The 72,089-nt window shown below is 43.5% G+C and overlaps 1 protein-coding gene across 1 annotated transcript; it reads left to right on the top strand.

Moving 5' to 3' along the window:
* Positions 1-7,715: 7,715 nt before the first annotated feature.
* Positions 7,716-35,357, top strand: LOC148481771 (uncharacterized). Its single transcript, XM_088453014.1, has 5 exons — positions 7,716-7,821; positions 26,528-26,644; positions 27,899-28,048; positions 28,309-28,449; positions 35,076-35,357. The coding sequence occupies exons 1-5, from the start codon at positions 7,767-7,769 to the stop codon at positions 35,270-35,272; spliced, it is 660 nt and encodes a 219-aa protein (XP_088309140.1). The 5' UTR covers positions 7,716-7,766; the 3' UTR covers positions 35,273-35,357.
* The last annotated feature ends 36,732 nt before the right edge of the window (positions 35,358-72,089 follow it).

The following is a 72,089-nucleotide window of genomic DNA, read 5'->3' on the forward strand; positions in this document are numbered from 1 at the left end:
CTTTGGTTTGGTCTGCAATAATTTGTTGCAGTAATTGGCGTTCAAGCAATTTGTGTACTGTAATGGAGGAGGCGAAAGTGAATGCTGCAGTGACCCAGATTTTGTTGTTGGTGGGTGGCAGAGTTGTGGTCCATAGCATGATTAAGTTTAAGGATGTGCATTTGTTTAGGCCTGATGATGTTGGTCTTTTTGTGCTTGTGGAGGCTTTGTTTGGGTGTTGGTGGAGTTGGTCTAGTTTGTTCTGGTGGCGGGCAGCGGCTTTAGTGGCCTTGCTTTGGTGGATGTCATCTCACCACCTCAAGCTTAATATATCCAAAACAGAATTAATTATATTTCCACCAGCCAATAGTATTTACCAACCTGATATCTCTATTACTGTTGACAACTCGACAATCAACCCCACCCCACAAGCTCGTTGCGTAGTTGTCATCTTTGACTCTGAACTGTCTTTTGTTCCCCACATTCAGTCTGTCTCTAAATCCTGTTAAATACATCTAAAAAACATAGCCAAAATTCGACAATATCTTACGCAAGACACTGCAATAACTAATACACGCACTCATAATTTCCTGCATTGACTATTGCATTAGTCTCCTTATTGGTCTTCCCAAAAACAGGCTATCGCCATTACAATCCATTTTGAATGCAGCTGCGAGGTTGATCTTTCTCACCAAACGTTCAGTGTCTGCTGATCCACTCTGTCAGTCCCTCCATTGGCTGCCGGTCTTCTACCGTATTCAATTAAAAAAACTTACACTCACACATAAAGCTATTAACCAAACCACACTAATATACATCTCTTCACTGATCTCAAAATATCTTTCAACCCGACATCTCCACTCTGCACAAGATCTGTGTCTCTCATCCCCGCGCATTACTTGTTCCCATGCACGGTTACAGGACTTTTTTCAGGCTGCACCCACACTGTGGAATGCCATCCCATGCACAATAAGACTTTCCACTAGTTTCCAAACATTCAAGCGTTCTCTGAAAACTCACCTCTTCAGACAAGCTTATCAGATTCCAGGACTGCCCACATAACCTTTTATAGCTCCCTATCTAACTCTATTCTTATAGTAAACACCTATCACATCTTCTCTTTCTTCAATTTAACATCCTCCTAACCCTAGGCCAACTTTCCAGTGTGATTGGATCATACAGCCCACCAAGAACATCTGCAATCTGGCTGGGCCAATTTGCGATATGTAGCACCTATCCTTGTGTATCAACACCTAATTCCCTATAGATTGTAAGCTTGTGAGCAGGGCCCTCTTACCCTTATGCATGTATGTCTTTTACAACCCAGTATAATGTTAATGTTGATTAAAATTGTAAAGCGCGATGGAATTTGCTGCGCTATATAAGAAACTGTTAATAAATAAATAATAAATAGTGTGCTTTTTATCTGTTATTAAGTTAGATTGGTGCTCTCTCCTTATTCAGATATAGGCCAAATCGTCCCTACAGGGAAATGACACAGCCCGTCCGGGCATGCTTTGCTTGAAAGTTGAACGCCAACGACTGATGGGTTTGATCTGCATGTGTTTGTTGGAGTGTCCGTTCTTTGTTGTTCACCACCATACTAACTTTAAGTTCATAACAATTCATTTCAATTGGCAATACCTAATTCGATGATTGATTCAATAATCAATCATTTAATAACTAGTAACCTTATTTCAAAATAAAATTTGACCTTATTTTAATTTCAACTCCCGTTGTCTGTGTGTTTATTTTAGATAAGTTTTAGTCATGATAAGTCTTTAAGGTGTAATGCGGATATCAACCATTAGGGAATTTCACCCTGCGTCAGTCGCACTTCTGGGACTCCCAGGTTCAGGCTCAGTGCACCTGAAAGGCGCCTGTTATAAAATCATCATTAGCACCTAATTAACTCAATTCTAACGTTCTTAAAGTGATCAGTGACCTTCATTAGGATGTACAAAGAGAATATATGAAAACTGATTCGCAAAACCACATTTATTAACCTTAAAGCAAGTAAAACAAAAAATACTAAATTTTAAGAGGCGCAGTGTGCCTAAGAGGCCACCCTGAACAAACCTACATATTTCCGCAAAATATCCCCAACCTTTGTAATTTTCATTCATAAAATGAGCAAAATACACAAAATTGTGAGAAAATAAATATGTACCTTCAAAAGTCGGACGAGTTCGGATGCGATGAGCCTGAGAGGCCAGGAAGGTCATTACTGCACTCCATGCAGGCGGCAGGAAAACTGACTAGGGGGGTTTCAAACAGCACCTAGAGATAGGAAGGTACTAGGTGGTGCGGCGGAGAGGTGAGCGAGAACAACTTTGTGGCGCCTTTCAGGCCAGCTGTGCCTAACGCAGGGTTAACCATAGAGCTGGTGCTGATGGTTAGACTAATGGCGGAATATAAGGATGTGCCATCGGTATTACAGCATGTACAGATGCTGACTGTGGGCGTCTAAGTCCTTGCACATTGAGCCACGTGGATGTACACAAGGGAAGGAATTTATAATGGCATTTGCACAAACTCGCAGACAGACAATTGCCAATAGACGCTGCCTGTTCTTCTGAATGTGACTCAGTATCAGGCCCTTAGATTTCTTCCCCCAGGCTCGGCAGTCTATTCTGTAAACAGTATTTAGATTATGGACTCAGGGCCTGATTCAGGCCCGGTCGCAAGCGCTGAGCGCTCGCAACTGGGTCGATGGTGGCCCAGAGCACATTCGCACGACGGAGCCGGCTCCATCGTGCGCATGCGTGAGACCCGGATAGCGATGGGCAATCCGTTGCTCCGGGTCTCCCACCCACTGCTGTGCGAGCGGCCAGGCCGTTCTAAAAAAAAAAAAGACCGGCTCTGATTCAGAGCGAGCGCTCTGTCAGAGCGACCAGCTCTGAATCAGGGCCTCAGTGTGCTTCAGTTTTTAATAGAACCTCAGCTCTGTCCCCTTTTCTCACATCTACCAAAAAATCAATCATAAACTCTCTAGCGCCAGAACACTCAGCCACATACAAACTAAACCTTATCTAAAATATATACACAGACACCAAGATTGCCGGGGAAAATGATCAGTCTTTTTATTAATAATAACTAAACCTATTTAATGCTCTTATCTAAGTTAAAGAATCCAAAATGCAACTATATCAATATGCAGATATGATGGCGGTGCTTCAGAATGGCCTAATAGCATAATAATACCTTTTGATAAACAAAAAAGGGAGGGAGATAGGCCAAAGCCCACCTTGACCTATCACAATGGGACCAACTGCCCCTCTATAACAACTCGTAGGGATACCGAGGGCCTCCTGCCCCACCCTATGGGAAAAGTGACTTAACTATGACTTAAGGGGCCACCCATGCAACCGTGAAGGACAGGACCCACCTGGATCAGTGGTCATCCAACGTACGCCCTAGCTCCTCCTAATGCCAACCCAGCCACATGGGTGACCCCCCAGGGAAAACTAGCATTATTCCACAACATAATAATAACAGTAATAATAATAATAAACCTAACCCTATGACCCAAGCCATTCCTGAACCAGGCCCCCAACATGACTGACACCCACAAACCTCAGGGACTAGTGGGTGGGCAAGATCTAGAGAAGAGACAGATTTAAAAACCAAACTCGGTTTTTGGATTGCAGGCTAACAGGTCAAAATGATGTCATTTTAGCTATTTTTTTTTAAATACAGATCCAAAACCAAAACACATAAGGGTGGGTTTACAAGACCAAAACATGAAGATTGTTCCGAATCCAAAACCAAAACACGGGGGTTGGTGCACATCTCTAAAATAATGGGGTGGTATATTGAGACAAATGCCACCAGCATGATTAGACACACTAGATTACATGACCATGCATTAATTCACAATGACCGCACACTACAGCTGTATCACTCCACATGTTTAAACAATACAATTTTCCACAGAGACACTGCTCACAGAAAAGCAGCCTTGCACTGCCTCACTGACAGAGTTACACATCTTTGCCTCACTGAAAGACATATATACACATCACTGACAAAAATGAACACCACTGCCTCACTGACAGACATTCAAATCACTGACAGAAACACAAATCACGGCCTCCCTGACAGACATACACATCACTGCCTCACTGACAGACATACATACACACACATCACTGACAAAAATAAACATCATGGCCTCACTGACAGGCATACACATCACTGACAGAAATACACATCACAGCCTCACTGACATACATACACATCATTGCCTCACTGACAGACATACACATCACTGCCTCACTGACAGACATACATACACACACATCACTGACAGAAATTAACATCATGGCCTCACTGACAGACATACACATCACTGACAGAAATACACATACACACACATCACTGACAGAAATTAACATCATGGCCTCACTGACAGACATACACATCACTGACAGAAATACACATCACAGCCTCACTGACATACATACACATCACTGCCTCGATGACAAACATACACATCACTGACAGAAATACACATCACAGCCTCACTGACATGCATACACATCACTGCCTCACTGACAGACATACACCTCACTGACAGAAATACACATCACTGCCTCAATGACAGACATATACATCACTGCCTCACTGACAGAAATACACATCACTGACAGACATACACATCACTGCCTCACTGACAGACATACACATCACTGCCTCACTGACAGACATACACCTCACTGACAGAAATACACATCACTGACAGACATACACATCACTGCCTCACTGACAGACATACACCTCACTGCCAGACATATACATCACTGCCTCACTGACAGACATGCAGATCACTGCCTCACTGACAGACATACATACACACACATCACTACCAGACATATACATCACTGCCTCACTGACAGACATACACATCACTGCCAGACATATACATCACTGCCTCACTGACAGACATGCACATCACTGACAGACATATACATCACTGACAGAAATACACATCACTGCCTCACTGACAGACATACACATCACTGCCTCACTGACAGACATACACATCACTGCCTCACTGACAGACATACACATCACTGCCAGACATATACATCACTGCCTCACTGACAGACATACACATCACTGCCTCACTGACAGACATGCACATCACTGCCTCATTGACAGACATACACCTCACTGACAGACATACACATCACTGACAGACATACACATCACTGCCTCACTGACAGACATACACATCACTGACAGACATACACATCACTGCCTCACTGACAGACATACACATCACTGACAGACATACACATCACTGCCTCACTGACAGACATACACATCACTGACAGACATACACATCACTGTCTCACTGATAGACATACACATCACTGCCTCACTGACAGACATACACATCACTGCCTCACTGGCAGACATACACATCACTGACAGAAATACACATCACTACCTCACTGTCAGAAATATACATCACCTCCTCACTAACAAAAATACACAACACTGTTCACTGACAGGAATTCACATCACTACCTCACTGAAAGAAATACACATTTCTGACAGAACATTTCTAAATTAGTATATAACTCAAAGACTTGACAGCAGTCCTCAGCAAAGATGACTGGTACTATGGTGATCTATTCAAAGAACTTGAACATGACTTACCTTAGCACCGACTAACCAATAACCCACAATATAAAATTGTTGATTTATATGTATGTTCCCAATAAACTCGAGTACTCCTGGGCCGATCTTGATTAAATTTTCTCTGAAATATTCCTTAAGACCCTCCGAGTAACATAGGCTATAAATCATCTTGCAATCATGTTAATTCATTATACACACACACACACAGGGCCTGATTCAGAGGTGCTCGCTGTTTGCAAGTGTTCGTTGTGAATCAGGGCGTTTTTTTTCCACCTCCAGTCCACTCGCATAGCTGTGGGTGACCACCCACAGCTTTTACGAGCGGCCTGGTGATGGTCGCGATTATCACGACCATCAGGCTTGTGATGAGACCCTGTGGTAGGGTCTCGGCTCCCTCAAGCCTGAGTGGACTTCCTGCTCTAATAGAGCAGGAAGTCCACTACTGACATCACAAGTGACATCAGTAGGGCCGCCCACAAACGCCTGCGTTTGTGCAGCCAACCCCCTTTCCCGCCTACAAAACGGTGCGAGCTGTCAATCTACATCGACAGCCGCCCCGTCTTGTAGCAAGCCCTGGAGCGACTGAACTTCAGTCACTCGCTGGGGCTCGCACATGCTTACGCCGGAGGCGGCATATGCGTAGGGGCCAAACATCGACCCGCTTGCGAGCGCTTTGCGCTCGCGAGCGGGTCTGAATCAGGCCCACAGTACACATGTAGCTTCTGGTTTAGTTTTGTAAAAGTTTCACAATGTCTCTGAGAAAATTGTCACTTGGTCATAACAGTGCTGTGTTGAAAAGGGCGCACCCGAATTCTGTGATCACAAATTTGTACACGAGTGGAGCCGGGAGCCGGTTGTATGTATATATCTATACACATCAATCCTTTCTCCCCACCTGGAAGTCTTTAACTGCTTATATCACATGATGTTTCAGTCCATAATCACACTAAGCAACTCAGCATATCAGCACAAACAAGGTGTCAGAAGCATATCATAGGAACACATTCAGCTCACCAAATACTAGGTATATTCTATATATATATATATATAAATAGCCAAGGTGCGGCACTTGCGGCATAACTTCAAAAAATAAACTACACTAAATGTCACGCATCGTTTATTTTTTGAAGTTATGCCGCGAGTGCCGCACCTTGGCTATTTATATTCTAGGAATCTGTGAGGGCACCGGCAACAGATACTCTTCGTGTGTATAACATCTTTTTAAAAAAACAATCACTATATACATGTGTATGTGTATAGTTATAGTGTATTTACAACTAAAGTGCAAGTGCTAAATGTGCAAAATTAAATGCAAAATTGTGCAATATCAGTTCATTTGTGTATATACATGAATAAAGTGCAATCACTAATAGAGTGTATACATACAAAGATATACTTCACTTTTTTTATCAAAGTGTGAAGCGTGTAAATTCAGCAAAATTTACGTGCAATAAATAGACTTTAAAATAAAATATAGACAAAATGTAATAAAGCCGTATAAAAAATAAATAAAAGCATCACTAACAAAAGCAAGATAATTCATACATAAAGGTATTTTAAAACCAAAATAAAGGAAATATAGGAAAAGAAGCTTATCTGAGGTAGAGACTTAATCATTCATGTGGAAGGCATAAATCAACAGGCTCCAATGCGTTTCATCCTTTCTAGACTTCATCAAGGGAATACTTACGTTTTATGACGAAATGACGAAATTAGCTCTTTTTTTTTCACAACCCCCTAATGGTGTGAAAGGGTAGGGAAAATCTTTTTTTTATAGTAAAAATGGCATGACACTCTACAGAACCCCTTGGAACTCCCACCTTCCCCTTTAATAACTAATTAGGCATTTTAACATTTTCAATTATTTCAATCATTTTCATTTTCAGAAGCTAAGAGGCTCCAAGCTCTGGTCTCTGCACAGGTGCATGTTGCTAAGCTAAAATTGCCACCAAATGCTAAGTTTCATTTCTATAGAATTAATTCTGGAAAATTCTTATCTACAATTTTTATCTAATGTACAGAATTTGGCAAGTTGCCAGTTATTACAGACCCACCTTCCCCCAGGTCTATATAATAACAGGACCTGGCTGGTTACCCTGCAGTAGACTGATGCCTCTATTGTTAAACACTCTCAGATCATGATGGGATCACTCCTCGGATTATTGTGTGTCCTCTCAGCTCTCACAGCGACTGGTGAGTCTGTGTTACACTTCATAACGGGGAAGAATCACCTGTTTTATCTCCTGGTTTAGTGTAGAATTTTTTTTAATAATATACAGTAAACAAATGTCCTGAATAGTATTAAAGTGAGAGATTGTCAGAGCTGTACTAGGGGTGTGAGAAATCATTTCTATGACACCTTATAAACATACTGTCTATTAATATTCTGCTATATTTATTGCACTCCATTAAATAAATGCGTATGTGTGAGACAAGTACTCAGCATTTGCCTTAGGAAATAAAAAAAAAATATTATATGATGATGGGATACACGAGCTGTGGTAATTGTACAGAATAATTATAGGTAAACCATTCATCGTCTTTCTATCTTAAATGTAATATCTCCAGTTTAATAAATAGATCATTTAGAGATATTGGATATCATACATTACTTTATGGCTGAGAAGCACTGTATATTACATCATGACAAAAAGAAGAATCAGCGCTATATCACAACTGATGGTTTGTAAGAATAAGGCTTAATTGGTAAATATATAAATTTATTCCAGTTATTAAAAATAACTAAATATAACATCATAAAACATTAACACATGTTAAAAAAGTATGTATATATATATAGAGAGAGAGAGAGAGAGAGAGAGAGAGAGAGAGAGAGAGAGAGAGAGAGAGAGAGAGAGAAAAAGACATAAATTGTTTAGAACTTAATCGATAATCTTCACAAATGTAAATATATGTGTAACAATTGTAATATAACTCTTTAGTAGGATGATGTATAAAAAATATATATTAATCCCACATAAGTGTTTAAATGGCCATTCAATAAATGATATACATAAAAGCAATATAGAAAACAAAAAACAAGTTTCTTGGTTGGGGCACTTGCCTACATTTGTGAGCAGATCATCCGTATAAAACTTCACTTTTAATGACAATAGGTGAGAAATGCTATCTCAAGGAGAGTACATACAAAACATAAACAGCCACACAAATATTGTACTAAAAAGTAATTGATATAAAAAAAAACCTATGACCAAGCATAAGGTCTCACTTGCTGAAAAAATACAATAACAGGTTTGTTCACAATTTATCAGTGTGTGAAATGTTCTAATCTACACCTAGTAAAGTTATTCGGGTAGAAATCCAACCTCTGGATTTTTATACCATGATAATATAAAATCACAATTTGTAAGTATTAATTATTGTGATATTTCAGGAAATTAATCAACACCAAACAGAGTTATTAGTGTAGTAATCCAGCATTACAATTAGGTGTGCGCGCGATATTTCGGTTTTGGTTTTGGATCTGGATCTCCCCTGGTTTTGGATCTGGATTGGTTTTGCCAATACCTCACCTCCGTGTTTTGTTTTCAGGTTTTGGTTTTGGATCTGGATTTTTTCTTAAAAAAACAAAATACAGCTAAAATCACATAAAATTGTCCTTTTTTTGTTCCTACAGTATTAATAACCTCAATAACATTTATTTCCACTTGTTTCCAGTCAATTTTGACCACCTCACAGATCACAATATTGATTCATCTAGTTAAAGGGCCAAAAGGATGCATCCAGCTTGCTGGCTCAAAACTGATTGATATAATTATTAATTTAGTTGAGGACTGTGCAAAGATGATGGTTGGGATACCCTTGAGGATTGAAGAATTGATAGTTGATAGTTAGTGCAGCCCCTGGCTGTAAAATTGATATTAAATTATTTAAAAAACAATTCATTGGTACAGCCCCTGACTGTAAAATTGATAATAAATAAATTAAAAAATAATTCATTGGTGCAGCCACGGGCTAAATAATTAATAATAAAAATAAATTCATTGGTGCAGCCCCTGGCTGTAAAAATGATAATAAATTAATTTTAAAACAAATCATTGGTTCCTAAACCAACCATAACATTAATTTAAAATGTCAGGCAGCAAAGCCCCAACCAGCACATAATGGAAAGGAAAAAGATGCAAGATGGAATAGTCCTTGGGTCCTCCCACCCTTATGTTGTATACGAAACAGGACATTCACAGTTTATCAAACCAATCATATCAGTGACAAGGACTGCCAATTGTGGCTGAAATGATTGGTTTGTTTGGACCCCCATGAAACAATCTGCCAATGTGCATTGGACATGGAAATGAAAATGATCCCATACACAAACTGGCTTTACATTACAAGTTGTCATTGTCGTTGTCCTCGTCATTCCCATCAGTGTGTACATCCTCGTCTTCACACAATATTAATTCATGCCCGCTGGAATCCACCACATTTTGATGTAATTGTTGGTAGTGGTCTTCCTCGTGGAATTTGTAATTCATTTTAATGAACATCATCTTTTCCACATTTTGAGGAAGTAAACTCCTACGACGATCACTGACAAGGCTGCCAGCTGCACTGAAAACTCTCTCGGAGTAAACACTGGAGGGTGGGCAACTTAAGTAATGCAAAGCCAGTTTGTGTATGGGACTCCAAATTGCCTATTTTTCCTGCCAGTACTGAAAGGGACTGTCTGACATGCCTATTAGGACATTATCTCTGAAATAGTCCTCCACCAATCTGTGAATGGAGATCGTATCACACATAGTCATGGTAGAAGACATGTCACCAGTAGGCAGTTCTCTCAGGCCCGACCAGATGTCATTTTTTGGTGAACGATCTGAATGACCAGCAGGCATTCTGTAAGGAAAATGTAGTGTTTTCCTGGCAACTGCAGAAACTTAAGTTGGAGATGATGGCATTTCACGTGCGGCTGCAGCTGACAATTTTTTTTACCAACAGCTCTTTGCACAGTTTTAGATTTTGTTCTGTTGGAAAAAACTCATAAGGTAGGACTTAAACCTAGGATCCAGAATGGTGGCCAAAATATATTTTTCAGATTTGAATAGATTGATGATAATTGGATCCTGGTGAAGTGAATCAAGGACTTCATCCACCAGTCCGACATACCTTGCGCAATCGCTCCGTTTCAGTTCCTCCGTCAGTTTCTCCAAGTGTTTTTACAAAAGTCTGATGAGGGGAAAGACCTGACTCAAGCTGGCAGTGTCTGAACTAACTTCAGGTGTGGCAAGTTCAAAGGGTTTGAGAACCTTGCACAACACGGAAATTATTCTCCACTGCACTTGAGTAAGGTGCATTCCCGCTCCACAGCCTATGTCTGGAGTTGGGCAGCACTAGGTTGCAACTTGCTGTATCTTGTGCGGCTAAGCCTAACGTGCACACACACACAGAAAATAAATAGACAAATTATATTATTACTACCTCTCCCAGCCCTACACTACCCATCCTCCCTGTTCAGTCTCCACAGCCAGAGTGAAATGGCGGCCGCCGCGTGGTCCCTTATATACATAGAGACGAAAGCTTGCGAGACGCGAGATTTTGTCTCTATGGTTTTGATTCAGTTTGAGAGGCGGGACCGGTGGGGGAACTGAACACACATTCAGTTGTCACCCCGGATTTCAAAATTCAGGTTGGTTCGGATCTCTGATATCCAAACCCGCTCATCTCTAATTACAATAGTAATTATACTAGATTATTCCAATTTAGTGAACTATTCCCAAATTAATTAATGTTTAAAAGGCACCAATTAATTATCTCAGTGTTAAGCTGTGTACACATGGTCAGATAAAGTGGATCATATCGTTATCGTTAAAATCGAACACTTTATGGCCCCTACAAATGACCAAACGATGGTTGATGTGCAGGCACAAATTGTCATTATCGGCCATCGACCATCGCCCGTGCAAACTGGCATACCTGGTTGAAATCAACCAGGTTAATCTGTTTACTATAGGGACCTGTGATCGTTAATCGTGGGTCGTTTTAGTCATTGGGGGGTTAATGCATGTGTTGGATGTTTGATAACGATCATCCAACACATGCAGAACGATCAGATAATGATCGTTATCATTATCTGAACATCGTGCTGTCTGACTGTGTCTATGCACCTTAAGAATACAAGTAGCAAATATTGTTGTAATATCAGGCAAATGGTTATAATAATTTGTATGTCCTAAGGTGACAATAAATGCAAAGATAATTGATACAATTCAATCATGTAGGATTCACGCTTGTATTACCAGCACCTCAGTCAGCAGGAATACTCATTTAAAGATGAACAATCAATGGTATAGTGGACACAATGGGCAAAATGTAATAGGGTCCAATTTTTGTTTTGGAGACAAACCGTCTCGCTTATTTTAAGGTCCAAGTTTGCCCCACAACTGTAAAATGTAATAGCCTGCGAACATTTCAGTTTGAGGTTATTACATTGTGCGAGTGTGTGTGAGTTTAGTCTAGGGGTGAGCGGGTTCGGATTTCTGAAATCCGAACCCCCCCGAGCCCCCCCGATCCGAGTCCGATCCGAGTCAGGCTCGACTTTTCCTACCTGACTCGGATCTGAAATCGAGGCAAAACATCATCATCCCGCCTTCCGAGTCTCACGGGTTTTGGATCCTATATAAGGTACCCGCGTCGGCGCCATTTTCTCACTCGGCTGTGGACAGTGAAGAGGGAGGGTGGGAGTTAGGGCTGTGTAGTGTAGTGTAGTGTAGTGCTGCTGTTGTCCACTACTTCAAAGTCAATAGGGGCTGGCTGTGTTGTGCTGTGCTGCTGTTGTTAATAGGGGCTGTGTCCACTACTTCAAAGTCCATAGGGGCTGGCCGGACTGTGTTGTGCAGTCAGTTCTCCATAGGGGCTGTGTCCACTCCAAAGTCCTGTGCAGTGTCCCAGTCCTAAAGGAGTGCTGTAGTGTTGTCCAGGGGGTGCTCTGTCCATCAGGGGTGCTCCCCCCAAGTGCTAAAAAAATAATATATTTTCTGTGTTTGTGAATTGTGTGCGCAGTAGCCGCACGTGCATCAACAAAGTAGTGCCAAGCGTGCGCCTGTGTCATAAGTAAAGGGCCGGCTGGCTTGACCGTTAAAGGGTGCTGTAACCCCCGAAAGTACACTCCAGTCCAAACCAAAAAAAAATTATTTTCTGTGTTTGTGAATTGTGTGCGCAGTAGCCGCACGTGCATCAACAAAGTAGTGCCAAGCGTGCGCCTGTGTCATAAGTAAAGGGCCGGCTGGCTTGACCGTTAAGGGTGCTGTAACCCCCGAAAGTACACTCCAGTCCAAACCAAAAAAAAATTATTTTCTGTGTTTGTGAATTGTGTGCGCAGTAGCCGCACGTGCATCAACAAAGTAGTGCCAAGCGTGCGCCTGTGTCATAAGTAAAGGGCCGGCTGGCTTGACCGTTAAGGGTGCTGTAACCCCCGAAAGTACACTCCAGTCCAAACCAAAAAAAAAATTATTTTCTGTGTTTGTGAATTGTGTGCGCAGTAGCCGCACGTGCATCAACAAAGTAGTGCCAAGCGTGCACCTGTGTCATAAGTAAAGGGCCGGCTGGCTTGACCGTTAAAGGGTGCTGTAACCCCCAAAGTACACTCCAGTCCAAACCAAAAAAAAAATTATTTTCTGTGTTTGTGAATTGTGTGCGCAGTAGCCGCACGTGCATCAACAAAGTAGTGCCAAACGTGCGCCTGTGTCATAAGTAAAGGGCCGGCTGGCTTGACCGTTAAGGGTGCTGTAACCCCCGAAAGTACACTCCAGTCCAAACCAAAAAAAAAATTATTTTCTGTGTTTGTGAATTGTGTGCGCAGTAGCCGCACGTGCATCAACAAAGTAGTGCCAAGCGTGCGCCTGTGTCATAAGTAAAGGGCCGGCTGGCTTGACCGTTAAGGGTGCTGTAACCCCCGAAAGTACACTCCAGTCCAAACCAAAAAAAAAATTATTTTCTGTGTTTGTGAATTGTGTGCGCAGTAGCCGCACGTGCATCAACAAAGTAGTGCCAAGCGTGCGCCTGTGTCATAAGTAAAGGGCCGGCTGGCTTGACCGTTAAGGGTGCTGTAACCCCCGAAAGTACACTCCAGTCCAAACCAAAAAAAAAATTATTTTCTGTGTTTGTGAATTGTGTGCGCAGTAGCTGCACGTGCATCAACAAAGTAGTGCCAAGCGTGCGCCTGTGTCATAAGTAAAGGGCCGGCTGGCTTGACCGTTAAGGGTGCTGTAACCCCCGAAAGTACACTCCAGTCCAAACCAAAAAAAAAATTATTTTCTGTGTTTGTGAATTGTGTGCGCAGTAGCCGCACGTGCATCAACAAAGTAGTGCCAAGCGTGCGCCTGTGTCATAAGTAAAGGGCCGGCTGGCTTGACCGTTAAAGGGTGCTGTAACCCCCAAAGTACACTCCAGTCCAAACCAAAAAAAAAATTATTTTCTGTGTTTGTGAATTGTGTGCGCAGTAGCCGCACGTGCATCAACAAAGTAGTGCCAAACGTGCGCCTGTGTCATAAGTAAAGGGCCGGCTGGCTTGACCGTTAAGGGTGCTGTAACCCCCGAAAGTACACTCCAGTCCAAACCAAAAAAAAAATTATTTTCTGTGTTTGTGAATTGTGTGCGCAGTAGCCGCACGAGCATCAACAAAGTAGTGCCAAGCGTGCGCCTGTGTCATAAGTAAAGGGCCGGCTGGCTTGACCGTTAAGGGTGCTGTAACCCCCAAAGTACACTCCAGTCCAAACCTAAAAAAAAATTATTTTCTGTGTTTGTGAATTGTGTGCGCAGTAGCCGCACGTGCATCAACAAAGTAGTGCCAAGCGTGCGCCTGTGTCATAATTAAAGGGCCGGCTGGCTTGACCGTTAAGGGTGCTGTAACCCCCGAAAGTACACTCCAGTCCAAACCTAAAAAAAAATTATTTTCTGTGTTTGTGAATTGTGTGCGCAGTAGCCGCACGTGCATCAACAAAGTAGTGCCAAACGTGCGCCTGTGTCATAAGTAAAGGGCCGGCTGGCTTGACCGTTAAGGGTGCTGTAACCCCCGAAAGTACACTCCAGTCCAAACCAAAAAAAAAATTATTTTCTGTGTTTGTGAATTGTGTGCGCAGTAGCCGCACGTGCATCAACAAAGTAGTGCCAAGCGTGCGCCTGTGTCATAAGTAAAGGGCCGGCTGGCTTGACCGTTAAGGGTGCTGTAACCCCCGAAAGTACACTCCAGTCCAAACCAAAAAAAAAATTATTTTCTGTGTTTGTGAATTGTGTGCGCAGTAGCTGCACGTGCATCAACAAAGTAGTGCCAAGCGTGCGCCTGTGTCATAAGTAAAGGGCCGGCTGGCTTGACCGTTAAGGGTGCTGTAACCCCCGAAAGTACACTCCAGTCCAAACCAAAAAAAAAATTATTTTCTGTGTTTGTGAATTGTGTGCGCAGTAGCCGCACGTGCATCAACAAAGTAGTGCCAAGCGTGCGCCTGTGTCATAAGTAAAGGGCCGGCTGGCTTGACCGTTAAAGGGTGCTGTAACCCCCAAAGTACACTCCAGTCCAAACCAAAAAAAAAATTATTTTCTGTGTTTGTGAATTGTGTGCGCAGTAGCCGCACGTGCATCAACAAAGTAGTGCCAAACGTGCGCCTGTGTCATAAGTAAAGGGCCGGCTGGCTTGACCGTTAAGGGTGCTGTAACCCCCGAAAGTACACTCCAGTCCAAACCAAAAAAAAAATTATTTTCTGTGTTTGTGAATTGTGTGCGCAGTAGCCGCACGTGCATCAACAAAGTAGTGCCAAGCGTGCGCCTGTGTCATAAGTAAAGGGCCGGCTGGCTTGATCGTTAAGGGTGCTGTAACCCCCAAAGTACACTCCAGTCCAAACCAAAAAAAAAATTATTTTCTGTGTTTGTGAATTGTGTGCGCAGTAGCTGCACGTGCATCAACAAAGTAGTGCCAAGCGTGCGCCTGTGTCATAATTAAAGGGCCGGCTGGCTTGACCGTTAAGGGTGCTGTAACCCCCGAAAGTACACTCCAGTCCAAACCTAAAAAAAAATTATTTTCTGTGTTTGTGAATTGTGTGCGCAGTAGCCGCACGTGCATCAACAAAGTAGTGCCAAGAGTGCGCCTGTGTCATAAGTAAAGGGCCGGCTGGCTTGACCGTTAAAGGGTGCTGTAACCCCCGAAAGTACACTCCAGTCCAAACCAAAAAAAAATTATTTTCTGTGTTTGTGAATTGTGTGCGCAGTAGCCGCACGTGCATCAACAAAGTAGTGCCAAGCGTGCGCCTGTGTCATAAGTAAAGGGCCGGCTGGCTTGACCGTTAAAGGGTGCTGTAACCCCCGAAAGTACACTCCAGTCCAAACCAAAAAAAAATTATTTTCTGTGTTTGTGAATTGTGTGCGCAGTAGCCGCACGTGCATCAACAAAGTAGTGCCAAGCGTGCGCCTGTGTCATAAGTAAAGGGCCGGCTGGCTTGACAGTTAAAGGGTGCTGTAACCCCCAAAGTACACTCCAGTCCAAACCAAAAAAAAAATTATTTTCTGTGTTTGTGAATTGTGTGCGCAGTAGCCGCACGTGCATCAACAAAGTAGTGCCAAGAGTGTGCCTGTGTCATAAGTAAAGGGCCGGCTGGCTTGACCGTTAAAGGGTGCTGTAACCCCCGAAAGTACACTCCAGTCCAAACCAAAAAAAAATTATTTTCTGTGTTTGTGAATTGTGTGCGCAGTAGCCGCACGTGCATCAACAAAGTAGTGCCAAGCGTGCGCCTGTGTCATAAGTAAAGGGCCGGCTGGCTTGACCGTTAAAGGGTGCTGTAACCCCCGAAAGTACACTCCAGTCCAAACCAAAAAAAAATTATTTTCTGTGTTTGTGAATTGTGTGCGCAGTAGCCGCACGTGCATCAACAAAGTAGTGCCAAGCGTGCGCCTGTGTCATAAGTAAAGGGCCGGCTGGCTTGACCGTTAAAGGGTGCTGTAACCCCCAAAGTACACTCCAGTCCAAACCAAAAAAAAAATTATTTTCTGTGTTTGTGAATTGTGTGCGCAGTAGCCGCACGTGCATCAACAAAGTAGTGCCAAACGTGCGCCTGTGTCATAAGTAAAGGGCCGGCTGGCTTGACCGTTAAGGGTGCTGTAACCCCCGAAAGTACACTCCAGTCCAAACCAAAAAAAAAATTATTTTCTGTGTTTGTGAATTGTGTGCGCAGTAGCCGCACGAGCATCAACAAAGTAGTGCCAAGCGTGCGCCTGTGTCATAAGTAAAGGGCCGGCTGGCTTGACCGTTAAGGGTGCTGTAACCCCCAAAGTACACTCCAGTCCAAACCTAAAAAAAAATTATTTTCTGTGTTTGTGAATTGTGTGCGCAGTAGCTGCACGTGCATCAACAAAGTAGTGCCAAGCGTGCGCCTGTGTCATAATTAAAGGGCCGGCTGGCTTGACAATTAAGGGTGCTGTAACCCCCGAAAGTACACTCCAGTCCAAACCTAAAAAAAAATTATTTTCTGTGTTTGTGAATTGTGTGCGCAGTAGCCGCACGTGCATCAACAAAGTAGTGCCAAACGTGCGCCTGTGTCATAAGTAAAGGGCCGGCTGGCTTGACCGTTAAGGGTGCTGTAACCCCCGAAAGTACACTCCAGTCCAAACCAAAAAAAAAATTATTTTCTGTGTTTGTGAATTGTGTGCGCATTAGCCGCACGTGCATCAACAAAGTAGTGCCAAGCGTGCGCCTGTGTCATAAGTAAAGGGCCGGCTGGCTTGACCGTTAAGGGTGCTGTAACCCCCGAAAGTACACTCCAGTCCAAACCAAAAAAAAAATTATTTTCTGTGTTTGTGAATTGTGTGCGCAGTAGCTGCACGTGCATCAACAAAGTAGTGCCAAGCGTGCGCCTGTGTCATAAGTAAAGGGCCGGCTGGCTTGACCGTTAAGGGTGCTGTAACCCCCGAAAGTACACTCCAGTCCAAACCAAAAAAAAAAATATTTTCTGTGTTTGTGAATTGTGTGCGCAGTAGCCGCACGTGCATCAACAAAGTAGTGCCAAGCGTGCGCCTGTGTCATAAGTAAAGGGCCGGCTGGCTTGACCGTTAAAGGGTGCTGTAACCCCCAAAGTACACTCCAGTCCAAACCAAAAAAAAAATTATTTTCTGTGTTTGTGAATTGTGTGCGCAGTAGCCGCACGTGCATCAACAAAGTAGTGCCAAACGTGCGCCTGTGTCATAAGTAAAGGGCCGGCTGGCTTGACCGTTAAGGGTGCTGTAACCCCCGAAAGTACACTCCAGTCCAAACCAAAAAAAAAATTATTTTCTGTGTTTGTGAATTGTGTGCGCAGTAGCCGCACGTGCATCAACAAAGTAGTGCCAAGCGTGCGCCTGTGTCATAAGTAAAGGGCCGGCTGGCTTGATCGTTAAGGGTGCTGTAACCCCCAAAGTACACTCCAGTCCAAACCAAAAAAAAAATTATTTTCTGTGTTTGTGAATTGTGTGCGCAGTAGCTGCACGTGCATCAACAAAGTAGTGCCAAGCGTGCGCCTGTGTCATAATTAAAGGGCCGGCTGGCTTGACCGTTAAGGGTGCTGTAACCCCCGAAAGTACACTCCAGTCCAAACCTAAAAAAAAATTATTTTCTGTGTTTGTGAATTGTGTGCGCAGTAGCCGCACGTGCATCAACAAAGTAGTGCCAAGAGTGCGCCTGTGTCATAAGTAAAGGGCCGGCTGGCTTGACCGTTAAAGGGTGCTGTAACCCCCGAAAGTACACTCCAGTCCAAACCAAAAAAAAATTATTTTCTGTGTTTGTGAATTGTGTGCGCAGTAGCCGCACGTGCATCAACAAAGTAGTGCCAAGCGTGCGCCTGTGTCATAAGTAAAGGGCCGGCTGGCTTGACCGTTAAAGGGTGCTGTAACCCCCGAAAGTACACTCCAGTCCAAACCAAAAAAAAATTATTTTCTGTGTTTGTGAATTGTGTGCGCAGTAGCCGCACGTGCATCAACAAAGTAGTGCCAAGCGTGCGCCTGTGTCATAAGTAAAGGGCCGGCTGGCTTGACCGTTAAAGGGTGCTGTAACCCCCAAAGTACACTCCAGTCCAAACCAAAAAAAAAATTATTTTCTGTGTTTGTGAATTGTGTGCGCAGTAGCTGCACGTGCATCAACAAAGTAGTGCCAAGCATGCGCCTGTGTCATAAGTAAAGGGCCGGCTGGCTTGACCGTTAAGGGTGCTGTAACCCCCGAAAGTACACTCCAGTCCAAACCTAAAAAAAAATTATTTTCTGTGTTTGTGAATTGTGTGCGCAGTAGCCGCACGTGCATCAACAAAGTAGTGCCAAGAGTGTGCCTGTGTCATAAGTAAAGGGCCGGCTGGCTTGACCGTTAAAGGGTGCTGTAACCCCCGAAAGTACACTCCAGTCCAAACCAAAAAAAAATTATTTTCTGTGTTTGTGAATTGTGTGCGCAGTAGCCGCACGTGCATCAACAAAGTAGTGCCAAGCGTGCGCCTGTGTCATAAGTAAAGGGCCGGCTGGCTTGACCGTTAAAGGGTGCTGTAACCCCCGAAAGTACACTCCAGTCCAAACCAAAAAAAAATTATTTTCTGTGTTTGTGAATTGTGTGCGCAGTAGCCGCACGTGCATCAACAAAGTAGTGCCAAGCGTGCGCCTGTGTCATAAGTAAAGGGCCGGCTGGCTTGACCGTTAAAGGGTGCTGTAACCCCCAAAGTACACTCCAGTCCAAACCAAAAAAAAATTATTTTCTGTGTTTAGCCGCACGTATATATCAAATCGATATAACATAAATGGAGGACCAAACTATCTCCGATAAAAATAAAATAGAGAAAGATCAAGAACCACTTCCTCCTAGTGCTGAAGCTGCTGCCACTAGTCATGACAAAGACGATAACATGCCATCAACGTCGTCTGCCAAGGCCGATGCCCAATGTCATAGTAGAGGGCACATACAATCCCAAATGGCAAAGTTCAGGAAAATGACCTTGAAAAAGACATTTAAATCAGCTGAAGAGAAACGTAAACTTGCCAATATGCCATTTACGACACGGAGTGGCAAGGAACGGCTAAGGTCGATCCCTAGTATGTTCATGACTAGTGGTTCAGCTTCACATGACGATGGAAGCACTCCTCCCACTAAAAAAATCAAAAGAGTTAAGCTGGCAAAAGCACAGCGAAGAACTGTGCTTTCTAAGAAGATATCACAAATCCCCAAGGAGAGTCCAAGTGTGGTGGTGGTTGCGATGCCTGACCTTCCCAGCACTGGACGGGAAGAGGTGGCTCTTTCCACCATTTGCACGCCCCCTGCAAGTGCTGAAAGGAGCACCCACAGTCCACTTGCTGATATGCAAATTGAAGATGTCACTGTTGAAGTACAACAGGATGAGGATACTGGTGTAGCTGGCGCTGAGGAGGAAGTTGGCGAGGAGGATTCTGATGGTGATGTGGTTTGTTTAAATCAGGCTCCGGGGGAGACAGTTGTTGTCCGTGGGATGAAAAAGCCCATCACGGTCATGCCTGGGCAGAAGACCAAGCATTCCACCTCTTTGGTCTGGCAATATTTCTATCCAAATCCGGACAACAACTGTCTTGCCATATGTACCATATGTAAAGGTGAAATAAGTAGGGGTAGTGACGTCAACCACCTAGGAACATCCTCCCTTATACGGCACCTGCAGCGCGTTCATAAAAAGTTACTGTCAAGTTCAGAAACTTTGGCTCAGACCGTAAGCAGTCCAGGGACACCTAAATCCCATTGTCCTGTTGTATCCAAGCGCCTGCAAACCACACCGTCAACTCCCTCCTCGTCAATTTCCTCCTTAGTCAGGATCGGAAGTAGTCCTGCAGGCCATATCACTGGCATGACTGACTCTCCTATCCGGGATTCCTCCGGAGGATCCTGCATTGCTACGCCTACTGCTGCCGCTGCTGCTGTTGCTGCTGCTGGGAGTCGTTCATCATCCCAGAGAGGAAGTAGGAACACCACTACTTTTACTAAACAATTGACCCTCCAACAGTCCTTAGCGAGGAGGATGAAGTACGACAGCAGTCATCCTGAAGCAAAACGTATAACTGAGGCCTTGACTGCTATGTTGGTGTTAGACGTGCGTCCGGTATCCGCCATTAGTGCAGTGGGATTTAGACAATTGATGGAGGTAGTGTGTCCCCGGTTCCAAATCCCGTCTAGATTCCACTTCACTAGGCAGGCGATACCGAGACTGTACAGAAACGTCAGAAAAAGTGTCCTCAGTGTCCTGAAAAATGCCGTTGTACACAATGTCCACTTAACCACGGACATGTGGACAAGTGGAACAGGGCAGACTAAGGACTATATGACTGTGACAGCCCACTGGGTAGTTGTATCACCTTACGCAGCAACAGCAGCAGCGTCACCAGTGGCAGCATCTCAGAAACGCCAGCTCATTACAAGGCAGGCTACGCTGTGTATCACCGGTTTCAGTAAGAGGCACACCGCCGACAACCTCTTAGAGAAACTGAGGGAAATCATCGCCCAGTGGCTTACCCCACTTAGACTCTCCTGGGGATTTGTGATATCTGACAACGCCACCAATATTGTGCGGGCATTACATCTGGGCAAATTCCAGCACGTCCCATGTTTTGCTCACACAATAAACTTGGTGGTGCAGAATTTTCTGAAAAGCGACAGGGGCGTGCAGGAGACGCTTTGGGTGGCCCGAAAAATTTCTGGCCACTTTCGCCATTCAGCGACTGCGTGCCGAAGACTGGAGCGCCAGCAAACACTCTTGAACCTGCCCCGCCATCACCTGAAGCAAGAGGTTGTGACGCGGTGGAACTCAACCCTCTATATGCTTCAGAGGATGGAGGAGCAGCAAAAGGCCATACAAGCCTATACATCCACCTATGACATAGGCAAAGGAGGGGGTATGCACCTGACTCAAGCGCAGTGGAGAATGATTTCCGTGTTGTGCAAGGTTCTTCAGCCCTTCGAACTTGCCACACGTGAAGTCAGTTCAGACACTGCCAGCTTGAGTCAGGTCATTCCCCTCATCAGGCTTTTGCAGAAGCAGCTGGAGAAAGTGAAGGAGGAGCTAAGACGGAGCGATTCCGCTCGGCATGTGGGACTTGTGGATGAAGCCCTTCATTCGCTTTGCCAGGATTCCAGGGTGGTCAATCTGTTGAAATCAGACCACTACATTTTGGCCACCGTGCTCGATCCTAGGTTTAAAGCCTATGTGGTGTCTCTCTTTCCGGCCGACACAAGCCTGCAGAGGTGCAAAGACCTGCTGGTGAACACACTGTCAGCTGAAGCGGAACGTGACACGTCAACGGCTCCTTCTTCATTTTCTCCCGCAACTGGGGCTGCCAGGAAAAAACTTAGGTATCCTAAGCAACCCGCTGGCGGTGATGCAGGGCAGGCAGGACCAAGTTTGGACATCTGGTCCGGACTGAAGGACCTGGCAACAATTTCTGACATGTCTACTGTCACTGCATATGATACTGTCACCATTGACAGAATGGTGGAGGATTACATCGGTGACAGCATCCAAGTAGGCATGTCAGACAGTCCATACCTGTACTGGCAGGAAAAAGAGGCAATTTGGAGGCCCCTGTACAAACTGGCTCTATTTTACCTGAGTTGCCCCCCCTCCAGTGTGTACTCCGAAAGAGTGTTTAGTGCAGCCGGGAACCTTGTCAGCGAAAGGCGTAGGAGGTTGCTTCCACAGAATGTGGAGAAGATGATGTTCATCAAAATGAATTATCAGCTCTTCCAGGGAGACCAGCCTCCAGAAGGTACAGAGGGACCTGTGGTGGTGGATTCAAGTGGGGACGAGTTAATACTTTGTGAGGATGAGGATGTACACACTGAAGAGGGTGAGGAATCGGTGGATGAGGAGGATGAGGATGACATCTTGCCTCCGTAGAGCCAGTTTGTGCAGGGACACATTAATTGCCAGCTTGTTTTGTGGGGGCCCAAACGAACCAATCATTTCAGCCACAGTTGTGTGGCAGACCCTGGCGCTGAAATGATTGATTTGTTAAAGTGTGCATGTCCTGTTTATACAACATAAGGGTGGGTGGGAGGGCCCAAGGACAATTCCATCTTGCACCTCTTTTTTTCTTTGCATTATGTACAGTTTGGGGCCTAGTTTTTCTAACTGCCATCCTGCCTGCCACTGCAGTGTCACTCCTAGATGGGTCACGTGTTTGTGCCGCCCACTCGTGTCGCTTAGCATAGTCATCCAGCTACCTCGGTGCAACCTTTTGGACATAAAAACACTATTATGAGGTGTGAGGTGTTCAGAATAGACTAGAAATGAGTGGAAATTAAGGTTATTGAGGTTAATAATAGCATAGGAGCAGAAAAACCTACAAATTCTGTGATTTTAGCTGTTTTTATGCTTTTTTTCAAAAAAATACAGATCCAAAACACAAAACCCAGAACCCAAAACACGGAAGGGTGGTTTTGGCAAAACCAATCCAGATCCAAAACACGAAGAAAGATCCAGATCCAAAACCAAAACACAAAACACGAAAAGTGGCCGATGCACACCCCTAGTTTAGTCATATGAAAACTCTGACCTTGTAATGCGACTTGCATTACAAGGTCTGAGTTATTAAGAAGCCTTCACAGATCAGTAAGGTCCATGAAGATTCTCTGTGTAAAACATTAGTAAGATGTAAAAAGAAAAAAAAACATGGGGTTCCCCCCTAAGAGTCTGTCCTGGTTCTTAAAATACAAGGTAAAAAATGAGTAGGGTTCTTCTGTATTTTAAGAACCAGTACCAGGCTCTGTTGAGCTGGTCCTGGTTGAGAAATACAGGGGGAACTTATGTAGGACTCCCCGTATTTTCATCAAACAGCACTAGGCTCAGTTCGTCAGTTCTGGTTGTGGAAATATGGGGGACAAAATGAGTAGGGGTCCTTCGATTTCTCCGCAAACACTGGACTCTTTCTAGCGGGGTGTAATGCCAGAACCATGGGACCTTTTCACCGGGTCCCCATTCCAATGCATTATCACCTGACCTCTAGTTAGCCCAGGCCGGGGATCCCTGGGATGGTGGGAACCACCCAATAAAGGGGTTCTCCTTCTGCAGGGCACCGTAGGCCTGGGCTGATAGCCCAGGGCTATCATTGGCACCTCTGGGCGGTGGGTGCCTGGTTGATTGTGTATAAAAAAATAGGATGATTTATATTGTCTTTTACTGGAGAACTAGAGGTCACAGCAAACCTCCCCCATAAGCTGGTACTTGTGGAACCACAGTACCAGCATGCAGGGCATTAAGGGCCAACTGATACCTCTAGTTTACTTGCAAATAACCACAAGACACACCATTGAAAAGCACCATTGAAGCCTATGGTGGGAACTGCTACATTGTATCCTATGATGGGAACTACAAAGTTCACCTCTATTAACCTTGGGGTTCCCATCATAGGATACAATGTAGTGCCGTGTACCCCCGTTTTTTGGATCCGGATTCATCTTCGTGTTTGGTTTTGGCTTTGTAAAACCACCCTCAAGTGTTTTGCTTTTGGATCTGTGGTTTAAAAAAAATAAAAAAATAAACAGGTAAAGGACATCAAATTGACCTGTTAGCATACCATCCAAAAGCCGAGTTCAGATTTAAAATCCGAATTCCGAACCGCGGGAACACCTGAACCAGACCCGCACATCTTTAGTTCAGAGTTAGATAAATGGACATTTCCTGTTGCTCCTCACCCCTTCTCAGGTCTGTTATATAGTACAGCGAGGGGGTCCTAGCACAATGAGAGTGTCTGAAAAGAAAACAGCATACATGCGGTGGGAAAAAAAAGAAAAATACCTGTTTAGAGTAGTGCTGAGTGGGAGCTGGCATCGGTGCTCGGCGTGTGCACTGGCCGCAACTCCAGAGCCAAACAGCTGTTTTACCCAAGTGCTTTCTCAATGGTGTGCCTGCTGTAATGGGATGCCCTTCAGTTACATATAGAAGGACCGGCCTCCTATATGTAGCTGAAGGGTGTCCCATTATAGCAGCCCTGACCCAGGTGATCCCTGCGCTGTCTTACAGTCCACATGGTTCACTGCGCTCAAACCTCCCTGGCCCCACTGCAGCCCAGAACACAGCAGCATGTGCTGGGCTGTGGAGAGGAGCTACCGAAAGAAGAAAAGAGGAAGTAGGGGGGCGGCAGTGGTCCCGGACCCCTCCATGAAGCCTGAGTTTGGGTAATTAGTACCCGTCCCCTCCCCCTGATGTAAATAGACACCAGCTTGTGTGGTCCGCAGCTGTGTCAAAGGCTCAGGTTACTCAGATGGCCATCTCATAACTGTAAGCGAGGCCTGGAAATCTGTGTTGGAAAATGCAGACCCTGGCCTTGGCACTGCCAGAAAACGGGATGACACACCCCTGTTTTCAGGAATGCTGGCTGGCTCTGCCCACTTGCTGCCCCCAATTGGCTTAGGGGGCACTGAAAGCATCTTGCTTGACCCATTTTTTCACGTGCGCAGATCGTGTCCTGCTCAAGCGCAGTCTCCCGCCATCGGACTGGTGCACAAACCAGTGCGTACAAGTCTCAATTAGACCCAGAACTACCAATCTGTTGCATGTATTGCTACCTCCCATGCTCTATATTCCATGCTTATATCACTGCTTCATACTAGCACCCTGGGGAAATTGGTTTGAACCCCAATGAAACGTTAGTTGATGTTGTGCATACTTTGAAAGACAAAATTTGGCAGCACAAGACCCTAAGTGCTGTCCCATTTGTTATGAATATATAATATATATGTGCACATGTGTGTGATATCATCCAAAACTATCCCATTAACACTAAGGGCCTCAGGGCCTGATTCAGAGCCGGACGCTCTTAACGAGTGCCCGCTCTGAACCCGGGTGTTTTTTTTTTTATTGCGAAGCGGCCTCTTGGACGCTCGCATAGCTGTGGGTTACCACCCACAGCTTATGCGAGCGTCCATGATGATGGTAGAGATGGTCAAGACCATCGCGACCATCGGGCTTGCGACGAGACCCTTGTGGTAGGGTCTCGTTGACCGCAAGCCCTGGAGTGATTTTGGCTCTATCAGAGCCAAAATAACTCCCACTGACATCACTAGTGATGTCAGTGGGGCTGGACCCAGACGGTAGGCGTTCCCATGGGAACGCCTCCGTCTGGGCAGCCACGCCCCCGGCATGCCCACCAAAGGGGGCGTGCTGTCACTCAACATCGACAGCACGCCCCCTTCGGTGCGAGACCCATAACGACGGCTTCCCCGTCGTTATTCGGGTCTCGCGCATGCGCGCGACGGAGGCGCCTCCGTCATGCGCATGCGCATTTGGGCAACATCGACCCGCTCAGCGCTCACGAGCGGGTCTGAATCTGGCCCTCAGTCAGCAAGGATCCCAACTGCTAAAGTGTACGCAAATGGGCGATTGTGGTGTACAACGCATGCATATGCACAAATGCCTCACTGCTATAGAGCCTGTGATCGCAGTGAGTACTCAGACCCATCGGAAAGTGATTGACAGGAAGTGCCGTTTGAAGGTGGTGATGGGGGGAGTTGGGCGAACGCAGGCGTGCCAGTGCATTTCAACGCCGTTAGCAGGGGCGTGCATAAATTAGCCACTGCTGTGGCCTCCTAGCGTGCGTGGTTGTTAACAGTTTAGTGATAGGGTCAGACCTGCCTTAAATGTGTGAGTGGCAATGATGTACTTCGATGTTACCGATGTTTTGGCCTCGATTGCAAGGTATTATGGATGTGTGAGAGGGGAAGTGGGCGTCTGCATGTTGTGCGTGCGAAGGCTTTGTGATAGCACATATTAGCATACTTTCGCAGCATACCTGCGTACGCAATTGCAGCTTTAATCGCATCAGCGATCCTTGCTGAAGGAGGCCCTAATGTCACAGAATCTGTAGGAAGATAATGTTTGTTGTCTTCCAGTTCCCCTATTCCGCACTTCATCTTATTCTATTCATTTTCCTATTACAGGTTTTTCTCTCACATGTAATGTATGTACAAGCAGCTCTTCTTCCTCCTGTTCTGGAACAACCATGACGTGCCCCAATGGTTACGCGTGTGGCAGCGCCCGTACAACAGCTACAGCAAGTACGTTATACAAAGCCTATAATTTATATATATATATATATATATATATATATATATATATATATTGCACTTCCCTTTTTATAAAAGTAAATAAATCTTGTGAATGTGACGTGTGCTTCCACTTATTAAGATGCAAACATATGGTTCATTGTTACAAGTTATCTCAGTACAACTTTGTGTCAATGCTTCATCCACCTAGTAGAGCAGGACAAGGATTGATGGACTTTGCAATGCAGGATAAAATACAGATATGTTAGGATTAACTGACGCATTACAGCATTGTGCATTCCATCCTTCTGTCTATTTACTAAGCCTTGGATGGAGATAAAGTGCAAGCCAATCAGTTCCTAACTGCCATGTTACAGGCTGTGTTTGAAAAATGACAGTTAGGAGCTGATTGGCTGGGACTTTATCCCCATCCAAGACTTAGTAAATAGACCCCAAGTGAATTGAAGAGTACATAGAATAAGTAAGTTACAACATTTCCTGAATATGAATGGAGAATGTACTGTATGTGAGACTTGGCTATGGGTTAGCTATGGGTTAGTGTTTATTATATGGATACACAGCAATAGTTGTCATTTGTAGAATAACTGTTCATAGATTATGGTAAAGAGGTAAAAAGAAGAACTACATTTTATTTAAGAGAGATGAACAGCAACGAAAGTGATTTGTTGGGAACCTGCTAAAAGGGTCTGTGGGTCCTAGTTAATAAACCCCAACAAAGTGCTATTATTGGGAAGGTAGGAGGGCAGGTAATTTTTGGGGGGATGAAGGTGGAAAACACCTTTCAGAATATTTATACACGATAATGTAAGGGGTTTATTCATACTTGCCGACAATCAGCTCCCTCCTTCCGGGAGGGAGCTGATTGTCGGCTAACAGTGGGGGGCGTGTCCAGCCAGATGTGACACATTGGGGCCGCACGATCGCATCATCATGGCCCCGCCCCCTCTCCACAACGACGTTATTTTTGGCACTGTGGAGCAGGGGGCGGGGCCACGATGATGCAATTGCGTCACTGTCCCCCCCCCCCCGCTGTGGGGATTTCTAGTGGATTCTGAGGGGAGGTCGGGAGGATTGGGAAATGTTGGGAGGCTTGCCTGCCTTTCCGGGGGGCCGGGAGCGGCACCTGAAAATCAGGAGGCTCCCGGCCAAATCGGGAGGGTAGGCAAGCCTGGGTTTGTTACTTTATCCCTATTCAAAAAACAATATATTTAATTTATTTTCTTACACCATTTACTTTTTGTACAGATGGACTGACAGTCAGTGACACTTTTACGATGTCTTGTGTACCGAGCAGTCAGTGCGATACACCTGGTAGTCTCAGTACTCCCAATAGCAATATAAAGATGGGCACTTCCTGTTGTAATACTGATAACTGTACTCCATCGTCACCTACATGTAAGTGTTTCAATTACACTCCTTTGTTGTTATACTATGTTACTGATTCAGAGGCAAATGCAATCCATACAGAGGGCCTGATTCAGACTTGGGAAATAGAGTGAGATATCTCTCTCAACTGATCATCTTGGTGACACCATGCTGCACTGCAGGTGGGGCAGATTTACAATGTGCAGAGAGATTTAGATTTGGGAGGGAAGTGTCCAAACTGACATCTAAATTGTAGAGTAATTGCATGTTTTTATCTTCATATTTTACAGTACCCAGTGACAGCTCTCAGCAGAATGGACTGACTTGTCGGACGTGTATTTCGGCTACATCTGACTGGTGTTACACTGGGGACACCATGCAATGTACTGGAAATGAAAATATGTGTCTTCTCCAACGTACTGTTATTTCTGGTAATTATAGTAACATTTTGCCTTCTTGTCTGTTCCAATCACAGTATCACATAAATGAAGACACATCCACTGTACAATCTGGTAAAATACATTAAAGGTTATTTGTGATTCAGATTTATAATTAGGGCTATTGACATTATTATATTAACAAGCTTATCGATTAGTGTCTGTAATTAGGAAGAGTAGAATAAAATTGTTATCGTTGTCTGATCGTCCTGTGCCCTCCCTGGAGTGCTGGATGATTCAACCCAGCAACAACCTGCATTGCATGGGCACGTATGGATGATAGCGATATTGACCATTGCCCATGCATGCAGGCCAATCTGGACAATATCAACCAGGTAACATAGGGACCCGGGTTGCTGGCCCATCGTTGCTGAGTTGGTGATGTGCTGGATGATTGATATTGATCATCCAGCACACCGGGAAGGTGCAGGGAGATCGTACAGTGATATTGTTATCGCTGATGATTGCCCTGTGTGTATGCACCATTACCCTTCCACTCTGGTGCTTTGAGTTGACTAATCATCATCATCATCTCCTGGAAAAGTTATTTTTTTTCATGGTAGCAGCATTTGCAGGAGAATCTAAAGCAGAAGAAGTAATTGTGTCTATTGTCACTTGTGCTGACAACTTGCTCACCAGGAGCTCCTTACATCTCTTAAGATCTGTGTTAGTTGGAAAGGAAGACATTAGTATGACTTAATCGTAGGAACAAGCATGGTTGCAGTACTGATCCTTTGGTTTTGCCAAAGCGCATAAATAACTTGGGGCCTGGCTTAGATATAAATGCAATGCTGATTTTTATGTAGATCAAGCTATTGTTTTTCATTGTGTATATGCATGTACAGTAATTGTTTTGCGATAATGCCTGCACGGAGGATCCATTTGCAAAGTGAGTGACAAGAAGTCACCATTTGAGGGAAGTAACGGGGTGGCTAGGTGAACGTAGGTGTGTCAGACCATTTAACCGCTGCTTCATGGATGTGTATAAATAAGACATTTTGATATCCTGTGCAGCATGAGAGCTCTCTGTGTGTCAGGAGAGCTGCAGTGTTTGTGGATTGGCACTTGCTGCATGGCTGCCCAATGTGCATCGATGTTTATACTATTGTATGTCTTCGGACATATATAAGAAGGCAGCAGATGGTGTTCCTATGCTCGACTATGCTTTAGAAGACATTAGCATATGTTAGCAACTGCGATCCATGAGAGAATGCAAATTCATTTGTATAAGCATACATCTCTTAATCAGGCATTTGAGCTACACGTCCTACATACTTAGTAGAATCACTTAGTTTCATCTCCTCCTTAAGATTCTCTGGCTGCTTTTATAATAGTTTATTTAAGGGTATGACCTGACTCAAGTTGGCAGTGTCTGAACTCACTGCACATGTAACAATTTCAAAAAGTTTCAGTAGGCTAACTAAATAATAAAATGGAGAGTATTCCCCTATTGTGCTGGACTAAGGTAACATGTCCCCCTCTCCCTATGTTATAGCTTTATGTGTATGCTTGGATGGCTTGTTGCTGTTAATACTTTCACTGAAGCATATTAAGGGTGGAATTCCACCTATTTGCTCAGTTTTGTTCAGTTGGTGGCATAGCAAATTGAATATACTTGCAGCTGCTGCAATCTTCTACATGTGGTTGCTAAATGACAAAAATGTCCAGAATTTTTCAGGTCACAGTCAGCACCTCCTACGTGGACCTGTATTTTTAAGAAATTCTGAACCACCAAGTTTATTGTGTGCGAAAAACATTGTACATTTTGAAAATCACCCAGTTGTGAAGCTCTTACAATGTTACTAGTGTTATCAGAAATAATAACTCTTGAGGAGAGTCTTAGCGAGGTAAGCCATTTTGCTATCACATCATTGAGATTTTCCAACAGTCTGACATCTTAGTGAAGCCAGTGATACAGAGAGTAGCCTGCCTGTGAATGAGCTGCCTTTGTGTGTTAGATACTGGTGCTGTTGCTGAAGGCACTACACCCACCCAGTGAGCTATCAGTCACGTAATCTTTTGTTTGACCAGTACTGCTTGTGCACATATCTGTAGTTAAGTTGATAGTGAGTACAATGGCATTTTCTGTGCCAAGAATAACTTTTTTAATGGCCTGGTACAGCTGAGGTATTATTGTTCTGGTAAAATGGAATCAAGATGGAATGTGGTAGCATAGACACATATGGGTACATTTATTAAGAATTGAGTTAGGGCGAGATTGCAATCTCTGGAGAGTTTAGGCATGTTTTCCAACTCGCAAATTTACTAAAGGCAAAGTCGGGAGAGTTAGAGAGAGATTTCTCTTTTCTCACTCATAAAACTCGGGTGAGATAGCAATCTCGAATCTTATCACCATCGGGCAAACTCGGAAGTACTTTTCACCTAAAAGATACAGGCCCTCATTCAGAGCCATACGCTCTGAGCAGAGCGCACGCTCTGAATGAGGACCGCCCTCCATAATTATGGAGCGTCCTCCAGGACGCTCGTATAGCTGTGGGTCACCACCCACAGCCTATACGAGCGTGCAGTTTGATGGCCGCGATGGTCTTGACCATCGCGACCATCGCCACTGCGAGCCGGAGCCTGCGGTTGAGTTTTTCAACCGCAAGGCCCGAAGTGATTTTGGCTCTATCAGAGCCAAAATCACTCCCACTGACATCACTAGTGATGTCAGTGGGCCGGCTTCTGACGGTAGGCGTTCCCTTGGGAACGCCCCCGGCACGCCCACCAAAGGGGGCGTGCTGTCAATCAACATCGACAGCACGCCCCCTTTGATCAGACACAACGAGCAAAGGAAAGTCCTTCGCTCGTCGCGTCTGACGCATGCGCACGACGGAGCTCCCGCCGTCGTGCGCATGCGCAGTGCACAACATCGACCCACTTGCGAGCGGACAGCCGCTTGCGAGTGGGTCTGAATCAAGCCCACAGCTCACAAACTTACCAAGAATCGAGATGACAATCTCGGGTGAGATACCTACAAACTCTCTGCCAATTTGAAGTTTTAAACAATCACCTCCAGAGCTGCGAGTTTGGCTGAAACATACAAATATCATTGTGATTTGTGTATGTTTCTGCCTGTAATTAGTTTAAATAGTGTATATATATTTTTTTTTCAAATGACGTGAGGTCCCCCCCCAAAAAGGCTAACCAGGCCCGGACGTGCCAGCCAATCCTGGTTCTTAAAATTAAAATGTGTAGGGATCCACAGTAATTTAAGAACCAGCACCAGGCAGCAGGGCCAGACCTGGTTTTAAATATAGGGAGAAAAAAATTGCATAAGGTTCCCCTTATATTTAAAACCTGCTCTGGACACTTTCTAGTGGGGGACTGATGCCACAGTCAGGAGTGCTCTTTCACCGGGCCCCTCAGCCGCAGCATCGGCCCTGACCTCTAGTCAGCTCAGGTTAGGGATCCCTGGGGAGTTGGATACCCCCCAATAAAGGGGTCCCCCTCTTGAGGGCACCCCTGGCCTAGGCTGATAGCTCGGGGCTATCCCTGCCACCCATGGGCTGTGGGTGGCGGGTTGAAAGTGTATGTGTAGTGTTAAAAATAGAATTAACAACATTGTCTTTAGAGTAGAACTGCAGGTCCCAGCAAACCTTACCCGCATGCTGATACTTGGCAAACCACAAGTACCTGCATGCGGAGCATTAAGGGGCCGCTGGTATGTGTAGTTCACCTATAAAGAAATGTGTAAAAAACACAAGACACACACACCATGAAAATAAAGTTTTATTACATACATACATACATACATACATACATACATATATACATACATACATACACACACACATACTCACCTGCTCCCAGATGTTCACGTACCCTTGTCACCGTAAAGTATCCGGGAATGTACCTCAAAAAAAGATCCAATACTCACCTTTTGTCCCACGATGTTTTCCGCAGAAATCCAATAAGGGCCATGGACACACTGAAACAACACGCTACAGAATGTTGCTACAGTATGCGAATGAGAGCTCATTGGAATGAGCTGTCATTAGCACCGGACCGTGAGCCAATCAGCTCGGCTTAATATTAATGGCCGCTCATTGGCTGGGACCCACGTGGACCCAGCCAATGAGCGGCCGCTATTTTTAAGCTGAGAAAACACTGCATTCTCGGGTGAGTAATCTCAACTTCACTTGCAACTCGGAGGAGAAATCTCGATCTGCTTCAATATCGGCCAACACTTTCAGCTAAACTAAATTCTTAGTAAATTTGCGAGAAGAAAAATGGAAAAATCACCCGAGATTTGACGATGCAAATCGAGATTAAAAAAAAAAAACTCGACCATTCTCGATTCTTAGTAAATAAGTAACCTCAACAAATTGTCTAAAACCAGATGCATTGATGGCGGATATTGGATGCAGAACTAAAGCTAACATAGACATCATGGCTTCAGTGATCTGCTGTGCACCAGGATGGCAGCTTTCATACTTTGTTTTCTCTTGCAAATGATTGTTTTATAATAATTTTTTGTTTGAAACTACTAGTCTTCTTGGTCCCCTTCTGTGATGAAGCTTCACCCCCTGCAGTGGCAACAGCCTTAGCAAAGATTCTTCTTGAAATCCTGTATAGGGGCAGAGTTAGTTTGCTTTTGTAAATTGGATGCAGATGGACTACCTCTAATCATTAATGAGGAGATTGATGTTGAAGGTGTTGGCGGTGGAGATTGCACGTGCTGGGATCTATCCATGCTGCTGGCAGCTGATGCTGGACTGCTTATCATTTTACTTCTGTCTGCTACAGTCTGAATATATCAAGTGCTGAGCGGCTCATGAGCCTGCCAGGCACTCTGCTAAGACCCCTGGGGTGACTGCTGTAAGATGAGACAGTGAGTGAAATGCTAATAATGCATTCAGTTTAATGTCAAATTGTATCATGCAAACAAAGAGGGCTGACTAACTCTGTATTTCATGTATGTGGCTGTTGGAAAGTGATATAACACAGCACTTTGGAAGAAATGAGAGTGTGACAGTGTGTGTATGAAGCCAACCCCTAGGCAAAAGCCTAATCCTGGTCAAACTACACCACTATGCCAAATTTGGTGGAGCTAGGTATAAAACTCTGGCCATGCATAAAAGACAAACAGACACACACACACATATTCTCGCTTATTATATATATATATATATATATATATATATATATATATTATACATATATATATATATATATATATATATATATATTCTATAATGTATCTCTCTCCCTCTATCTATATATATATATATATATATATATATATAGATAGATAGATAGATAGATAGATAGATAGATAGGTAGATAGGTAGATAGATAGAGAGAGAGAGAGATCAGATTACACCAGGGACATCCAGTACAGAGTAATTACCATTCTTACCTCACTCACCTGAAGAGCAAAGGTCATCTAATTTGCTATAAACTGTAATGGTGCATACACACGATCAGATTTTTCCTTCAGATATGAACGATAACGATTTAAAAATCGTTCAGTCGTTCATATCTGATGGAAAATCGTTCATATCTGACATGCCTGAACGATGGACGATCAACGATGCGCGTTCCCGTTTGTCAGATAACGATATCTGACATCTGATGGGTTTGCAGTCAGACTTGAACGATTCCATTCATTTTAATGCAGTCAAAAATCGTTCAATCGTTCAGTCGTTCATCTGACAAATCTGACAAGTCTGACAAATCTGACCTTGTGTATGCTCCATAAAGCTGCATACACACACAACGATTTTGTTACCAATGATTTTATGAACGATTTTATGAACGATTTTCTGTCAGATTATCTGTCAGATTTTTTAAGGTGTAATGAACGATTTTTTTGAACTACAAACAATTTTTGCATATTCCCTTAATGAAAATCGTTGGGTTGACAAGTCTGACTGAACTACAAACTACAAACATGAACGCACATGAACGATAATCGTTCATCGTTTGACTCAGAAAGTGAACGATTTTTTCAAACCATTATATAAGCTGCATACACAAACAACGATTTTTTGAACGATTATCGTTAAACAATTATCAATCATGCGCGTTCACGTTTGTATTTTGTAGTTTGTAGTTCAGTCAGACTTGTCAACCCAACGATTTTCATTAAGGGAATATGCAAAAATCGTTTGTAGATCACAAAAATCGTTCATTACACTTTAAAAAATCTGACAGATAATCTGACAGAAAATCGATCATAAAATCGTTCATAAAATCGTTGGTAACAAAATCGTTGTGTGTGTATGCAGCTTATGGAGCGTACACACGGTCAGATTTGTCAGACTTGTCAGATTTGTCAGATGAACGACTGAACGATTAAACGATTTGAACGATTTGGACGATTTTTGACTGCATTAAAATGAATGGAATCGTCCAAGTCTGACTGCAAACCCATCAGATGTCAGATATCGTTATCTGACAAACGGGAACGCGCATCGTTGATCGTCCATCGTTCAGGCATGTCAGATATGAACGATTTTTCTTCAGATATGAACGACTGAACGATTTTTAAATCGTTATCGTCCATATCTGAAGAAAAAATCTGATCGTGTGTATGCACCATTAATCTTTACATCTATTGTATCTACTCTAAATTGTAGAACTTCATCACTGATATTCATGTTGTGTATTTACAGGTTCTACAAGTCAATCTGTTGCTATTCGGGGTTGTGGCACTAAAAGTTTCTGCGACTTAGGCTCCCAGTCTGCGTCAGATGGTACCAATACAGTGAAAGTGTCATTTACATGCAGTAGCGGGAGTTTTGGCCTGCGCAGCAGTGAATTATTTGCCTCTGTTCTTGCTATTGTAGTAGCTAAAATGTTATATTTTTGAACAGTCTTTTCTCATCCATCTTCGTGTTCTGTCTGTACAACGTTACAAAGCGCTTAAACATTTAAAAATAAAAAGTTTCAAAATATTTTGTTGTCATTTTTTTTATGTTTATGGGATTGATAATAATTACAATGAAGTGAATAATACATTAGAATAAAATAATGATTTAAATAGAGTTATCTTCTAATTATCCAGGTGTAAGGTCTATGGATTGCATGGAAAGTAACCACAATTGCAGATGTCTGCGCAGCCAGATATAAACCCATATGCTAATGCCAGCATCTGTATGTTGTCATACGGAGGACTCATGACTACTACTTTACATTTTGGTCTACAGTTGCAGCCGTCATTAGGGCCGGTGCTACCATTGGGCAGCTTTAGACGGCTGCCTAGGGGCAGGGGTCACTGGAGGGCACCTCTAAGTCAAAAAAAAAAAGAGAAGATGTCTATTTCAGTCCCCGACAAGTAGGGGTGAGCGGATTCGGTTCTACTCTGTTCCGTTCGGATTTAAAAACCGAATCTTATTGGGTATCAGCTGTCATGAGTTTTGGATAGCCAATAAGATTCGGTTTTTAAAACCGAACGGAAACGAGTAGAACCGAATCCGCTCACCCCTACCGACAAGTTGGTTTAGTGTGTTTGGGAGTGGTTTTATCGAATGCTGACAGGGTTAGTGTATGTGTGTGGAGGATTAATGAGTGATGGCAGAAAGAGCATGTGTGTATGGGGAGGGTAATGGGTACTGACATATATTGGAGCACAGATGTATGGCATAAATATATTGGGGAATGGATGGTAAGCATAAAGTATTGGGGGCACAGCCTGTATGGCATATAACGAATTTGGGGCACATGTATAGCATATGTACTAGGGGCATTGTTTGGCATAATTCATGGCTATGTGGCATTGAATCACTTTCTTGCACAGCTGTGTGGCATATGTATTTGGGGGGTATGTAGTTATGAGACTGAAAGCTGCATTGCCGCCGGTCTCAATACAGACAGTAGAATCCTGGCAAGGGATCTAACATAGGCGTCGAAATACCGACGCCTATGTTAACCCCGACGCCGGCACCTCAACAGGATGCTGGATCGATTGTCCAGCACCGGAGGTAAGAATGAACTAGCGGGGATGGAGGGGTTAGGTTTAGGGACCACCTGGGGGGATTTAGGGTTAGTCACCCCCCCGGGGAGGGTTAGGGTTAGGCTAGGGGAAGGGGGGGGTTAGGTTTAGGCACTAGGGGGGAGGTTAGGGTTAGGCATCCCCGGGAGGGCTAGGTTTTGGGTGCGGGGAGGGGGTTAGGTTTAGGCACTAACGGAGGGAGGTAAGGGTTAGGTACTAAGGGGGGAGGTTAGGGTTAGGCACTCCTAAAGGAGGGTTAGGGTTAGGGGGGAGGTTTAGGGTTACTAAACTTACATTAGCTGTCAGGATCTTCTGCATCGAGCTGCCGGCGTCGGGATTTGAACCGCCGGGCTCATGTCCGGCGGTCAAACAATCCCATTCCATATTGGGGAACAAATGTGTGGCATATTATGTATTGGGGCACAAACATGTGGCATATTATGTATTAGAGGCATTAATGTGTATCATAAGTATGCATTGGGGATGCAGATGTATGGCATATAATGAATTGTGGAACATAACATTATGAATTGGGGCAGGGTTATGAGGCACAGTATGATTTTGGGTCACTACTGTGTGGCATATTAGAAATTAGCATCACTAATAGTTTATGTGGCATAGTATGAATTGGAGGAACCAGGGGCGGTGGGTGCAATTTTGCCTTGGGCGCCCAGACACCTTGCACCGGCCCTGGTCATCATTAGTATTGAGACTTACACCCAGCCCATTATGGGTGCAAAAAATCTGTCTGAAACAGGAGTCTCCTCTCCATCTAAGCTGCTTATAACAATGGCGTGCGGTGAGGTCAGTGACTGGTGAGGTGCTGGCTAGTATCAGAGCAAGATTTATACTAGGGGTGAGCGGGTTCTGAAATCCGAACCCCCCCCGAGCCCCCCCGATCCAAGGCCGATCCGAGTCAGGCTCGACTTTTCCCGCCTGACTCGGATCTGAAATCGAGGCAAAACATCATCATCCCGCCTTCCGGATCTCGCGGGTTTTGGATCCTATATAAGGTACCCGCGTCGGCGCCATTTTCTCACTTGGCTGTGGAGAGTGAAGAGGGAGGGTGGGAGTTAGGGCTGTGTAGTGTAGTGTAGAGTAGTGCAGAGTAGTGTTGTGCTGCGCTGTGCTGCTGTTGTCCATAGGGGCTGTGTCCACTACTTCAAAGTCCATAGGGGCTGGCTGTGTTGTGCTGTGCTGCTGTTGTCCATAGGGGCTGTGTCCACTACTTCAAAGTCCATAGTGGTTGGCTGGACTGTGTTGTGCAGTCAGTTGTCCATAGGGGCTGTGACCACTCCAAAGTCCTGTGCAGTGTCCCAGTCCTAAAGGGGTGCTGTAGTGTTGTCCAGGGGGTGCTCTGTCCGTCAGGGGTGCTCCCCCCAAGTGCTAAAAAAATATTTTTTTTTTCTGTGTTTGTGAATTGTGTGCGCAGTAGCCGCACGTGCATCAACAAAGTAGTGTCAAGCGTGTGCCTGTGTCATAAGTAAAGGGCCGGCTGGCTTGACCGTTAAAGGGTGCTGTAACCCCCAAAGTACACTCCAAACCAAATAAAAAAATATTTTCTGTGTTTGTGAATTGTGTGCGCAGTAGCCGCACGTGCATCAACAAAGTAGTGTCAAGCGTGTGCCTGTGTCATAAGTAAAGGGCCGGCAGGCTTGACCGTTAAAGGGTGCTGTAACCCCCAAAGTACACTCCAAACCAAATAAAAAAATATTTTCTGTGTTTGTGAATTGTGTGCGCAGTAGCCGCACGTGCATCAACAAAGTAGTGTCAAGCGTGCGCCTGTGTCATAAGTAAAGGGCCGGCTGGCTTGACCGTTAAAGGGTGCTGTAACCCCCAAAGTACACTCCAAACCAAATAAAAAAATATTTTCTGTGTTTGTGAATTGTGTGCGCAGTAGCCGCACGTGCATCAACAAAGTAGTGCCAAGCGTGCGCCTGTGTCCCATAAATAAAGGGCCAGATGGATTGACAAGTAAGTAAGTGAGTGGAAATTAAGGTTAATGAGGTTAATAATAGCATAGGAGCAGAAAAACCCACAAATTCTGTGATTTTAGCTGTTTCCCTATTTTATTTTTATCGGAGAAAGTTTGGTCCTCCATTTATGTTATATATATATATATATATATATATATACGTGCGGCTATGGCGCACACAAACAAAGAAAATATTTTTTTATTTTTGCTGGAGAGTAGTGCACTTTGTGGGTTACACAACCCTTTAAGAAATGAGCCAGCCAGCCCTTTATTTATGGGACACAGGCGCACGCTTGGCACTACTTTGTTGATGCACGTGCGGCTACTGCACACCCAATTCACAAACACAAAAAAATATATATTTTTATTTTGTTTAGAGTGCCCTTTGGGGGTTACAGCACCCTTTAACGGTCAAGCCAGCCGGCCTTTTACTTATGGGACACAGGCGCACGCTTGGCGCTGCTCCTTTGTTGATGCACGTGCAGCCACAGTGCACACAATTCACAAACACAGAAAAATGTTTTTATTTTGTTTGGAGTGCCCTTTTGGGGTTACAGCACCCTTTAGCAGTCACTCCAGCCGGCCCTTTATTTATGGGACACAGGCGCACGCTTGGCACTACTTTGTTGATGCACGTGCGGCTACTACGCACACAATTCACAAACACAAAAAAATATATTTTTTTATTTTGTTTGGAGTACCCTTTGGGGGTTACAGCACCCTTTAACGGACAAGCCAGCCGGCCTTTTACTTATGGGACACAGGCGCACGCTTGGCGCTGCTCCATTGTTGATGCACGTGCAGCCACAGTGCACACAATTCACAAACACAGAAAAAATATATATTTTTTTGCACTTGGGGGGAGCACCCCTGATGGACAGAGCACCCACTGGACAACACTACAGCACCCCTTTAGGACTGGGACACTGCACAGGACTTTGGAGTGGACACAGCCCCTATGGACAACTAATACTAATAGAACAATGAAGCGTAATCAAATATTTATTGATAATCATATAAAATTGTATGATAAAAATATCACAATGGGAAAAAATGCCTCCCCTAGACAAACGCTAACTTTGAATCAAAAGATGGATATTGGTTAGACAAAAAATTAAATGTTTTAAAAATATGACAACTGAACTTATTTAATATATAAAATTCAGACACAAGAAAGATCAAATATTGAATCCAAAAAATCCGAAATTGAGGTAAGATATTTGATAATATCTGTAGATGCGGATAATGAATAGACCAGAATATCTATAGTATAAACACCTTAAATAGTTTGTTGCAATCTTTTCTTCAGTCCCATAATAAGTCAATACATATATATTATAAACATAATCCTCCAGGAGGGTAGGATACTGCACAATCAGTCCATATAGAAAAGGTATACTGTTTACCAACACGTGGTGCACTCACGTTTGTAACGAATACCGTGTTTTCCTCTTTCTGTTATCCAGAGGCATATATACTTGTATTTTTTGCAGCAGCAATAGCCGATGAAAGTGTCAGGTGGACTGAACCTGCATAAAGTGCTGGGTCTATCTCCTCTATCCTCCGGAGGCCTGCACACCTGTAGTCTCCACGGCAGCAATGTATCAGACACCTGTATGTCTGTATTCTCCGCAGCGGCAATGTGCAATACGGAAGTCGGGTTGAATGAGCCGGCACAACAACGGACAGTGTGATCACACGGGCAGTATATAGCTTACTGCTGTCTTTTCTTCTACGCGTTTCTCCACCTGTATAGAGATCAGCGGCTTCATCAGGAAGTGAATAGATGTGTGGCTCCAAATTTCCCATGTTTAAATAGTACCTCAATTGCCATCAGCTGCATATAATTAAGAGTTACAGATGTCAATCAACACCCCTAGATTTATCTTGCACGGGGTTTGTACATTTGACAAACTTTAATATAGTAGTATTAATGTTAAGTCATTGTTTAACATAATCTCATATAAATATATCAATACTAACTAATTGCAAAAATAAAAATAAAAAATTAAAAATATATACAATTGACACCAATGAATTTATATATAAAAGAAATATAGCCATAAAAATTAATAAATAGCTCAAAAATATAACCTAAACAACAAAATATGCATATACATCTAAATATAAACAATTAAATAAATAATTAAATAAATAAATACATAACTAACCCTTCCTAATTATATGCTAATTAATTAACATTTAAACATTTATATTAACCATTAAAACATAATATAAATCTATTAAAAAATTCTGTATATAAGACCATATGCTGTCTATAGTTGAGAGCCAGTCCTACTTTATTTCTTTATATATTCTATACGAAATAGGTTAATGGTACTCTATATACATGTCGAAGAGCATATGTGTAAGCATATGGTCGTATATACAGAATTTTTTCCCATTGTGATATTTTTATCATACAATTTTATATGATTATCAATAAATATTTGATCGCGCTTCATTGTTCTATTAGTATTAGTTGTTGATCATATTGACAGGTAGAGTACAGCCTGTAGTGATATTTGATGCTTCAGTCTTGTGGACTTTTTATAAAACAACTGTGTGTTTCATTATATATTAATTTCAGCGCTAGACTGCTTGTTCCTATGGACAACTGACTGCACAACACAGTCCAGCCAGCCCCTATGGACTTTGAAGGAGTGGACACAGCCCCTATGGACAAAAGCAGCACAGCGCAGCACAGCACAGCACAACACTATACCATACTTACCTACCTTTATAAATCTCTTCCCGGGAGAAGCCCGGGTAATAGAAGCAGCAGGGGGCCATTGGGGGCGTGGCCTAATGATTTGCGTCATTAAGCCCCGCCCCCCTCGTGGCAAAACTGCCGCGATTGGGTCAAATTTACATAGGGGGCTGGCCCAAATGCTGTGATTCATGCAGAATCACAACTTAAGCCCCGCCCCCCTCACGGAGACCCGCGATCGCCGCGGGTATTCTCCTCATTCTGCCCACTTCACTAGGAAGTGGGCAGAATGCGGGAGAATTGCCTACCCTTCCGGGGGTGCGGGGGGTTACCCGAAAAATCGGGAGCCTCCCGCGAAAACTGGGAGGGTAGGCATGTATGCACTATACTGCACTACACTACACTACACTACACAGCCCAACCAGCCCTAACTCCCACCCTCCCTCTTCACTGTCCACAGCCGAGTGAGAAAATGGCGCCGACGCGGGTACCTTATATAGGATCCAAAACCCGCGAGACCCGGAAGGCGGGATGATGACGTTTTGCCTCGATTTCAGATCCGAGTCAGGCGGGAAAAGTCGAGCCTGACTCGGATCGTCCTCGGATCGGGGGGGCTCGGGGGGGTTCGGATTTCAGAAATCCGATCCCGCTCAACCCTAATATAAATATATATATAACACCACAGCCCGGCACTCTGGTCCCTCCGTGGGGTCTCTCACTCCGGTGCCTTCCTCAGGAGGATAGCACCTCCAAATATACAGACATACAGCAAGGCGACACTCGGAGACTTCGTTAAGTGGTAAAACAGGTAAAATATTTTAATCTTCGATCAACATTTCAGGGATCGAATCCCCATCAGGATACAGTCAGTGAGCAATACAAAGTGAAAATCTTAAATAGCCTTACCTCCATTATCCCCGCGGTCACTGCTGCCATCCCCTTCTGTGTTCCGGTTCTCTCACCTCCGGAAGCAGCTGAATCAGTGTATCCCGGAAGTGATGTCACTGTCTCCTGACTGGTGGCTATGGGAACGCTATCAACAATAACATAAAAGCACGTGATGTGACCATACTTACACTAAAGTGTATACAATAACATATTTAAAATACTTATTAAGCATTGCTAACATCATACTTGCCTACCCTCCCGATTTGGTCGGGAGCCTCCCGAAAATCGGGTGCCACTCCCGACCACCCGGAAGGCAAGGCAAGTCTCCCAGAACCAGCCGCAGCCATCCCGCACCCCCCGTTGCCGGCCACTTAGTATGCAGCCCAGGGGATCAGATGACTCGATTCGCGTTAAATCGCGTCATCGAAGCCCCGCCCCCCGCAGTACAGTGCCTGTATTACGGGCTCTGCACAGCAGGGGGCGGGGCCACGATGACGTGTTGAGCCGCCGTGCCCCCCGCTGCGCCCACCTGCTGTGTACAGAGTGTCGTCCAGGCTGTCCCCTCCCGGAAGGGACAGCCTATAGGTAGGCAAGTCTGGCTAACATGTCATCGTCATTAGTGGTGACAGCCATAATCTAATAAAATATGCTGACTGATCAGCATAAACCAATCATAAAACTTATGTGTACTTATAAAAAATAAGCCACATTACAAATAGCAGTGTGAAGTATGAATACTAATAATAATGTTATCACACATGAATTATACGTGAATTTTCAACCTAATGAGCTCTGAATATTTATGCACAACTGCCTGCTACTATAAAGATCACTGTAAACTGCCTATATTGTAAACATTGATCGGGAAAATTAATCTTAGTCATTCTCCCATTAAATAACATATACTGTATATATATATATATATATATATATATATATATATATTCCATAGCAGTGGTCAAAGTGGGGCGGTATATGGCGGTGTGACATACCGCCACTTCCCGGCCCCACTTCATTTCAGATGTAGAAGAGAATGTACCAGCGCTGGGATCCAGTATGGGATCCCAGCGCTGGAACAGCGGCGGCAATGTGTTGTGTCCCGCAGGGGACACATCTCAATCGGGGCAGTGGAGGCACTGACATGTAGCCGGGACAAAGTGAAAGTACCTGGTCCCTGCTGCACTGTAAGCACCACGTACTGGGCGGCTACCAGCCAATCACGAGGCTCGCAGCCGCCAGCCAATCGTGGGACTTGCGGCCACCAACCAATCGCAGGGCTCGCAGCCGCCAGCCAATGAGAAGCTGCCAAATGGCAGCTTCTCATTGGCTCGCAACGGCGCCAATGAGGAGCTGCCAAATGGCAGCTTCTCATTGGCTCGCAGCGGAGCCAGATAAACTGCAATGAAGACCAGAGGATCCCGGTGGCTCCACTCCAGCAGCGCAGGTAACAGAGAATTAGAGAGAGGGGAGGGTGTGAGAGAGGGAATAGAGAGAGGGGCAGACAGAGGCAGGCTAGCTATTGTAGGGGGTGAAAGAGAGAGGGAATCAGTAAGGACAGGGTGTGAGAGAGGGGAGCAGGCAGGGAGAAGTGTGTGTGTGTGTGTGTGTGTGGGGATAGAAGTACAATGGGGTGATATGGAAGCAGGGGCCCATAGGGGGGGGGGAAAGATTCAATCTCCATACCCCCACCTCTAAATTACCACTTTGAGCACTGTTCCATAGACATAAAACCTTACGGTTTCATATGTCCCATTAAGGCTGCTTAGACATGTTCTGAAAATTCACAAAACCTATTGATTTTCTGCCACTCAAACTCCAAAAAGCAATGAAATTAAGATCATTAAGGATCGCCTCTCAGCCAATGAGCGCTCCGCATCGGGATTTCTGTACTGAAATCCCGGGCGGAGCTGTCAATCGGGCAACTCCAGTTATCTCCATTTTTTTTGCCAAGAACCTGGATTGTGTGAAGAGGACCTGATCCACGCATAGGAGGAGGTGAGTATGGAATTTTTTTTCACAGGTAATCCATTGAATTGTCTACTGGAGAAGAGGACAGATTGGCTTCAGGGATACATACAGATGTGTCCACATACACCTTTCCTAAATTCAAGCCATGTCACCAAATGTGCCAAGCCTTTGAATCTGTGTATTATCCACGCCTTGTGATTTTTCTTAAAATTTGCTACTTTAATCTGATACTTTATATGAATAATTGTGCAGGAAAAAATTTTTTGGGATCTATCTAATTGCTACTCGTCGTGGTGCATCTTAGCCATGACGGCATATTGTGCCAAATTAAGAAAAAAAATGAAAGGTATATGAGGACACATCTGTAGGTGAGTATGTGAGATAGTGTGTATGCATGTGTGAGTACATGTGAGTACATGTGTGTGTGCATGTATGTTTTAATAAAATTATACTTTTCTACGGTGTGTGTTTTTTTTAATATTGCTTTTGCTGTGGAACTAAAGGTACCAGCAAGCCCGTAATGCCCCGTATGCTGATACTTGTGGTTCTACAAGTACCGGCATGCAGGGGAGGCTTGCTGGGAACTGTAGTTCCACAGAAAAAGGCAATATTTATATTTTCAAATGCACCACACTTTACCAGGGAGCTGGACAGACCAGCTGAAGAATGAAGAGGACGGGAAGCCCTGGTTGTGTGGGGAGCTTACTGGCCGCCGCGCTCCAGGTGAAGGTCCCGGTAAATAAAAGATTTATAAGACTGTGTCTGTGTGTTTTATTTGAATATTTCTTTTGCAAGGGTACTATAGGTGCCAGCAGGCCCTTAATACCCCGCCTGCTGCTACTTGTGGTTCTGCAAGCACCAGCATGCAGGGAATACCTGCTGGGACCTGTAGTACTATTGCAAAAGACATGATTTATATTTTCTTATGCACCACACTATACATAATAAACCCGGAACCCACCGCCCAGGGGTGCCGGGGATATCCCCGGGCTATCAGCCTGGGCCTGGGGTGCCCTGAGGAGGGGGACCCCTTTATTGGGGGGGTCCCCAACTCCCCAGGGATCCCTGGCCTGGGCTGACTAGCGGTCAGGGGTGATGCTGCGGCTGGGGGACCCGATGAAAGGGCTTCCCTGGCTGTGGCATCACCCCCCCGCTAGACGGAGTCCGGTGCTGGTTCTGGGAAATACAAGGGGAGCCCTATGCATTTTTCCCTCTGTATTTCCAGAACCAAGACCGGCTCATAGCCCTTTGCTGGTTGCGCTATATACGGGGGACCCCTATGTCATTTGTCCCCCGTATTTTGGCAACCAGGACAGGTTCTCAAAAGTCTGGTGCTGGTTGTGCTTAATACAGGGGACCCCTACGTAATTTGTCCCCCGTATTTTGGCAACCAGGACAGGTTCTCAAAAGTGTGGTGCTGGTTGTGCTTAATACAGGGGACCCCTACGTCATTTGTCCCCTGTAGTTAGCACAACCAATACTGGGGCTCCAAAGCCCGGGGCTGGTTGTTTCCTGGGGGGTGGGGCAACACAATTTTTTTTTTTTTAAGCACAGGCAGTCAGTCATGGTTGTGCTTAAATGCAGGGAACAAATGACATAGGGTTCCCCCATATTTACACACAACCAGCACCGGGCTAGTCAGAACCAGCCCTGGTTGCCAAAATACGGGGGACAACTGATGCAGGGGTCCCCCGTAGGTTATGCAGCCAGCACTGGGCTCTGATCCAGTCCTGGTTCTGGAAATACAGAGGGGAAAAATGAGCAGGGTCCCCCTGTATTCTCCAGGACCAGCACCAGACTATTTCTAACGGGGGGCTGATGCCACAGCCAGGGGAGCCTTTTCACCGGGCCCCCCAGCCACAGCATCAACCCTGACCGGTAGTCCGTCCAGGCTGGGGATCCCTGAGGAGCTGGGGACCCCCCCAATAAAGGGGTCCCCCTCCTCAGGGCACCCCAGGCCCAGGCTGATAGCCCGGGGCTATCCCCTGCACCCCTGGGCGGTGGGTGCTGGGTTGATTGTGTTGTGTGGTGCATTTTAAAGAATATTTTCTTTTGCAGGTGAACTATAGGTCCCAGCACATCTCTTTGCATGCTGGTACATGGAAAACCACAAGTACCAGCATGCTGGGCATTAGAGACCACTGCCACTTGTAGTCCACCTGTAAAAAAAATATTAAAATAACACAACATACTTTAATATTGTAATATTTTATTTTACTGGTCTTCACCTGGGGGACGGCGGCCTTTAAGCTCTTTTGCATGGCCACCGCCACTCCAGGACTTAGACACTTTGTATGGCGGGCACCAACCCACCAGGGCTTTGGCGTTTTCTCCTGGCAGGCGCCTACCCACCAGGGCTTCAGCGTATTTGCCTGGCAGGCACCAACCCACCAGGGCTTCGACGACTTCACCTAGTGGGTAGCAGCCTGTGATAGCTCTTTTTCGTGGCTGCCGTCCACTAGGACTTCCGGCGTCTTCGCCTGGCGGGCGCCAACCCGCCCGGGATTTGGTGTCTTCGCCTAGTGGGCGGCAGCCTGTGATAGCTCTTTTTCATGGCTGCCTCCTACTAGGACTTCTGGTGTCTTTGCCTGGCGGGCGCCCACCTGCCAGGGCTTCGGCGTCTTCACCTGGCGGGCACCAACCCACCAGGGCTTCCATGTCTTCACCTAGTGGGCAACAGCCTGTGTCAGCTTTTTTGCATGGCCGCCACCCACTAGGACTTCTGATGTCTTTGCCCAGCGGGCGCAACCTGCCAGGGCTTTGTTTTTTTTCGCCTGGTGTGCGCCAACCTGCCAGGGCTTCGGCCTCTTCACCTAGTGGATGACAGCCTGTGTCAGCTCTTTTGCATGGCCACCGCCCACTAGGACTTATGGTGTCTTCACCCGGCAGGTGCCAACGCGCCATGGCTTCGGCGTTTTTGCCTCAGGCACCAACCCGCCAGGGCTTCGGCCTCTTCACCTAGTGGGCGGCAGCCTGTGTCAGCTCTTTCACATGGCCACTGCCCACTAGGACTTCCAGTGTCTTCGCCCAGTGGGCGCCAACCCGCCAGGGCTTTGGCATCTTCGCCTGGTGGGCGCCAACCCGCCAGGGCTTCAGCATCTTTGCCTGGCAGGCACCCACCCACCCACCAGGGCTTCTGGCGTCTTCACCTGGGGGGTGGCTGCCCAGGGCTTCTATGGTCCTCTGCAGGTGCCGCCGCCTCCAGTGACATCAGTAGTCGTGATTGGCTCGCGGCGGCCATCTTTGAAAATCAAAGATGGCCGCATCGAGCCAATCACAGCTTGCGACGTCATCGGTGGCGGTAGCTGCGGGACAGTCGCCTGTTCGGGTGTCAGCAGCAGGCCTGGATCTGAGAAGATCTTGTCCCCGCCAGCCATTCTGCCGAGTATGGCTGCGGCACCCCATTTCAAAATTCAAAGATGGCAGCCGCGAGTCGTGATTGGCTAGCGGTGGCCATCTTTGAATTTCAAAAATAGCGCTGAGGCGCCATTTTTAAAATGGGCGCCGCTGCCATATACACATAATGGCTGTAGGGGTCTGAATCCTCTCCGGTCCTGGCCCACCGCCAATGCCCTCACCACCGCTGGCCCCTCCGCTGCCACCACCGCTGCCAGGCCCTCTGCCGCCAACACCTGCGCACCCACCGACACCCACGTCCCCCAACAACCGCGACCCACCGCCCGCTGCCACTGAGGTCCCCACCACCACATACGTGTCCCTGCCGCTGCATTGCCCGCTACCGCCCGCAAATGACGGCCATCTTGCTGCACCCAAGTGATGCCACTATGACTACACCTGCTGGAAGCTCCTACTGCGGCTGCACAACAAGTTGAAAAGTCCTATCTTTATAATGGCGCATTCTTAAGGTAATAGTTTAAAAACTCACTTTCTAATTTACCTGAACCCCAAAAGCATGTACCCCGGCACAAAAGCTACCTAATAAAACAAACCCCAAGTCTAAATTCCACCCCTAACTTGAGTTTGCCTTCCCAAAAATCCCCCATAGACTACTGCACAAAAGGGTTCCTAATTCACAATGTCAGAAAAACTGACAGTTGGAGCATTTAGATTAGTCCCAAATCCTCAATTTTTATGTTTTTTGCCCTGAAATTTGGCATGCAGCACCCAGTGAAAGTTCTACCCGGCCATGCCAAATTGGAGATCCGTACCTTCTATAGCTTTTGAGGTGTAGCCCCTGAACACCCTGCCCCCCCTTCAGAATTCTCTATGGAGAAATCTGTTTTTCTAGATGCAGCCTTAATATAAGGGCTGTATATCAAAACTTTATATTCACAGCATATGATTAAGAACACGCTCAAAGTAAAAGCTTGGTTTGTAACATATCATTGAAGCATAATTCACCCAAACCCAGGAGTCCAATGTAATCCAACTGAATGGCACCGAATTCAGAAGATCTCCGTAATGATGTCTCCAAGGTGTGGACATACATCCCTGTGGTCACATAGGGATATATGTATCCATGAATGGAGTCATTTTTTATTGTGAAAATGAAAAATCATTTGATTGCTCTAGTGAACTCTTAGCCCTATTTAAAGCATCACAAATGGACCAGGAACTTATCCCTGAGGAGGTTTGTTCACAAACGAAATGCGTTGGAGGTTCCTGGTTGTATTCGATCAAGTTCAAACCTTGGAGACATCATTACGGAGATCTTCTGAATTCGGTGCCATTCAGTTGGATTACGTTGGACTCCTGGGTTTGGGTGAATTATGCTTGAATGATATGCTACAAACCAAGCTTTTACTTTGTACGTGTTCTTAATCATATGCTGTGAATATAAAGTTTTGATATACTATACCATGATCCTTTCTTGGTTTTTGTTTTCTTGATGCTGGGCTATGTCTCTGGATATCTTATGAAAACCGTGTCCTGATTCATCATTTCATTTGATTGGAGTTGAGATAAGCGTAAATATATCAAATTAAATGTACGCACATTATTTATTTTTGAAATTATTCAGTGTCTAACATACTACACTATTAGCGCCTTCTTGTCTTGTTTTATATATATATATATATATATATATATACACAGAGTCCAAATGAATGGAATAGGCACTCACGAGTCAGTTGACAAGAAATTTTAATCGCTCACATGATTTGAAAGAATGGTCGACGTTTCGGTCCAAATAGACCTTTGTCAAGACAGAAAATTCACCAACATAACTCCACCACAGGAAACCTCAAGTCTACCTGCTGTGTGAGCTGATTTAAATAGCCTGAACAATTACAGTGGATACCGCCCACAATCAAGTCCCGGAAGTACCTAAAGTTTACTAAATGGCCAGCCGTACAAAACACATAAATCAACCTACCGAATAGGCACACTAGGACTCCCTGGATCCTTCCATCAGCGCCCCAAATAGAGCCAGCATACAGGACAAACAGCCGCTCACAGCTGTAACTGGAAGCCGCCTGCGTTCCAACAAGTGGAACGCAAGACATCCACGTAAAATGGGGCAGACATCAGCGCCGCATCATCGAAGACGAGACCAGGTATCAAGCCTGCGCTCCACCACTTGGAGCGCATCAAAGCCGGGCATAATAGAGAAAAGGTCAAGCGGGACGTCATCTAGGCATCGCCATAGTGACCAACTTCAACAAAGGCGCCACTTGTTCACCCTCAATCATACTCGATGATATCATAATAGACGGGGCATCATAGTGTAAACAAAAGTAGTAACTGAATACAGACACACTCATGTTGCACTCAATGGTAATACATAGCTGTATTATCACTCACAATAGTCATATAAATAGAACAAAAGCTACATAATGATGCCACTGTGATGTATATACGCAGGCGGCTTCCGGTTACAGCTGTGAGCGGCTGTTTGTCCTGTATGCTGGCTCTATTTGGGGCACTGATGGACGGATCCAGGGAGTCCTAGTGTGCCTATTCGGTAGGTTGATTTATGTGTTTTGTACAGCTGGCCATTTAGTAAACTTTAGGTACTTCCGGGAACTTGATTGGACATTGTTTTTGGACTTTTAACGTCTATAATGGAGCACCCCACAATTGGAGTTTCTATTATAGTGAATGCAGCTTTCTGCTAACTAGCACTACATTCGTTTTTCTTTAATGTTTTTTTGTTTTTCATTTCTTCTGGATTAATTTATTTTTGGATTATCTGTAGTGAATACCCATCAAACATGGGTACAACTGTGAGTGAATCCAGTGATCTTAATGATGTTAAATGTTTTGAATCTAATGATATTTCAAGGATACTATTTGCTGACACAAATTCTCTAGCATTTGATGTTGACAGTCCTACGGAGGTATTTAGTGATCTTATTAAATTGAAAAAACGTACGGTTGAGTTAAATCTTCATGGTCTCACTCTGTTGCACTACTACAAAGAAAAAATTGTACCACGTAGCTTTCGGATTAGAAACCAACCCACCATAGGTAGATCAAATGTCAATTTCTGTAAATAATGGTGTCAGATTTTGAATGATTGTTCATTTCAATTAATGGTAGTTGTCATTGAACAAGTTAACTCAGATTTGGGTTCACTGGATAAAGAAATTGAGTTGTGTGAAAGGTCTGATCTAGATATTTTAAAATCTGACAGTTCAGTAGACTGGTTGTCCAAAATTGAGAGCAACGTGAACTTTTTTCATGCAGATTTGTTAGCTTTCAAAAAATCAAAATATAAGGCAGTAAAGGAAGATTATAAGGATCAGCGTGTTTATCACTGGTTACAGGGAAGTGAGTTAAGAACAAGTTGGTGGGGAAGCAATAGATCTAGAAGAAGCCGCGTGGAGAAAGCTTTCTCTGATATTGATACTCATACTTCGGCCAGTGATTCTGATCACTCTCTGTCACGTCCTCCTTTTTTAAAGGGTTCAGTGACCAGAAGCAAACAGAAAGATATGAAAGGAAAAAACGTTGCAGAAGGGGACGCAATAGAGAATCAGATAAAAACAGGACCCAGGAACAGGAAGAGGTAGATGTCTTCAATTTGTCGGATTATGTACCTTCTAGTACAGATATGTCGGTATTGTCTAAGGGTCTTTCTTATGTAAAGACATTTAGACAATCCTCATTTGACTTTGAGGTTCAGTTATATAAATTTCATAATGTATTGGAACTTAAGGATTATTTTGGGAAGCATAAACAGACATCGTTTGGCCATGATGCCTTTAAACCTAAAAGTACTTTTGATCCTTCGGGTACACTGTCATTTATAGAAAATCAGAAAATGTCCTACTCTAATCTTAATAAAGATGAAAAACTGACTTTACATACTTTGAAAAAAAATAATGAGATTATTATACGCCGATAAGGAGGGTAGTATAGTCTTGTTAAATAGAACTGATTATGAACATGAAATTAAGAGACAATTATCTGATGAAACCTGCTACAAGGTCCTTACTTATGATCCCACTTATGTTTATAAAAAAGAGATCAATGTTATCATTGGATTGGGTGTGAATAATGGTTGGATAGATGAGCCTACTGCACAGTTTCTTACTCAAACTCATCCTAGAACACCTTTGATCTATATACTACCTACGGTGCACAAAACACTAGTAAAACCTCCAGGGAGTCCTATAATATCATTGTGTGGCTCCCTATGCCAACCATTATCCCAATTCATTGACTTCTGTATACAGCCAGTTGTTCAAAATACAAAATACTATTTGAAGGACACTACTGACTTCATTAACAAAATAAATATGCTTGACTCACTACCTGATCAGAGTTTACTGGTTACATTGGATATAACCAGTCTATATACCAACAAAACCATTTTGATGGCATTGAATCTGTCAGAAGTTTGATTGCAAACAGTCCACACTATAAAGGTCCTAAGGTTGAGTGTTTGTTGTTACTCATGGAAATTGTGTTATGTAAAAATTATTTTCTATTTGAAAACTCATTTTTTTTTCAATTGAAAGGAACTGTGATGGGGTCTAATATGCCCCATCATATGCTAATTTATTTATGCACATGTATGAAAATCAGCATAATATGGCCCACCCTGTTTTTTCCAAATTCATTTATTTTTATGTACACTATATAGATGATCTTTTTTTTAGTGTGTACAGGTGGTGTTGCATGACTGACCCGATTCATTGATGCTCTCAATTGCTTGGACACCAGTATTAGGTTCACTTTGGCATTCTGTGAAACCACTGTAAATTATCTAGATGTTTGCATTGTTAAAAATGGCAATAAGCTATCTACAGGTATTTTTTAGAAAACCTACGGATAAAAATACATTGTTGATGGCAGATAGCTTTCATCCTGCGCCACTTAAACGTGGACTACCATATTCACAATTATTAAGGGTGGTTCATAGTACATAAGATCCTACTGTTTTACCACAGGCTTTACAAACCATGAGCTAAAGACTTGTATCAAGAGGCTACCCTGAATGGGAAATTGATGACACTATTGCCAAATGTATGTCCATCAATCGTGAAGATGTGCTATGTACTAAGGAGAGGACTAATGCTATAGATCGGATGATCTTTTCTTCTACATATTCTATTGCATCAAAGCACATACGCAATATCGTATTATGTCATTGGCATATTGTACAAACTGACGTATCTGTTGGTCTGTTTTGCCAAGAAAGTCCATTGTTTTGCTATAAGAGAAGCAGCAATTTGAGAGATGTGATTGCCAAATCAGACATTGGGCCTATAAAGACCAGAAGTTGGCTACAAGCGAAAAATGGAGTATACAATTATTGTGGGTGTGTCGATTGTCAATTCTTCTGCCTCGGTGAATTTTTCATTAATCCAAAAAATGGCGTTAAATATGACATACATCATCTGGACTGTGACAGCCATTTTGTCATTTATCTTATCAGATGTCCATGTAACCTACTTTATATAGGTGAAACCATACAGTCATTAAAAGAACATATTGCATTACATCGATCTTCTATTAAAAAAGCCATGGTAACAGTGGATTCAAATACCCACCTGTTGCTAGACTTTTTGCGCTATATAAACATATAATCAAGGATTTCTGCTGTATGCCCATAGACTGCATCCCCCCACTTAGACGTTTTGGTGATCGCAATAGACTACTTTTGCAAAAGGAATGTTTTTGGATTGACGGACTGAATACCGTTGTTCCCAATGGACTCAACGAGGGACGATACCTAAATTGTTACCTATAAATATTTGAAATGCCATCAATTATCTATATGAAATGCCATTTATTTATCTTAATTGTTTTCTACGAATCGATCTTGATGACCAGTCTTTCACTATTTCTTATGTCTTATTTTTATTTATTATTTTTTTTGTTCTTTTTTAGATATGTCTATTGGGTATTCTCAAATAATGTTTATATTATTAGTGTGTGTTAATAATTTTGTCACGGGAGCACTGTCTATATATACATCCATCTGAGTTAAACCCGCTATGCACTTCTGGCTTTCAGAGCTTTTTTATGCTCCTGGTGCCCGGCGACAGTGTTGCCTGGTTACTGGGACTCTATCTCCGATACTTCCGGCGCCTGTAACCACAGCAACGTGACATATACACATTTGCTTGCCGGATGGCGATGTGATGGCAATTCCAGTTTTTGTGAAGCCGGATCCCGTTTGCTGATGATGTCCAGATACATTTGAGCGTAATGTGTTTAACGGATGTAGCTATAAATAAGGTTACCCTGTGAGGAAGGTGTGGTGATAGGCACCGAAACAGTTGTCTGACAGACAGAGGATTGTAGCCATTGAGGATGACATGTATATCTTTTTGACCACTCTGACACTTACGATGAGTATCTCTATTTGATTATGTGGATTATGTCATTATGCCTCTTTGGACGGTTGTCATCATTTGCTGATTATGCACTTCATGCATTAATGTTGAAAATGTCTTCTTGATGACTATATACATTTCCACTTTTTTGCATTATTTTGGATGTGCTGGTTCCATTTTTTGCATATATACGTGCGCTGACCCTTGTGTTTTGAAATTGGTTTTGGTTTTGGATGTGGATCTCCCCTGGTTTTGGATCTGAATCTGGTTTTGGATTTTTTTCCTTGGTGTTTTTTTTTTTCTTAAAATATCATAAAAACAACTATAATCACATAAAATGGGCCTGTTTTGTTCCAACAGTATTATTAAACTCATTAACATTTATTTCCTGTCATTTCTAATCAATTTTGACCACCTCACAATATTATTTTTTTCATCTATTTAAGGCCAAATGTTGCATCCAGCTAGCTGGCTGACTAAGCTAAGCGACACAGTGGGTGGCACTAATATATGGCAGTTCAGCTTCTAATTTCCAACATGGATACAGTGTGTTATACATTGTGGGTTGGATACACCAATAGTGCACTTACTGTGACAGCATTTTCCGCAGAGTGGGGTTGCTGACGGTGTCCTCACTACATGGTATGGAAGTGCTGCGGTGCTGGCAGTGTCCTCAGTGCAGGGTACCGGCAGTTTCAGCAGAGTGGGGGTGCCAGTGGTGTCTTCAGTGCAGGTTTGCTGGCTGTGTCAGCAGTGCAGGGGTTGCTGACGGTGTCCTCAGTACATGGGATGGCAGTGCTGCGGTGCTGGCAGTGTCCCCAGTGAAGGGTACCGGCGATGTTGGCAGTGCCAGTGGTGTCTTCAGTGCAGGTTTTTCTGTCTGTGTTGGCAGTGGTTGCTGACGGTGTCCTCAGTACATGGGATGGCAGTGCTGCGGTACTGGCAGTGTCCTCAGTGAAGGGTACCAGCAGTGTCAGCAGTGCAGGGTGCCAGCACTGTCTTTAGTGCAGGTTTGCTGGCTATGTCAGCAGTGTGAGGGTTGCTGACAGTGTCCTCCGTACATGGAATGGCAGTGCTGTGGTGCTGGCAGTGTCCTCAGTGCAGGGTACTGGCGGTGTAAGCAGAGCGGGGTTGCCAGCAGTGTCTTCAGTGCAGGTTTACTGACTGTGTCGGCAGTGCAGGGGTGTTCTCAATGCAGGGTTCTGGCAGTGTCGGCAGCATGGGGGAGCCAGTGGTGTCAGCAGCGGGGCTGCCAGCGGTGTCAGCATTGGGGGTGCCAGCAGCAGGTGTGTCGATAGTGGGGGGGCCAGCCACGGGAAGCAGCACCATCTTTTTTTTTGCTGTATTCAATGGGCTTAATGCTGATTGGCTGAGAGCCATGACAGATAGCTCTGTCAGCCAATCAGCGATTTGCCCATTGAAGGAAAAGGGATTTTCAAAAATGGCCACTCGAGGCAAAAACTTGAGATCCGTCAGCAGATCGCAAGGTTTTTCCTCAGGAGAGGGATCCTGGGCAGGCAGGGAGATCTGAGCTTTGCTTTGATTGCCCCGGATTTCCAAAATTCGGGGTGGGTTCGGTTCTCTGAGAATCTAACCCGCTCATTTATATATTATATTATATATATATATATATATAACCCCCCTCCCCACTACTATGCCTGCCCGCCCGTCTGCCCATGCAGCTCTCCTGCACAAATATACTTATGTTTATTCTTTTAATACAATTGATAGGGCCCCCCACAAGGTTTTTGCCCAAGCGCCCCCGCAAACCTTAATCCGGCCTTGAGTATATACGGATCCACTGGAAGTCTCGTGGACTCGGGGTAACATGTTCAACGGCCTTGAACATCATATTTTCAAATTAAGAATTATAGTTTAATTTTTAGTTATGCAAATATCTCCATCCCAATAGACAGTCCTTCTTTAACTCTAATAATTCAAAAGAATATTGCATGAAACAATTTGCTAACTGTAATAAAAGGGACGTAATATATGTTATCGAAGGCTCCTGCGGACTCAAATGCTGTATGTGGGGAAAACAAAATGCTCACTAAGGGGTCTACTTACTAAGCAGTGTTAGGAGACAGAGTGAAAAGTGATAAGAAAGTGATAAGGTACCAGCCAATCAGCTCCCAACTGTTATCTCACAGGCTGTGTTTGAAAAATGACAGTTGGGAGCTGATTGGCTGGCACCTTATCACTTTCTTATCACTTTTCACTCTGTCTCCTAACATTGCTTAGTAAATAGACACCTAAAGCTTAGAATACAAGAGCATATTAGATATATCAAGAACAAGTTAACCACACAGTCAGTATCCAGATATTTTTTATTATTAAATCGTAATTCTTCAATTTAAAATATGACGTTTAATGCCATTGAACATGTTACCCTGGGTCCACGGGGAGGTGATCTGGCCAAAAAACTATCCCAATGGAGATGTTCTGCTGTTGGAATAATCACAGGTAAGTGTCCTATTGCACATTCTTTCTTCTATAGTCAGAGGCAGAACCCCTGCTCTCTCACTGCCTTTGTTCACTGTCCTGGTGGCAGACAAAGAGGCAGCAGAAGCAGGGACGCCCTGCACCTAACCCATACTTTCCTACTCTCCTGGGATGGTCGGGAGCCTCCCGAAAATTGTGTGGTGCCCCCTGGCACCCTGGAAGATTGGGCAAGTGTCCCGGCCGATTGCGTGATTCGCGCTGAATCACGTCATCGTGGCCCAGCCCCAGCTGCAAAATGCCAATAATCTCGGCATTGTATGGTGGGGCGGGGCTGCGATTGCGCAGTCACGACCGATCCACCCCCAAATTAGTATCACGACCCCCTGCTATGTCGGTCTAGGCTGCCTCCTCCCGGAGGAGGAAGTCACATTATTAGCAAGTATGACCTAACCCTGACCACTATATCTTTATCTGTACTAGGCTGACACATGCATTGTATGACAACTCTTTGGGCCTGATTCAGCAAGGATTGCTGATGCGATCATGGCTGCAATCGCATACACAGGTCTGCTGCGACAGTATGCTAATAAGTACAGCACTCGCACAGACAACAAACATGCAGGCGCCCACTTCCCCTCTCGCACATTATGTAATGCCTTGCAATCCAGCCAAAACATTAGTAACATCGGAACCACTAGCACATTTACAGCAGGTCAGACCTCACTTATAAATTGCTAACTTTCCTGTACTCAGTGAGTACTCAGGCTGCGTATGCCATCACAATGGCTAATTTATGCATGCCCCTGTAACAGCGTTCAAACGCAATGGCACACCTGCGTTTCTCCGATCACCCCCTAGCCACCACCTTTAAACCCTCTCTGCCTCTGACTCATTTTGCGATTGCTCTGTGTTGTCTACACGATTTCAATGCGATCGCATTTAGACTAGGGATCAGCGGGTTTGGATTTACTTAGATTTACTCGATTCTCAAAATGGCATTTTATTGGCTATCGGCTATAACGTGTTTTGGATAGCCAATAAAATAAATCCGAACTAATCCAAACTTGCGGCAAAGTGGCGATAAGAACCAAGTAAATCCAAACCCGCTCATCCCTAATTTAGACATTCGCGCACGCGCAGTGCGATGCATAGGCATGTGCAGTACCCAACAATCGCCCGTAAGCGTGCGCTATCACATCAGCAATCTTTGCTGAATCAGGCCCTTTGTTTTGGTGAAAAATATGCATAATATGTACATGTGATTATCTGGCAAACAAATGACTAAGGGGTACATTTACTAAAGTGGGAGTTTTTAGAAGCAATGTTGCCCATAGCAACCAATCAGATTCTAGCTATTATCTTCTACAAGGTGCTAGTTAAATGTTAAGTAGAAATTGATTGGTTGCTATGGGCAACATCACCTCTAAAACTCACTTCTAAAAGCTCTCACTTTAGTAAATGTACCCCTTAGTCATTTGTTTCCCAGATAATCACATGTACATATTGTGCTTGTTTTTCACCTAAACAAAGGGCCTGATTCAGCAAAGATTGCTGATGTGATCGTGCACGCATACGGACGGGGTGATATTACCATCCTTTTTTGCTGGGGAAACATGCATGGCACTAGAGATTAATGCATCTGAATACTTAATTAAGTTTGAGGATAGATAAGCACCCCGTTTGATATGTAGTTTTGTTAGTTAAGGGTTAAGTCTTAAGGGAGGGTGCGGTTAGGTAGTGGTCATTTGGGTGGTATAAGCCTATAGTAGGATTTGTGGGAGGTTTCAGATTACCCATATGTATAGCCTGGTGAGAGGAGCCATTTTCCTCTTTTCCAGTTTCTTCAAACCACCCACCCACCCACTCACCCACCCACCCGACTAAGCTGGTTTGTATGCTTTTTTGTTTTTGTTGGATTGTACATTTCAGTGTTTTCTTCCAACAGGTAGAGGTGCAGTGTAGCGGGAAGCAGTGCTCCTGGGCGGACTATTATTAGCGCAGGAGTGCCTGGGGAGCATTCATTCCTTTGAGAGCGGCAAGTTGGTCAGCGCCCAAAGGGGGGACCTGGTCCCTGTCCAATAAATTCTGGCTGTGACCTCTTTTAATCGCATACAGTTGTCAGTGTGTTCATTTCTAGGCTTAGGTTAAGTTAAGTTAGCAATAAGGAATGGTAAAACAAATGGGTGACTTATTTGAAAACAAGTTATTGTGCAGACATGAAACACCTGTGATACAAACAGCAAATGTGATATTATTATGTGTCAATATAGGAGAATGATGCACACCTAATACTCATGTATATATGCTAAACAAACTCACTCCCTATCTTTGCTTGTTACGTGCCTATGGGTAAAATAATGAGATATATATAGATGTGGAGAATTGCCCTATATTTTTGTTTTGGAAAATTGCACATGTTTACATTAAACAGAGATAACTTGTACCATTTTAAGCTATACAAAACCAGTATGGGATATTATGGTACAGGGAGGCATTAGCATATTAAATCAGGCGTCACTAGTGTAAATGTCACTGTATGAGGCCAGACATACTATGATACAAGTATATATATGCTGATATGTTTTCCTCCTAAACGACACTATTGTTTGTAAATTGTGATGATCCCCTTGATTAGACGGAATTGGTATGATTTACCATTGGCCGTCATCCTTTTTGGTAAGTATCGCTAACCTAATTCCTCCGCTAACCCTCCCTTAGGGGTGCCTAACCCTAACCTCCCCCCAAGTCCCTAACCCTCCTCTAAGTGCCTAAACTTAACCCCCCCTTCCCCGCTGCCTAAACCTAAGTCTCCCAGGGGGGTGCCTAACCCTAACCTCCTCCCGGGGGTGCCTAACCCTAACCCTCCCTCCCCCTAGCCTAACTATAACCCTCCCAGGGGTGTTCCTAACCCTAAGTCCCCCCGGGAGCCCCTGACCTAACCCTCCCACCCCGCAGCTGTCCGCGCCCGGCTTACCTTCGATCAGGATGCGGGGCATCGGGTTCCCGGCATAGGTAAAATGACAGGCGTCGGGATTTCGACGCCTGTCGTTAGACCCTTGCCGGGATTAGACAGTCGGGATGCCGACGGTCGGCATTTAGACTGTCGGCATCCCGACTGCATACCGTATTATATGTACCTCAATGTGAGGATTAGGATACATGTTTACATACATTTAAATATTTTGCCTAAATCCTGGCTAGGATTAGGAATAAGATATACCAGCTGTCTCTCCGGCTGTGAATACTGTGATAACAATGTGATTATCTATGAGTTTTCTATAATCCTGTTTTTGGTGAGTCTGTGGACTGAATTTAATTTAATAGAGAAATATCTGATTGTTTCAATATCTTCTGACTTACCAGCTATTTTTCTGTGTACTATCACAACAGGAATTGTGGGGCAATGGCCCTTTACCTATTTTAAAAACATTTTGTGTAAGGCACACATTTTATGGTAATCTAATAAAAGTTATGTTTTACTAATAAGTTTGTATATTTGACGATAAGAGTGCACCACACAAGAGTCTTTCTTCTCCTATGGTTTGTTGTTACTTGGTAATTACTGACTCTGGCTCTACTGCATTCCTATCCCATTCTGGTTATCCAGCATTCCGGTCCCAATTCAGTGTTTCAGAAATCCGGTCCCATTTCGGTGTTCCAGCAATCTGGTCCCATTCCGGTGTTCCAGCAATCAGGTGCCGTTCCGGTGTTCCAACATTCTTGTTTTCCAGCATTCCAGTTCCATTCTGGTTCTCCAGCAGTCCGGTCCAGTGTGCATTAGCTGGTCCCAAGCCAGCATCCATTGAACCTACCGGTTCCCAACCAGTCCTGTGTGCATTAGCCAGTTCCAGTCTGGCATCCAAGCCTAGTCGGTCCCAGCCTGGCGTCTAGTATACTGTATCCAGTCCAGTCAATTTACAACTCCAGTTCAGTCGTACTAATAAGCAACTTCGGTACTGTTTATAGTAAAACACCACTACACAGTCATCACTCATATCAGTCTTATCCATAAACTCCGATTCCTGACATATATGAAGTTATAATTGTCACTGTGATTTTCATTCACTTTTCTAAACGTAGATTATAATAAAGCATAGTCATCAACAGCAGAACAGCCGACAAGTATTAGCAGGAATTGTATGCTGCAGATTAGAAATATAGATCATATAAAGCAATGTAGTAAGTAATAAAGTAACTCATGCAATGTACTAATAGACTTCAGTGGTCACTCTGTATATCTCTTCTCCTACATGTAGTCTCCCTCTCTTATTACTAGTAGAGATGAGAGGTTCAGATTACATGCAATCCGAACCCGCCTGAACTTCTGACATCAAAGTCAATCGAGCTGCGTCTCGGGTCTCTCCGTCTGACTCAGATACTACTTCAAGGCAAAACGTCATCCTCGCAGCATCAGATTTTCATGGGTATTGGATTCTATATAAGGCACTTCAGCCAGGACTCGGCGCCATTTCCCTGTTAGGCACGCTCATGTATGCTGTGCTGTACTCTGCTGTATAGGCTATGCTGTATCCAGACTCACAAATGGCTGTGCTGCTCTTAGTCAATGTGTATAGGAACAAGAAGGCTAGAGAAAAGCAAACTCATTGTTTGGGGGCACACTTAAACTGGTATATCAAGTTAAAACTTAACTTTTAATACATCTCTATCTAAAATAAATTTATCATTAAGCTGTGAAAAAAACATAAATCTGCACAAAAAGTCCATATGACACACATTTAAAATAAGTATTAAATAATTGAACACATTCCAGTATATCCGAGATCCTGTAAATAAAAACAACCTGCATGTATTATAAGTTGTATGCAGCACCTTTTTTCATACTTGCATCAAAACAGACCATGTATAATAGATTCTTTGAAATATTGAAAGAAACAATATAATAATCCTTCATGTATCATTAAGAGTGGTATATAGTCAGTCATGAAAAGCACACACATTAATTGGAATTGAGATCTGCTGTTAATTACTTGCCTATCGGCAGAGAATAATCAATGATAGTCCCTTATTTCGATGTGTGTGAACACAAGATTTCCCTGCATTTGCTGTCAGCCCCAAGGTACAGAGCTGATGAGAGTACAGAAAGTACGATAAGGCAGAGAGTAGATTTTGTAGTTAGTTCATAGTTCATACAGGAATGTGTATAAAGAGATATCCCATTGAAAATCATAAGGATAGATGGGAAAATATGTCATGATATGGTAACCAAAGTGAGATAATTATTTCTCACATTATGCAACAAAAAATCTCCATACATTTGTAATAAGTTCCTTTGTTAGGAATCAGTCATACAAATAATATATATATATATATATATATATATATATATATATATATATGTGTATATATTCTCCTTGTGATTTTTACATATGAGGAGAAAAAAGTCTTGTGATAATGGGAGAATAAAAGAGAAAAGGAATCTCCTCCTTTCCAGTCCACTATGACCCTGACTGGGTATTTGCCACTAGCAGTGAATACCATAGAAACAGGTGCCCAGATGGAGGTACTGGGAGAGATACTCTAAATCTCCTATATTGAGGTATGGGGGAATGATTCCCTCACTACCTCTAAGGAGAGATAGATTTTCAATGGGATATCTCTTTATACACATTCCTGTATGAACTAACTACAAAATCTACTATCTGCCTTATCTTACTTTCTGTACTCTCATCAGCTCTGTACCTTGGGGCTGACAGCAGATGCAGTGAAATCTTGTGTTCACACACATTGGGATAAGGGACTCTCATTGATTATTCTCTGCCGACGGGCAAATAATTAACAGCAGATCTCAATTCCAATACAGGGAAAGTGTGGTGCAGAAAAACATAAAATTGCCAACATGTCATTCATAACATGCAGTGGCCAGGAAAGACTGAGGCCTTGGACTTTATTTATGAGTGGTGGTTCTGCAAGTGTCAGTGAAGCATCTTTCCCTGCTTTTCATGATGATGCTAGAGTGTAGAAGAGGTGTAAAAAAATTTAATCCACTAAAGCAGTAGAACAAACTGTGTGTTCAGAAACAGAAATGTCACAAATCCCTGAGGAGAGTCTAAGTGTGTCCACAAATACTATGTGTGAGCCTGACCTTTCTAATACTGTTGTACTCACAGCAACCTTCCACCATTTTTGCTCCCTCTGTAAATATGTTGAGGATGTTGTTTGTGTAAGCCCCCCTTAATCCGGCCCTGGTTAGGCACCCCGGGGGGAGGATAGGGTTAGGCACCCCCAGGAAGACTTAAGTTTAGGCTGCTGGGAACGAGGTGTTAGGTATAGGCACTTACAGGGGGGGTTAGGGTTAGGCACTTGGGGGGGTTAGGGTTAGGCACCTCTAAGGGAAGGTTAGGGTTAAGGAGGGTAGGGTTAGTGAATAGGTAAAATACGCCAGTCTTCCGACGTCAGGATTTAAACCGACCGGTGGTGTTTCATACTGATCCCATTATAGAATGTACATACTTGATAAATGTTACCTGAAAGCTGATTGGTTTCTATTGGTACCTTCTCCACTTACCCACTTTATATCTATTTTTACTATTTGATACCTTAGCCTAGGCTTGGCCATACCATCCCTTTAATTTGGAACACGTGCATTACACAGATTATGTGGCTGATTAAAACCAGGTGAAATAGAGACTTGAAGTCAGACAGCCACATATTCTTTGTTATTCATACATGTACTGAGTCAAAAGGATTCTGATTGATGGAACCAACATTCTGATTGATGGAAACACATTTTAATACAGACAGTTCATTGCACAATGTAATCTAGTTTTTCAGATGTGATAATGTGACTAACAGTCCAGGTTTTATACATAGCCAAACTTGAGCACACATGATATAATTAGTACATCATTAATTTTGATTTAACCTTCTATGCTCAAGGACATCCTTAAAACCTGGACTGTTAGTGTGCCTTGAGGACTAACATTGGGAAAGGATTGGGTATGAAATCCCGGCTGTTGGGATGTCGCTGGTCAGAATACAGACAGCGGCATCCCGACAGTCAGAGTCCTGACACCCATATAGAAGAATGGCAAGTATTTTCCTACCCCCTATCCTAGCACCTACCCTAACCCTAACCCTCCCCAGTCCCTAGCCCAAACCTACTCCCCTAGTGCCTAAGCCTAACCTCCCCCTCCCTGCACCCTAAACCCAACATCCTCTCCACGGTGCCTAAACCTAACCTTTCCCCCCTTGTGCCTAAACCTAACCTCCCCTTCCACACACCCTAATCCTAACCCTCCTTCCCCAGTGCCTAACCCTAACCCAAGGCAACAACTAGGGGGGCTGGAGGTGCACGTGCGCCGGGTGTGCCACTGGACCTGCTGCTAGTGTCCTCCAGCCCGGCGCCACAAGGAAGCTCCAAGCTGGATGCCCGCTGAGATTTTATTACCAGTAGGTGCCATGCTTCTTCCCTGCAGCGTTGCGGTAGCCAGAGGCTGGAGTCCTCTCCTGCACTCCAACTTCCGGCTCTGCCCATGGCCCAGGCACTATGGGAGAGACGTCATGACGTCTTTCCCGTAGTTCCGGGGAGCAGCCGGGTGGACCGGACAGCGGTGGATGCAGGAGCAGGGTTTAAGGTAAGTATTTTTTTTTTTTATGTAAGCGGCACTATAGGGGCATTACCATATGAGCACTACAGGGGCATCACTATATGGGCACTACAGGGGCATTACCATATAGGCACTACAGGTACATTAATATATGGGCACTACAAGGGCATTAACATATGGGTACTACAGGGGCATTACTATGGGGCATTACCATATGGGCACTACAGGGGCATTACTATATGGGCATTACAGAGGCATTACTAGGGGCCATTACTATATGGGCACTACAGGGGCATTACTATTGGGGGCATTACCATATGGGCACTACAGGGGCATTACTATGAGGGCATTACCATATGATCACTACAGGGCATTACTATGGGGGCATTACCATATGGGCACTACTATGGGGGCATTACCATATGGGCACTACTACTGGGGTATTACTATATGGGCACTACTACAGAGACATTACTATATGGGCACTACTACAGGGGCATTACCATATGGGCACTAGTACAGTGGCATTACTATATAGGCATTACTACAGGGCATTACCTCAGGGGGTATTAGTATGCACTGCTGAAGGGGACATTACTATAGGGGCACTGCTGCAGGGGAAATTACTTTGGGGGTAATTACCAGTGGGGGGCGCACCAAATTACTGTCTTGCCCCGGGTGACAAAATTTCTAGTTTCGGCCCTGCCTAACCCTGCCACTAGTTCATAACCCTAACTCCTATACCTAACACTAACCTCCCCCTAAGACCCCGACACTTACCTTTAGGATGCCGATGGTGGGGATACTGGCGACGGGATGCCGACTACTTCCCATAGGGAAACCCTGCTTCAGATGCTTTAAAAGTGAGACTTATGCTGATACTAAGGTTAGTCCCTAGCTTGGGCAAATAATTTTGTTTAAAGGCAAGGCCCATGTTAAAATCCCTACCCCTCTTTCTGCATGCATTTTGAGAGGGGTTTGAATATCATCATGAAGCTACTACCACTGAGGCTAGATTCACTACTTTGTACCTTGCGACATTACATTGCTAGAGTTTACAGTGGAATTTAAATAGTGGAGGTAGGATACAGAATGGAATATGACCACCAAATAATATCAATATGGAAATGTTTTGAATGATAATTTAACTTCTTCCCAAGGGCTAAAGCAATTTATGGATTGATGTATAATATATACCGTATTCCCACCTAACCAAGAGGTGAAAGGAGAAACTGTGATACCTTGGGAATTGGTAGCGTGCAATACAGTACACAAATACATTGGCACTGTTTGTACAGCATGTAGTATACAGTAATGTACAGTAAATCAGGAAAGGGGGTTCTGGAATGGATTCCTGCACAGGAAAAAGGTCATTTTGGAATAAGCTTTATCAGTTACTTGAAGCCAACAGTAAAGAGTTAGGGGGTAAATTTACTAAAGTGAGAGTTTTTAGAAGTGAGTTGTAAAAGTGATGTTGCCAATCAGATTCTACTTAACATTTAACTAGCACCTTCTAGAAGATAATAGCTAGAATCTGATTGGTTGCTATGGGCAACATCACTTTTAAAACTCACTTCTAAAAACTCTCACTTTAGTAAATTTACCCCTAATAGTTATGAGGATAATCCTTCTCAAAAATAACAATCTGTCGGTGATGTACCCAGGAATCAATATAGAGTAATATCACATGTATTTTGCACAGGCAAAAAAAAAGAAAGAAAAATTCCTTTTTTGGAGCATTCTTGTGAAATTGACCTATAAAATGGTTATAATAATTAAAACTTACTTTTTAATGGTATATACCGTTTGAATAGGTGAAATATTAAAAAAAAGATTAAAAAAAGCACCAACTCTATGAAGAGGACAGAGCGGGGACAAATTGGTCATTGTCCTCTTACTGTCAGAACTAAACGAGACATTACGTGTCGGCTATATCACTTTACCAGTTATAAAACCGATCAAAGACATTTTTATTTCTACCCTTAATAACTCTGGGTCTATGGAAAACTATATCAATAGTGGGTTAGTTCAAATCTATTTAGTTGGGGTGAATAATCAGAAGAATAGAATATACCTTGAAGCTATTATTGAATCCACATTACATCAGTCCCAGTTAGTCATGAAATCCAGGCAATATTAATCCAGGCAATACATTGTAAATTAAAACAATCATATTGGACATTGTCCAATCGCCTAAGTTCCCAGTTGTTCTCAGAGTGTCATTGATAATTAAACATAACCCTACAATTGATTGAAAAATCCAAAGTGTTACTCATACCCCTTTTACACCAGAGCTAAAACCTGGGTTTTTGAAGGGTTAACCCGGGCAGCTCCCTGGTGTAAAAGGGGAGAGAGTTGGATCGCCGGGTCGAGTGACCCGGCAATCCAACCCAGGTAACTAGCAGGATTTAACATGGGCGTAGCCCCTGAAACCCTGCTGTGAGAACAGCGCACTCCGGGTCACGATGACCTGGAGTGTGCTGCTTGCCGGCCGATTGTTCCGGCTTCAGTGGCGCTTGGAGATGACGTCATCTCCAAGCGACCACTTTCACTCCACAAAAGCCGGGTCTATCCAGACCCGACTGCGGTGTGAGCGGCGCTGACTCGGGAATATCCTGAGTCGGCGCCGGCAAAATTCCGGGTCTGATCCGGATAGGAACTTTGTTCCAACTCGGAATTTAGGTGTAAAAGGGGTATTATATTGATGCAACCTGGGTAGAAATGTGTCTTCAGTCTATAATTAGTGTGTCTGCTTTTGAGTGTATGCTTGAAATTCCTTTATGGTGTCTTAATTATGATGATGTTTTTGATAAAAAATTGAGTTGAAACTCTTCCTACATAGAATGTATGACTTTCTGGCGGATTTTCTCCATGGTGCTCAAATTCCATTCAAATGATTGTTTCCTTAGCAGAAAAGATAATTTAGCCCACAGCTTTTATTCATCCATCCACTTGACCTGTTGTAGTAGTTCCAATGTTTTTGTAAGAAAGATACAGGCTTAAGGCATAGGTCATAGAGCTCTCAATGTGGTAACCATTAGAAACAGGTATAAATTGGCACATACAGTATGTCTGAGTTATTTGAACGTGTACATCGAGCCATAATATGTAAAAGTATTTTGCATGGTTAATGAACAAATAACTTTTCAGCATTTTGTAACGAAAATATACCTGCTAAATCCAAGCTTATGACATCTTTCATCATAACCTTTCAGCATTTTGTAGATAATGTATTCAGATAATTTATATAATTTTACAATTATAATTAGGATCCAAAACAGAGTACAATGCAACAAAATAAGGGAATGTATGTCACACAAACAGGTATTCAATTTGGAGCGAAAATTTCGGAATCGGCGATAAATTATCGCCGATGACAACATTTTCACCGATTTCAATTATCCCCGTATTCAATTTCAAAGACTTTTCGCAGGTTCGAAAAGGCTTTGAAAAAAAACTGGGATAACTTTTCACCACTGAATAGGTGGCGAAAAAAAGTGCAGAATTGGGGTTTAGGGGTGCAGGCTTTAAAAAAATAGCCTGCAACCCTGGGAATGTCATTTAAAAATAAACTGTGTCAAAAAAAGTTTAAAAAAAAATTAGGGACACACCAAAAAAATTATTTAAAATTGGGGTGAAAAAAAAAAAATTTGAAAAAAGTGTTTCAAAATAGTGAAATAGGTTCAGGGGTATACTGTAAGCATGCGGCAGGTGCATTTTTGCTGAATTTTTTAAAAATTACTTTAGGGACATAAAAATATGCTAGTACCCATTTTCATGTACCCCAAATTTGATGGGACCACTTAAAAAAACGAAAAAAATAACCTAAGTGCTCTTCTGCATCACTTCTTCAATGTCGGAAAAAAAACACCTGCCTCGGCTATTTAAAACCCCGACTTTCATTTGCAGGCTAAAATGGGGGTACCCATAGTGATCCCCCATGTTTTGACAGCTTTAGGGGGGTCCTACAATTTATTCCAGGTAAATCACGTTTTTCTTCGCCTATCCTATTTCGCCGGCTCCCGTTTTCGTAGCTTTTTAATTGAATACGGGGATAAAGCGGGCGCGCGCTCGATACTTTATCCCAGGAAAATCAGCGATGTGGAGCAAAAAGTCCAGCACGGACTTTTCGCTCCAACTTGAATACCCCTAAAAGACATTTGATGGATAATACTGTAGAAAGATTACTCCAAGCCAGCAACATAATTCCATCAACAGTTTTGGGTTGTAACAGATAATTTGGACTCAATGGCATTGGATAATAAATAGCAATTATTTCAAACAGAAATGACATTGAAAATATTTTCAAAGAGAGAGGCAGAGGAAGGTACGTGGTGTGAAGGTGGTGTGAAGGTGGTGTGAAGGTGGTGTGACTATGTATACTAAAAAATAAAGTGAAAGTATAGTTTTTAAACAATACTCTTACTTCATACCATAGGAGACCTTGTCAGACAGATGAAAAGGTTATAAATCAGTGAAGACTTGCGGGAACAACTATACACCTAGACCAGAATATCAAGTTTCTTGCAATAAATACCAATTTGTTGACTCAAAGGTCTTGAATACTCATTCTTGTGATTTTGCATATATTTGATCAATATACATAAGCCGCTTTCTACAAAAAATGTACAACACCTTTATTAATATCAGGTAAGGGTGATCGTCTATCAAAATATTATAACACTGTACAACAAATTAATACTTTTAATTTGTTTATTTTCTAAAAATAGCCATACATTACTAATAGTCATACATCACTAATAGTCATACATCACTAATAGTCCTACATTACTAATAGCCATACATTACTAATAGCCATACATTACTGATAGTCATACATTACTAATAGTCCTACATTACTAATAGTCATACATTACTAATAGTCTTACATTACTTATAGTCTTACATTACTAATAGTCCTACATCACTAATAGTCATACATTACTAATAGCCATACATCACTAATAGTCATACATCACTAATAGTCATACATTACTAATAGTCCTACATTACTAATAGTCCTACATCACTAATAGTCATACATTACTAATAGTCCTACATTACTAATAGTCATACATTACTAATAGTCTGACTATTAGTGATGTAGGACTATTAGTAATGTAAGACTATTAGTAATGTATGACGTTTAGTAATGTATGACTATTAGTAATGTATGACTATTAGTAATGTAGGACTATTAGTAATGTAGGGCTATTAGGGATGTAGGACTATTAGTAATGTATGACTATTAGTGATGTAGGACTATTAGTAATGTAAGACTATAAGTAATGTATTACATTACTAATAGTCCTACATCCCTAATAGCCCTACATTACTAATAGTCCTACATTACTAATAGTCATACATTACTAATAGTCATACATTACTTATAGTCTTACATTACTAATAGTCCTACATCACTAATAGTCATACATTACTAATAGTCCTACATCCCTAATAGCCCTACATTACTAATAGTCCTACATTACTAATAGTCATACATTACTAATAGTCTTACATTACTAATAGTCCTACATTACTTATAGTCTTACATTACTAATAGCCATACATTACTAATAGTCATACATCACTAATAGTCATACATCACTAATAGTCATACATCACTAATAGTCATACATTACTAATAGTCATACATCACTAATAGTCCTACATTACTAATAGTCCTACATTACTAATAGCCCTACATTACTAATAGTCATACATTACTAATAGCCCTACATTACTAATAGTCATACATCACTAATAGTCATACATTACTAATAGCCCTACATTACTAATAGTCCTACATCACTAATAGTCATACATTACTAATAGTCCTACATTACTAATAGTCCTACATTACTAATAGTCCTACAATACTAATAGTCCTACATTACTAATAGTCCTACATTACCAATAGCCATACATTACTAATAGTCCTACATTACTAATAGTCTTACATTACTAATAGCCATACATTACTAATAGTCTTACATTACTAATAGCCATACATTACTAATAGCCATACATTACTAATAGTCCTACATTACTTATAGTCTTACATTACTAATAGCCATACATTACTAATAGTCCTACATTACTAATAGTCCTACATTACTAATAGTCCTACATTGCTAATAGTCATACATTACTAATAGTCTTACATTACTAATAGTCATACATTACTAATAGTCATACATTACTAATTTGAGGTCAAGAAAAACTAAAATGATTTCAGAATGTTTTTACTAGCTCTATTTTTTGAGCTACACTACTTGCACTATACTGTATGTACATTAGTAACATAGTCATAGTGAAAAGCTATTTTAAAATAATCTGATATTTTCTTGATAGAAAATAAATAACAGTTGTTTTAATTCGATCATTCACAAATAAGAACACAAAACAAAACAAACATACAGCATACGAAACAAACATACAGCATAGGAAACAAACATACAGCATAGGAAAGTACTATGTAATATAGTGGCCTATACAAGGGGGTGCTTTATCTTTGCTCGTCACTTGTACTCCTCTTCTGGGGCATCTCTTGTCACTGTCACCTACCCTGATATCTTTGTTCCATTGCTGAAATGTCTTGGTGGAATCGCTCACTATGCTGTCACTCAGTGCACCACAGTTATCTTGTGGGGGTAATCCCGTGAATCGCATATATTTGAATAGGGGAGGGGACAAATAACTGATTCATTTAATTGGGTCATTAGGCCCCGCCTCCTCTGCGCGGAACGCAGATTGCTGGTAAGATTCTCTCCATTCTCCACACTAGGAATACCCATACATCCTCATAAATGGGCTATATCTTGGAACTCAGAGCTAACTGAGAGTTTTAAATGTCATATTCATTCTTTGCATGCGGAAATCAATTAGAAGTAACTATTTTCACATCGGAAACATATTCATTGTTGTGCAGTGTAACGGCAATGTTTTTTTTTTTATTTCTGCAATTGAAGGTTTGGTGCTAGTAGTCCAATGAAGTAATTCAAGATAGTGAGAACAGGGATCAGTGTTTTCTTTGATTGGACCAAGGTTTCAATTTGAAAAGTTGAAGCAAAGGCAGGCCAGTGAATCAGATTTGTGAAATCAAGATATAAATATCTAGTCTTGTATGGATTGGGCTTAAGGAATTTTCATAATGCAAGAACGGGCTTTGCGTTAGAGGATGAGTGGTGTGCTGAGGGGAAACATGTGATATAATGACGGGTCTGTTAGTACATAATGAATGTTGGTGAGGGAGTTGTTATTGCTGTTGTAAATCAGAGAATTGGAGTAAGGTGCCACCAGGGTCAAATACTTTGGAAGTGATTCAGAGTCCCTTATTGCGCCATACTTGGCAAGTTGAGTTGGATAGAGATGGATGGAAGGATGGATTTTCCCATAAGGGTATGTACGGGGTATAAAGGAGAGCTCTACTTTGTTTTTATTAAGAGAGGTCCAGGAACAAAAAGTATCATTTGGTCAAATAATTTCTTAGGGATATCAGAGAATTTAACGTGTAAAGACAGACTGGGTGAATAAGGAGCAAACAAAGCTTTGACTAGATGAGAGTCTATGGGAACTTTTGTCCGGCAACCAATCACCAAGCTATCTAAAGAAAACTGTCACGAAGAAAGATTGTAGGTCAGGTATTCCTAGACCTCCCAATTTACATGGCGCCACCAACTTCTGCATAGCTATTTATAGAGTAGAGATAAATCTGACCTGGAGATACTGTCCCTGCTTCAGAGCCGGACACTCTGACCAGAGTGCTCGCTCTGAATCAGGGCCCTCTTCCATGAAAATGGAGCGGCCTCCTGGCCGCTCGTATAGCTGTGGGTGACCACCCACAGTATATGCGAGCGGCCAAAAAGATGGTCGCGATGGTCTTGACCATCGGACTTGCGACGGAGACCCTGCGGTAGGGTCTCCCTGCCGCAAGCCCTGGAGTGATTTTGGCTCTATCAGAGCCAAAATCACTCCCACTGAAATCACTAGTGATATCAGTGGGGTCGGCTTCAGACGGTAGGCGTTCCCATGGGAACGCCTCCGTCTGGCAGGCACACCCCTGGCACGCCCACCAAAGGGGGCGTGCTGTGAATCAACATCGACAGCACGCCCCCTTTGGTGCGAGACCCGGAGCGATGGAAAGCCCGTCGCTCCCAGGGTCTCGCGCATGCGCACGACGGAGCTCACTCCGTCGCGCGCATGCACAGTGGGGAACATCGACCCGCTTGCGAGCGTACTGCTGCTCGCGAGCGGGTCTGAATGACCCCCATAAATTGGAAGCATCTGCATAAAATAAAACATTTTTGGAAAAATTATACTGGATCCATTATGGGTAATATCCAATTATCAAGCATAGCTGCAATTTTAGAGAGTGCAGGTGAAAAATTTGCCT

This window comes from Taudactylus pleione, unplaced genomic scaffold, assembly GCF_031769625.1.
Source record: "Taudactylus pleione unplaced genomic scaffold, aTauple2 ptg000563l, whole genome shotgun sequence".
NCBI classification, from domain to species: Eukaryota; Metazoa; Chordata; class Amphibia; order Anura; family Myobatrachidae; genus Taudactylus; species Taudactylus pleione.

What these genes read in the sequence shown, in the direction of transcription:
- LOC148481771 (XM_088453014.1), top strand. Translation starts at nt 7,767, where the DNA reads ATGATGGGATCACTCCTCGGATTATTGTGTGTCCTCTCAGCTCTCACA. An exon ending in TACTCCATCGTCACCTACAT is followed by an intron (nt 28,049 to 28,308) that starts GTAAGTGTTTCA and finishes CATATTTTACAG; the next exon opens with TACCCAGTGACAGCTCTCAG. An exon ending in CCAACGTACTGTTATTTCTG is followed by an intron (nt 28,450 to 35,075) that starts GTAATTATAGTA and finishes GTGTATTTACAG; the next exon opens with GTTCTACAAGTCAATCTGTT.